The 60,948-nt window shown below is 45.5% G+C and overlaps 2 protein-coding genes across 8 annotated transcripts; one reads left to right on the top strand and one right to left on the bottom strand.

The window, feature by feature from the left end:
• Window positions 1–5,913: 5,913 nt before the first annotated feature.
• NUB1 (negative regulator of ubiquitin like proteins 1) lies at window positions 5,914–23,041 on the top strand. The gene is made up of 15 exons (XM_075419815.1): window positions 5,914–6,195; window positions 9,606–9,723; window positions 9,810–9,971; window positions 11,953–12,011; window positions 13,185–13,255; window positions 14,144–14,326; window positions 15,867–15,955; window positions 17,365–17,471; window positions 18,293–18,479; window positions 18,851–18,958; window positions 19,127–19,279; window positions 19,980–20,126; window positions 20,397–20,492; window positions 21,231–21,423; window positions 22,356–23,041. Exons 2-15 carry the CDS (start codon window positions 9,607–9,609, stop codon window positions 22,517–22,519), a joined length of 1,836 nt encoding a protein of 611 aa, XP_075275930.1. The 5' UTR covers window positions 5,914–6,195; window position 9,606; the 3' UTR covers window positions 22,520–23,041.
• A 2,088-nt stretch (window positions 23,042–25,129) lies between these two features.
• On the bottom strand, window positions 25,130–49,909 carry WDR86 (WD repeat domain 86). Of its 7 annotated transcripts, none has more exons than XM_075419817.1 (7): window positions 49,660–49,909; window positions 48,638–48,951; window positions 45,686–45,827; window positions 43,706–44,153; window positions 33,513–33,648; window positions 28,610–28,713; window positions 25,130–26,617 (listed from the first exon to the last, which is right to left on the bottom strand). In XM_075419817.1, exons 2-7 carry the CDS (start codon window positions 48,798–48,800, stop codon window positions 26,399–26,401), a joined length of 1,212 nt encoding a protein of 403 aa, XP_075275932.1. In that variant the 5' UTR covers window positions 48,801–48,951; window positions 49,660–49,909; the 3' UTR covers window positions 25,130–26,398. The 7 variants fall into 7 exon arrangements, with proteins under 7 accessions (XP_075275932.1, XP_075275933.1, XP_075275934.1 ...); XM_075419818.1 differs by lacking the exon at window positions 49,660–49,909 and adding an exon at window positions 49,415–49,523; XM_075419819.1 differs by lacking the exon at window positions 49,660–49,909 and adding an exon at window positions 49,106–49,227.
• Between the last annotated feature and the right edge of the window lie 11,039 nt (window positions 49,910–60,948).

The raw sequence follows: 60,948 nt of genomic DNA, 5'->3' as shown, positions 1-60,948 counted from the left end.
GAAGCTGGCAAGGGATGTCAAAAACAACAAGAAGGGCTTCTTCAACTACATCAGCAGCAAAAGGAAGGCTAGGGACAACGTGGGGCCGCTGCTGAATGAGGCGGGTGTCCTGGTGACGGAGGATGCGGAGAAGGCAGAGCTAATGAATGCCTTCTTTGCTTCAGTCTTCAGTGCTAAGACCGGCCCTCAGGAATCCCAGGCCCCGGAGGTAAGAGAAGAAGCCTACAAAGAGGACGACTTTCCCTTGGTCGAGGAGGACTGTGTGAGGGATCGCTTAAGCGATCTGGATGTCCACAAATCCATGGGCCCCGATGGAATGCACCCACGAGTGCTGAGGGAGCTGGCGGATGTCATTGCTGAGCCACTCTCCATCATCTTTGAGAGGTCCTGGAGGACAGGAGAGGTGCCCGAGGACTGGAGAAAGGCCAATGTCACTCCAATCTTCAAAAAGGGCAAGAAGGAGGACCCAGGGAACTACAGGCCGGTCAGCCTCACCTCCATCCCGGGAAAGGTGATGGAGCAGCTTATCCTGGAGGCCATCATCAAGCAAGTGGAAGAAAAGAAGGTTATCAGGAGTAGTCAGCATGGATTCACCAAGGGGAAATCATGCCTGACCAATCTGATAGCTTTCTACGATGACATGACTGGCTGGGTAGACGAAGGGAGAGCTGTGGATGTTATCTACCTTGACTTCAGCAAGGCTTTCGACACAGTCTCCCATGATATCCTCCTGGGGAAGCTGAGGAAGTGTGGGCTGGATGAGTGGTCGGTGAAGTGGATAGAGAACTGGCTGAATGGCAGAACTCAGAGGGCTGTCATCAGCGGCGCTGAGTCTAGTTGGAGGCTGGTGACAAGTGGTGTCCCTCAGGGGTCAGTACTGGGCCCAGTCTTGTTTAACTTCTTCATCAACGACCTGGATGAAGAGTTAGAATGTACCCTCAGCAAGTTTGCTGACGACACCAAACTGGGAGGTGTGGTAGATACACCAGAAGGCTGTGCTGCCATTCAGCGTGACCTGGATAGGCTGGAGAGCTGGGCAGAGAGGAACCTGATGAGGTTCAACAAGGGCAAGTGCAGGGTCCTGCACCTGGGGAGGAACAACCTCATGCACCAGTACAGGCTTGGGGTGGACCTGCTGGAGAGCAGCTCTGCGGAGAGGGACCTGGGTGTCCTGGTGGACGACAGGTTAACTATGAGCCAGCAGTGTGCCCTGGCTGCCAAGAAGGCCAATGGGATCCTGGGGTGCATCAAGAAGAGTGTGGCCAGCAGGACAAGGGAGGTTCTCCTTCCCCTCTACACTGCCCTGGTGAGGCCTCATCTGGAGTACTGTGTCCAGTTCTGGGCTCCCCAGTTCAAGAAGGATGAAGAGCTACTGGAGAGAGTCCAGTGGAGGGCTACAAGGATGGTGAGGGGACTGGAGCATCTCCACTACGAGGAGAGGTTGAGGGAACTGGGCTTGTTCAGCCTGAAGAAGAGAAGGCTGCGAGGGGACCTTATAAATGCCTACAAATATCTGAAGGGTGGGTGTCAGGAGGATGGGGCCAAGCTCTTTTCAGTGGTGCCCAGTGACAGGACAAGGGGTAATGGGCACAAACTGAGGCACAGGAAGTTCCGTCTGAACATGAGGAGGAACTTCTTCCCTCTGAGGGTGACGGAGCACTGGAACAGGCTGCCCAGGGAGGTTGTGGAGTCTCCTTCTCTGGAGATATTCAAGACCCGCCTGGACAAGGTCCTGTGCAGCCTGCTGTAGGTGACCCTGCTTCGGCGGGGGGGTTGGACTAGATGACCCACAGAGGTCCCTTCCAACCCCTACTATTCTGTGATTCTGTGATTCTGTAATAATTACTTAGCTCCTCGACACTATATCTCAACATACCTTCCTTACCAGAAGTATAATGCATCTTCCTGCTGTTACACCTGTATGTGCATAAAGGTGATATAAGCATGTCAACTACACAAATGTAACTGTAGTAGTACAACTGTTTTTTATCGCTTGCGTTTAACATTTTCTCTTGTGGCATAACTACAGAACAAACCTGTGCAAATTTTTAAAAGTAAGTAGTTGTTCCTGATCTCCCCTCCTGCAAGCTCTTTCGAGGAAGGAGACCCTCTTTTGCAAGTGCTTTTCAATGACAAAAACACAAGGTACGTGTCACCCACTTCTGGCTGCAAGTATTCAGACAGGTCTCTTTCTCATATGTAGGCTTCAGAAAAACTGAGGACTATCTCCCCATTTCATGATGACAGTAATTTCAAGCTATACACCGGGCAGATGCAGAATCACAGAATGTTGTGGGTTGGAAGCGACCTCTGGGGATCATCTAGTCCAACCCCCTGCCGAAGCAGGGTCACCTACAGCAGGCTGCACAGCACCTTGTCCAGACAGGTCTTGAATATCTCCAGAGAAGCAGACTCCACAACCTCCCTGGGCAGCCTGTTCCAGTGCTCCATCACCCTCAGAGGGAAGAAGTTCTTCCTCATGTTCAGATGGAACTTCCTGTGCTTCAATTTGTGCCCTTTGCCCCTTGTCCTGTCGCTGGGCACCACTGAAAAGAGTCTGGCCCTGTCCTCCTGACACCCACCCTTCAGATATTTATAGGCATTGATAAGGTCCCCTTGCAGCCTTCTCTTCTCCAGGCTGAACAAGCCCAGCTCCCTCAGCCAGTCCCCTCATCATCCTCATAGCCCTAGACACTGGCTCTTCTGAACTATTCCATATCTACCTGAGCCCTGTAAGGACAGCAAAATGAGGATCAGGTGGATGGCCCACAAAGCTCTTCATGATCCCTGCAAACAGTCTGCAAGCACACATCCTCAGTCATTACCACTGTCTTAAAATCACACCATCCACATGCAAAATGTGAGAAAAAAAAAAAAATCCCAAAGATGTTCAGCTGTGGTTTATGTCCTTCTAGACACAAACCCTCTCAGCCAGAAAGATAAACTATCCACTCACAAGATATCTTGGAAATAGAGTTAATACCAATGTGCAAATAAAAGTCTATTGTCAGAGATAGCAATGTTATCCATTTCTAAGAGAAACTGCCATTTTCTTTGCACCGAACACAACTTCAAACCATTAATCCTTTGTACAATTCCACTGACTTTTGTTGTACTTGATGGAGGATACTACATCTGGAGATGTTTGCACAGATCTGTCAGAGCCTACGCTTCCGTTGCAGGAGATTCATAGCTCTAAGTGTACCACAGCAGTTTGTCAGGTCCATAAACATAGAAAAAATATAATGGAATAGAATGCTATTTTACTCCCTCTGGCCAAACATCATTTCCTCTACACCACAGTTTCAGACCCAACCTCTGTAGTGTCCCACACCGATCCAGCCAGCAGGTAGATGGGCACCTGTCCCGTAAGCAACAGTCGGTGCTGAAAAGCACTATTACCAATAGCGATGCATACACCATGGTAACTCCTGAGAATTTTCCACTCATCCTCAGTAACAGCAGCAGAATGAAGACATACGTTTGGGAAGAGGTGTTAATTGTGATTTGTCAGGTTTTCTAGTGTTTTCAATTAACTGGCTTGCCCAGATCATTTTCCACCTCAGACGCTGATTTCTGTTTTTGGGTAGGCATGACACATTAACAAAGAATCATAGCTACTTTGTTGGTTTTTGTTGTTTGTTTTTATTTTTTTTCTTTACCACAGTTACAGTAAAGAAAGATAAAAAAAAAAAATAAAACACAGATATGCATAATAGGTACAGGCATAATACAGAGAAAATACTAGATAACAAGCCCATAATGAAACAAGAAACTACATAGAGGGAAATATCAAAGGACAATGAAGTTTTTTAAGTATGGGGTATACATTAGCTTTCTATTTACTCGTCTTGCTGATTAGAGTATACTGATTTGTACTCCTGCCTATCATGATAATGGAGTGTTATTTTTGTTACATCTCCAAGTCTGTAGACCACAAAAATAAATAACAAATAAAAATGCCATGTTGGCAAGAGGCCACTATTAAAACTATTCAAAAATTAATTCAAGATCATTTTGCCTAGATACTTGCAATGATAAACTTGAGAACATTTCAGCAACTGCAACTTTTAAATCTTTTAAAACAGTATCACAGAAAGTTTATAACCTTATCTAGCCACTCACCTACTCTATAAACCCATGTGAACTAAATTAGTGATATTATTTTCTGCAAACACTTCTAAATTTATTTTAAAGTGCTTTGAATTAGTTATCTTAATTAAACATGGACCTTGAATACCTTGATTTAAAACTCATTGCAGGTTTATGCATGAACTAAGTAACTAACTCCTTGGTAAGCACTTTCATACAAGCACTTTGTCCTTTCCTGAGGCTCCTCTAGCATATTACTGTGCTTTCTACTGACTGGAACTTATTTAGAAAAGGCATTTTGCCTTCACAGAAGTCTTTCAATTTAATTCCCAAAGATATAATGGAAGAACAACTTCAGTAAATTTTGATTTTTTAGTGCAGTAGTTTTAGTTACGAGAAAAGTTGCTATACTTACATTTCAAGAGACTGAAATATTACACAGACACATTGTCTACTGAGAAATTTTTTTTCCTAAAGCAGCCGTTGTAAAAATTAAACAGGACAACATGAGAAAAAATTGAAAACTTCAAATATTAGAAAGTCCCTGTTCTCAAGTGCAGCTGATTTTCAAAACACTTTACTGTTAGCTTGTTCATGTTTGGCAATCATGGGAGAGTAACTTTCCTCACTCTGTTACCAAAGCTTTAGAACGCAAGACTATCATAAAAGCAAGTTTACCCTTATTTTATCAGCAGGCAGACTTGACTGATTTATGTACAGAGGGGTGCCAGGAATCCTGAAATTCTAGTTCAGTGTGCTGTTCACAAGCTCGTGCTACCTCAGGGGTTCCCATTCCCAAAGCTGCAGCATGCAGCACTCCTACTTAGTCTGCATGACTGCCTAAGGAAAACGTTTTACATAAGGACAGTCCTGCAGGCCCATCCATTCTGGAACAAGTAATACTCCAGTGCAATGATTTCAGTCACATCAGAGCGGTTATAATAAAATCCCTTTGCTGCTGGGACAGCTGGTCACATGAAAGAATTAACCCATGAGTTAATTATTTCTGGTGCAACGCATTAAAAGAACTTACATCTTTTACAGGCACCAAAAAGTTTCCAACCCTTGGAGGGCCTCATATACAAACAACATTGAGCAGCCTTCACCCTACAGCCAAATCCCTGCGTAGCCTCGTACCCTGCTCCCACTCCAGGACATTATGGGGATGAGAAGCAACACGCCAGCACTGCCTCAGCTCGCGGTGGTACATAGTACCAGATTTTCCACACGTACCTATCATGTGTTCTTCCAGCTCAGTCTCTCAACCCAGCTTAAGGGCCCCACGCCCTGGCAAGAACCTGCCTGCCAGCACTGCAGGGGAAATCTAAGCCTCCTCGCAGAAGCTCACCCTGAACACTGGTGCCCTCAAAGAGCATAGCAAAAAAAAAAAAAAAAATCACACATCGTCCCTCCCTGGCACCTTTCACCGCACCTCAGCCTTTCGGGAAAAGCTCCCCCTCAGCACTAACAGGAATTTCAACCCCATCTGCCTCACAAACAGAGAGGCTGCAGCCCACCCAGCATCCTCCAGACCCCGACAGGCAGCCACACGCTGTGTGGACCCCCGCCACCACGGCCCAGGGGACAAGCAGACCAGGGAGAACCGGACAGCAGCACCCGCCACCGAGCGACAGAAAACCAGCAAACACCTCGGCTCCCAGTGAGGGCAAGGCCGCCAAGATGGCGGCCGCACCGCGGCTTCAACCACGTGATGAGCACCCGCCTCGCTCCCGTTCCCCTGCGCCTTCCGGGCTTTCGTAAGAACCTGCCTTCCCCCCCCCCGGCAACCACCGGCTGGTGGGACGTGCGCACAGGCCCCGCCCCTCCCGTCCATCCCGCCTCCCGGAAGGCGAGCGGCGGGTGCGCAGGTGAGCGCGCGGCAGCGCCGCGGGGGCGGGGCCAGGTGCAAGCCCCGCCCTCCTCCTCCGCTGTTGCTGGGCCCAGCGGTACCGGCCCGGCCGCTCCCGGCCCTTCCCCTGAGGGAGCGCGGCTGCCGCCAGCCCCGGGCCCGTGAAGGGGTTCGGGGAAGCAGCTGCGTGAGGGCCCGAGCTCCCCGCAGAGACTGCCCCGGCCCCGAGGCCCGGCCTCCGCCGTGGGGCGCAGGTAAGTGCCCGAGGGCCGGGGTGGGGGCTTCAGATCCGCCGGTGGCACCGCTGGCTGGCGGCCTGGGCGGGCCTGCGCCCGGGGAGGCCGCAGGACGCTGGGCTGCCCGGCCCTGCTCGGCGCCGCGCCTCAGCCCCTTGCCCCTGCTTCAGCCGTGCAGGGATGTGGCGTAGCGCGCCGGGTAGCGTCCCTCCCTGTCTGTAGGAAAAGTATAACGCATACTGCTCGATTAATAAACCGCTCCCAGAATCCTCTGTTCCTTCCTTCAACATTTTGGCTTTTGAGCCTGATTTCTGTAGTTGTTGCCGTTTATGTCCTGTATGAGGCTGGCTGGCTCTAGAGGCTGACTGGCTCTAGAGGCTGACGTTTGAGTTGCCAGAACTCCGCCTGGCGTTTAGAATGGCCTTTGGGAAATGCCCCTGGTCGCTGGCTCAGATCGATTTGGGGAAGTCCCTGTGAACTCTTACCGAAAGTGAAATCGTGTCAGGACCGCTTGCGGTGTTGGCCGATGGAAAAGTCAGTCATAAACGGTTTTTGCTAAGGATTCTCTGGCAATTTAGTTATGGTGAAATAGGAATTTGTGATAAACGTTAGAAGTGTTACGTATAAAATGACGGCTTTTGTGTTTGTAAAAGCAAAATTTCTGGTTTTTGCTGACAGAGGGTTGGAAAGAAGAAGTTTAATTCGAGACTCCAGTGATGTGTTCTGTTTTAACAGCTTAGTGAGTGATACCGGTAAATGTAAAATTTCCACTTACTAGAGTGATTGTAATTAAACTAAAGTAAATTCTTACTGTTTGGAGAAGACAGGGAAGCTCTAAGATAAAGAGGCTCCGAAATAACACTACTTAGACAAACTTGACTTGCCATTTTGGGGGGGATAGGAAAGCTCTAAGATAGAGAGACTCCTAAATAATGTTATTTGGACAGGTTGGCCTTGAGAGGGCAGATGCACCAAGTTACAGAGATAAAGAGGCACGAAGAGGGCAACAAGACCAGAGGAAAACAACCTGGAAGGACGCGGTATAGGTGATCTTAGAACTGAGTTTGCACAGAAACAAAGGTCAACCAGCAAACACTGTGATGAGGAGTATGAGCCTTCGTCTTAAGACCCCCAAAGACCACCTGAGGATGCTAACAGACATGCGTGAAAGACAATAACATATGCTAATTCGTTCTTGGAAAAGTCATGAATATGCTAAGCATTTCTCAGAAATACAATGAATATGCATATTGTAATTGTGTTTAACCTGAAATGACAGGGTGTTTGGCACACATGTTTGGAGGAGAGATCCCCCCTGTGCCTGGCGCCTTAATAAAGAATACCTGCTTAATAGTCTGCCCACTATTGAGTTTTCAATTCTGGCTTTTCACAGCATCATGAGAAATCACAAACTTATCAAAGCTATAAAGTAGTATTGATAAAAAAGATGAATGACCAGTTTATAAATGCCACTGATATTTAAAATTCATGGTCTTAAGCATAGCTTGCAATTTTAGGCTTTGTCTGGGTTCCACAAAGCCATGGATACCCTTTTTGTTCCTTAAGTTAATGTTGAGTGGAATTGTAGCTATAAAATAATTCATCAACATAACCTAAAAGTGGGAAAATGGTGGTTACAGGTTGTTCATGGGAATTGCCTGGCATGTTTTGGAAAAGGGGGGAAAGCCACATTAATAACTTCATTGTGATCTTCTGAAAATGGAGCAAGTTTCTTGCTTTCTGCTTTGTAAATGCCATGTTTTGCCTTGGCTCTAAAATAATAACAACAACAACATCATCCCAGCAGGAAAAAGAATGTGTGGTTGTCTCTCCTAGTTTGGACAGACGCGATGCAAATTACAGCAATTAATCAGGAAGGACTGTTAAACCATCCCCTGGCTCAGTCAATGCTCCTGACTCCCTGTTAGAAGAGACTGTTGGCTTTGCAGCCTTCAAAGGGTCTTTGTAGCTCCCTAAAGCTGGGCTTGGGGTAAGGTTAACCAGTAAACTTAGCACACGTGTTTGCCTATGGTTATTTTGCTCTCAAGTAATTTTTTTCTGAGCAAGGAACAGTCTTTGAAACTGGTAAAATGGATAGAAACGTTGGGTTCTTCTTTTCTGTCCCCTTTTCTGCTGAGAGCAATGCGCTGATAAACAAGAATGAGAAAAGGAAACCACTCTGAAAGAAAAGTGAAAGTGATTAATCAAAATTCAGTGCCAACCTTAGTGCATATATGCCAATATTTTAAATGCTTTTATGTATAAATTAAAGGACGTCTTCCATATGATTCCCAGTGTCCAAGAGCCACAAGTCTCCCATGCTTTAATATACACATAGGTTTTACTTGTTTTTTCTTCTGTTGAGATCACTGTGTCTGTCTTTGCTTGCCCTCTCTCTGCCTTCTCTATTTCTTGTTTTGTTTTTTCTTCAGGGGTATATTGATTCAGTGGTTGCTACTTTCTCTGAGCTGAATGAGAATAACTTTTGTTGACGAATTCAGCCTCAACCCTTAGCTTACTGTCATGTTCTCCCCAGCGATGGGTACTGTAATGCCTGGTGCAGATTTACAGTGCACGTCATCTCTGATCTCAGCCTCTGCGCTTTATGTTGCTTGTGCCCCGTGTGTCTTTTCTAGTTTTGCAGTGGGAGTGGGAAAAGTGTCTCTTGGACTGTGAAAAGGGCCATTGTTGTGACACCAGAATTTTACATTACCGTTTTGTGATGCCGTTAAACTTGTTCGCTTCACAAATGGTTGCAATCGGGGAGGTGTAAATCGTTGTTTGCTTTTTGGCTCTCTGCGCTTCAGCTGATCTCACTTTGCTGGAGGGTTGTGAACTTTACCTGATGGTCTTCTCACAGTGGAACTTGTGGTTCTGAGGTGTTCTCTGTTGACACCTCTTTTCTGTCCCCCCAAAGACAGCAGTAATTCCTGTTCAAGCATCCACTGGTGTGGAAAGGCTGTCGAAGTAGGGAAGTGGGAGAAGCAGGAAGGCAGATGTACAGCAAGAGGGGCTTTTAGAGGGGGCGGGTGGATTGAGCAGCCCTGTCCAGGGCAGGGTTGAAGAATTGAAAATGGATTTTGATGAATCGGCACTTTCTGCAATGCCAGCTCACACGAGGGGTTAGGAAGAGGTTTCATTTGTCTTGAAGTGGCAGGGGGCTTCTGAATTATCCCTACTCCAATCCAGGTTTCATCTCCTTCTCAATGTTATTTTCTTTTTCCAGCTTACTACAGTAGTTTGGACTCAGGTTCCCCTCCCCACCAAAATGCATGGAATGCATTTTATACTCAGCTTTTTTTTCAGAGTTCCGAAATGTCACTTAGACTTCTTGAAAAAGTACAATATGTTAGTACAGGAAAGATATATTTGAAGATTGATTATTTTTTCTTTCTTTTCCCTTCCTCTGTGTGTTTTTGTTTCAAAAGAATGGCACAAAAGAAGTATTTAATAGCAAAACTGACAAGTTGCTTAAGAGAGGACAAAATTCAGCTATGGAAACCACCATACACAAATGAAAAAAAAGAAGCTGGTAAAGAGATGAAGGTAAATATTCTCTCTGAGTTGCTGTCCTGCATCTTCCATGTTGTACTGCTGGTGCATTTTCCCAGTTTTTCTTGCTGTTTTCTTAGGAGCTTGTACACAAATATTCATCCAAGCTGAATATCAATGAGAACGATGCAGAGGATGTGCTTGAAGAAATACGGTGTAAAGCAATTGAGCGAGGAACAGGAAATGAAAATTTTAAAGTGACTGGGATTGCGAGACTTGATATATATCTGCCGCGTAGAAAAGTAAGTGGCATTGCAGAAAACTCAGGAGAAGCAGCTTTACTTTGATGGCCTTTTGAGTTCTGGATATGTATCTAATGCAAATATTTTCACTTATTCAACTTTTTTAGGTCTTTTGTATGAGAGATCTGTGTTGGGTGTATAAAATATGGGGAGAGGGGGAATTACCTAGCTATATTTCAGTTTCTCGGGTATGTGGGAATATCATGGCAAAGGAATGTGACAGTGGGAGATCAGTAATTATCTTCCCTTTAGGATTTAATGAGAAAATGTCTTTCAGTTAAGGAAAGTAAACTGAATTCAAGTGTCTGTCTGGTTGTTTGATTCATTCTGACATAACTGTTTGTATTAGCAATAAGGAGCAGATGTATTTTTTTCAGCTGTAGAATACCTAAAGTTGAATTAGGATATGAGTATCACTGTGTTACCGCAGTGTTTGCTTAAATGACAGCTTTATTTTTAAAAATAATTCCCTTTAACTGCAATAAGTAACTTGAACTTGGTGTCATCTTAGGCCATGTATGGCTGATGACATTGAAAAGAACTGCTTTAGCTTTTAACTGTGGCATGTGGCAGTGTTCTTACAGTGATGACATTATCCTCATGTAGCTATTCCAGCCCAGGCAGCTAACTAAACTTACTTTAAAATAGGTATATCCAGTGTTTGAACTTGGAAATTAGAAGCAGGATTTTCTGTTGTGATGGTACTCATCTGTTCTCTTTTAAGTCAGGCTCCTAAAAGCTTCAGAAAAATAGAACTGAATTAAGTCTTGGCCTTCTAAAGCCAGGCTTCAACCTCTAGTTTCATGTAGAAAATATGCCAGAATAAGAATGTGAATCTGATTAAATTGATGTCAGACTGGTCACCGTACCAGATTCTGTGGCTACATCTACCCGAGTCAGCTAAGCTCAGGTGGGGGACAGGCTGGCCACTGTTTGGTGGACATCCACACGGTCAAGGTGTTGGCGTCAGCTCTGGTGCTGCTTAGCCCAGGGACCCGTCTCACAGGTTGAGAGGCATCAGCCTTAGTGATGTGAAATGTGCTGTATAGGTTGGTCACAGGACAGAGAGCAGGCCCTTGGTTAGGTTCTTACTAATACAAAGCCTCTTAACTGAGACTATTTCCCCCTTAAACACAGTTTCTAGCAAGCACAGCAACTCTCTCCAGTCACTTCCTAGTTTTGATCGTGTGCGGGAGCAGCAGCTTCCCCAGTGCTGTGTCTTCATCCACTCTGACAACAGTGAAAGAGAACAACTTCATTTTGGGGCATTTAAGGGTTGTAGTCATCAGCAACAGATCTGAATGGCAATGGTTTGGGTTTTCTTCTGAAGCAGATCTTAGGTGGTAACGTATGCTTCAGAAGGACTTTTTTTGTTTGTTTGCTTTCTTTTTAGCTGAATACTTGCAAAAACACAGCACAGAATCATAATTGTTCTCTATCCTGTAGAGAAAATAATTACCAGGGCATGTGATGGGCTAAGGGGTAGAGGGTGTTAAGTGATTGCCTTGCTGTTAAAACAAACAAATAGTTTAATGATTCCTCTTTACAATGCTGCTGGGCATAGGGGAATTAATTAATTTAAAATTCCAGTTTATCTAATCTGGGAGCAGAAACACTAATAGGAATTAATCATAACTTAGCCAGTCACAGGTGAGTGGCATCATTACAAAGCAGAGTTAAGACTGCAAGTGCATAATTAAATTAGTCAGTTTAAATTGTTTGGTTCTGCGTTTAGATTTATCTAATTCTGAATCTTCTGCTGTTATGATGCTTATTTTTAGCACTGTATAGCAAGTACAAGACTCCCTGCATGGAAATTGCTAATATGTATGCCTGACCATAACCCTGTTAACATGATTAGTATATCAAAAAGAGATTGTAGTTGTTGTAAAACGATTCATTAAGAAAATGTCCAAAGTATCTTGATACCATGCTTTTTTCCTTCCCTCCTCCTTTCCCCTGCCCAATATAATTACTACAGAGCAGAAAAATCCCACTGGAAACTAACCTGTTCATCACAGGGAAGGAGCTCAGATCGCAGTAAGTGTAACCACCCTTGGCTCTCCTCTAATGAGACAGCATACTGTCATACAGTCTAACAAAAAAGACAAACAGAGCACTCTTTGTTCGATTAATCTTTTTCTTAGCATGTATGTTCGTTCAGTATGTCTGAATAGATGTCCAGTGTCTCTGCAGGGCAGTTCTTCATGCAAGAAGCTGTGGTTAACAGATAGCAAACAAAAAAGTTGCAACCAGGGAAGGAGATAGGGTGCTCTGTAAATCCCCAGCAAGTCCCTGAGAAAGCACTAGTGATTGGTATTCCAAATCTGTAACCAGAATCATAGAATCTTAGAATCATTAAGGAAGGAAAAGACCTCTAAGATCATCAGGTCCAGCTGTCACCCCAGCACCACCATGCCTGCTAAACCATATCCTGAAATGCCACATCTACACGTCTTTTGAACCCCTCCAGGGATGGTGACTCCACCACCTCCCTGGGCAGCCTGGTCCAATGCCTGCCCACTCCTTCAGTAAAGAAATTTTTCCTAATATCCAGTCTAAACCTCCCCTGACACAACTGGAGGCCATTGCCTCTCATCCTATCGCTCGTTACCTGGGAGAAGAGACCAACACCTGCCTCACTACAACCTCCTTTCAGGTAGTTGTAGAGAGCAATAAGGTCACCCCAAGATCCTTTTCTCCCAGGCAGCTCTCCAGCCACTCCTCCCCAAGCCTGTAGCAGTGCATGGGGTTGTTGTGGCCAACATGCAGGACCCAGCATTTGGCCTTGTTGAACCTCATACACTTGGCCTCGGCCCATCGATCCAGTCTGTCCAGATCCCTCTGCAGAGCCTTCCTACCCTCGAGCAGATCGACACTCCCACCCAACTTGGTGTCATCTGCAGACTTGCTGAGGGAGAAGGCGAGTCTTCTGAACAGCGAACGTTAGCTTCTCTTCCTTTTGTGTTTTTAAGCCTAATAAAATCAGGTTCTTTTCTGTCTGTCTGTTTTTTTTCCCTTTCTGTATCCCAGATTTCCCTATATGGTATGCAAAGATTTATGGTGATGTTATTTTAGTTCTAGAAGTCTTTTATAGCAACATTTTTAAGCCAGTTAAGAGCATACTAGTTTTTAAGTTTTATTGCTATTCTAACAGAAATATTGTATAGCCTTACAAATTTATATTCATGGATGAAATGATTTATTTCACAGGATAGCACAGGAACATGCATTAAAAGAAAATTCTATCAAAATAATCATAAATAAGAAGCAGCTTGACCTGGGTATGTATCTCTAGTTGAATATGCTTTTATGATAATTTTGTAGTTTACTGATTCTCAGAAGAAAAGTTTATTGTAACTCTGTTTAATTTCAGAAATTCCCAAGGAGTAGCAGTTACATTTGTCAGGTTGTACTCTATGGGAAATGTAATAAATTATAATGATCAAAATTCTTATGTGGAAATAGAGCAATTATAGGAATCCAGAAATAAGTGTTGAAAATCCATTTTTCAAGTGTTGAAATGCTGAAAATGTGTGTCTAAGAGCAACCTTACTCTTCCTCATAGTATGTGTTGCATGGTGTTACAGCACATCCAAAAACTTTTTGTAATGTTTTACACATGTTCCGCTTGTCAGACATGTGGTGGGAAGTGATGACAACAGCTTTCTCTTTAGTGATGGTCTAAGCATCTGACATTTATTTCCCTTAGAATATGTCAGAATTAGTCATGGACTTGACAGTAGGAACTCAGGTTCAGTTCCCAGTTCCTCTGTACTGTTACTGTTGCAGCGTGTGATCCTGGGCATGTTCTTATTCCAGTTTTTGCCTGAATATCAATTAACTGAAATAGAAACAATCGTAGTTTTCTGAATGTTTTGAAAAAAGCAGGCAAAGAAACATACCAGTCATTTAAAAAGCACTTTTAAAATGCAAGTCTGATTCTAATTTCTGAGTTTCTGCCGAATATGTCAATAATTGGCAGGGGGTTTGATTGAGTTCTTGAGTCTAGTAAGTGCTGTAGTTCGTAAGTACGAGTAAGGCAAGGGGCTGTTCAGGTTGTTTTGTTTATGGGTGTTGGTTTCTTTTCCCCCCAGTAGCACTACAATGTAAAATAGTCTCTCCTCACAAACAGAGTATTTGGATTGTATTCATCGTACCCTGTTTTGCAGGCAAAACCCTTGAAGACCAGGGTGTAACACACAATGCAAAAGTGATGGTACTTCAACTGGAACTGAGTGATGAGGAAACAAAAAGAAGAGTTCAGGAAGAAGAGCTTCAATGCAAGAAAGAAAAAGAAATAAATGACAAGATGCAAAGAACTAAGAAGGGTTTGGAAATTCTAGCAGAGAGAGGTAAGGGGGGTTGTTGGGAGTATTTTTGTGGGGTGGGAGCGGAAATGGGTGTTCATTAATTCTAGCGCATCAAAAATTATCTTCTTAGTGGACTGTCAGTGTAGAAGAGTGGCTGTGCCTTGGCTGGATTTCAGTTTATACTTTTCTAGGTTTCTACCTACTTGAAAACTGGATTTTAAGTTGACTAAAAGTTCTTCTTGCACAACAAGAATGCTAGAAAACATTTGGCACTTTGAGAAGGCTATAATATGAATCAATTATTATTTAATTGGCACTTGACAGTTAAGGGGCTGACGCTTGAAAACAGGCTTTAAATTTATAGTAGACGTAAGCACAGTGAAATAATGTATTGTAAGTCATTAAATGCTTTTTTTGTAGTCTACCTCCGATACGGCTGAGCGTAACCATGGTTTCATTGTGCAGAACAGCTCACTTGTCATTCTCATCTGCAACACGGCTCTTCTGTTCTTGTTGCATTTGATGTTGATTGCTGGCAACTGTGGATTAAGTTAAAGAGATATAGTCAATTTAACAATAATAATTTTTCAAAACGAGATTGTGTTAGTGAATTGCGTTGCTAGATGGTGAGTTTAAATCGCTTCTGTATTTTATTGTTTCAAAAATTCACAAACAGGGAACTGTGAAACTGAGTATGTAATTAATTCCTGCCAAATGCAAAAGTACCTGAACAAAGCTGCTTTTATCAGTCGGTGACAGCCTGTTTCTTACTATAATATCAGATTTTTGAGCAAATGAAAGAAGCGGTTCCTTTTATGGACTTAAGGGGTAATTTAGACGCCAGCCCTCAAATCCGGTATAGGGCCTCTTTAAGGTATTTACGGCTAACTGTCAGTTACAGCACGGTGCCAGAGTGCAGAGCGGAGTCCATGATGGGCTCGCAGGCTGAAGGTTCTGTGTGCAGCGTAGAAAGGATGGATTTAACAACCCTTTTGTTTCATGTGAGGAAAAATTGCAGGGCAGAAGCTTTTAATTTCAGCAAACACCTGCTTAACTGTCTTTTGTTTACAAGAAAAGCATTTTTTCACTTTATATCAGCTGGAAGTGAAAACAAAATTGATCGTTTGGTTATAAGCATTAAAGGTGTGGGGAAAGGAAAATACTGAGCTGAATTTTTTTTTTTAAGTTTTATCAACTGTGCTTAGTTGTGGGGTTTTTTATATTCTGTGCTTTATTTGATAAATCATTTCAAATGTTATATTGTATAAAGTGTAGGTGTTGCCTTCTGCAAAAAATTCTTAACAATTCATGTAGCTTCTAATGTGCTGTCTAAATTTCTGGATGCACAAGGCCTTTTCCGTAGTGACCTTTCTAAAAGTTTCTCATGTTTGTCTGATCAGGGCCATTGCTCATAGGTATGTCCAAAAAACCACACATGCAGCCTTTATAGGTAGTTCTGATTTTTTTGTTGTTTCTTTGTTTTTTTGTTTAGCAATGCACTTATTGACATAATCTTTGGACAGCAGAGTTACTCTGCTGAAGGTGTTACTTAAATTTTAAACTGTTTTGTCTTATCTTTCAGAGGAGTACTTGGATCCAGATTCTGTTCCATACCTAGACATAGCTAATCAAACTGGAAGGTCAATCGAGATTCCTCCTCAAGCCAAAAAAGTAGGTAAAAGCACCTTACAGAACTACTAAGATGGCTTTTAAAGCCTGATTTGTGAAGTATTCCAAGTACAGGATTGAAATACAGTCAGACTTTCTTGGGATGTAACCCTGGGTCCAGTGTATGTTTGCTTAATAGAAATAATTTCGAAATAAAATTGTAGTAGAACTCTACAATTAGGATGACTTCAGTCATCTGGAGACAGAGCTCGGATTGCTGATCTAATTGCAGGTCTAATCTTGCACCAACCCGTGTGTGGTCCATATCTTTCTTACATGTGTTAAGATGGGCTTTAACTTTGTTAGATCCTAGCACCTATTTTAAATTCCGTGTGCCCTAGAAGGCCATGAAAATAACTTGGTTGTAGGCCTTAGTTTCAGCTGGAAACTTCACGAATCTCTCAAATTAAGACTTTTCTAAATAGTTTTGAGATCTCTTGCACTGTGACCACTCTAAAATTTAAATCTGTTCAACATTCAAGAAAGTTCCACATTCTCAACTGAAAATGTCTTTGGCTGAAGGCGTGCATTGAATTACAGTAGGAGTGACATACCTGGTGTTGGTCGCTGAAGCGGAAGAACAGTGATAGATGCTGTCTTTTAAGATTGCTGGATTTTCTGAAGATAAATAAAAATCTTTACAAATACTTGGAATTAACACCCAGTAACAACACCAAACAAATCCCCCAAACCTCTGGAAGAAATGAGCAGGCCCCAACATGTGCTAACTGCTGCCCTAACCTCTTCAGAGGCATACTGCGTTTTCTGCATCATCTGGAGTTCCTGGATGATTGGAATAACAACTGTCCATTCTCACAGTGCATGCTGTTCTGAGGAAGTGCTGACAGTAATAATTCACCTGAAGAGTTAAAGCATCAAATGTTCAAGTGCACAAGATTTCATCACTATTGAACGAGGGTGAGAGGAAATATTGCAGGTTGTTTCTATCCAGAAATATTATTTACATTTCCATTTGTCATACTGCAAGAACTTTGCCACATGCAAAATTTAATTTTCAGTTCTGAGGTTTTGCAGGAGGTGAATTGTTAGGTTTTACAAGATAGTTGTAACAGCAAAGCAAAATAAATTTGATGCTGTTAGGAAGTGTAGCACCCAGAAAAATGCTTAGCCTTTTATCACTCATCACTGAAAATCTGTCTAGGGTTGCATTCCTAAAATAAACTTGGTACAGTGTGTCATGTGTCAGTAACATTCATTGCTTTTAATTATAAAATACCTAACATGAGCAGACAGGAGGAAAGTATGAAGCGATGTGAAATAGTACTGCTCTTACAGAACAGATACAACGGTATTCTTCTAGGAGGAACAAGGGCTCCAGTGGACTGCCTACGTATTTCTTTTTAGTTACGTGAGTTGGGGAGGTGCAAAAAAGTCTCCATCTGTTTTTCTAGGCCCTTGTGCTGGCAATGGGTTATCATGAGAAGGGCAGAGCATTGATGAAGAAGAAAGAATATGAAATAGCACTGCCGTATTTGTTGGATGCTGATAAACACTTCTGGTAAGAACCTTTTTGAGTCCTTGTGTCTGTCTTTCCTTTACTGTCACCCAAATACAGGAGCAGTATTTGCTCTGCCTGTGCGTACCGCGCACCCCCTGTGCACGTGCGAAGCAGCAGACAAAGGCTCTGACTCTGTGACAGGTGGCTTCATGCAGAACAGCTGAAATGGATCAAATTGCCCAGTGGCAGTATCTTTCATATCCACAGAAACAGCAACTGTCAATATTCATGTACTAGGCTACAAATTGCATTAGCTTGAGCCGGTTAGATGGTCTTGCAATCGCTCCTGTGAAGTAGTAGCTTCTTGCAAAGGGCAAGGCAGATAGCTGAGGTCAGTAACAATAGCAGGGTTGCTGCAGGTAAACTACTTCCCTGTCAGCAGTCAGAGCCCTGAATTGCTCTTTGAGATCCCCAAAAGCAATACTGTCCTCGTCTGTTTCTCATCTGTACGCACGTGCAGGGAGGCTGGCGCAGGGCTCAGCGTGTTCACGTGCACTAAGGGCGACGGTTTCTCTGTCCTCTCAGGGACTGCGCAGGGTTTAATCCATTCTGCTGTATAAAGAGATGCTGCCTTAAATAATAACAGAATGAGTTGTGACTCTCGTAATTCTTCGAGCTGTAGTGTTCCCATTAGTGCCCTGTGTATTGGTGATGGGAGATCAGTGCGTTATTAAAGTTCCACTGACATCGGTTTGCTACCTCAGATGCGAAGTGTGTGCTTGCTCAAGCGTGTGAGTACGTGTGTTCCATTAGTGTGGAAAAGTGTGTGGAAAAAGTCAACAAACTCACCCAAAAATCAAAGTAATGGTGTCATTTTCCAGTGAGTGTAGCACAGAACTGCTGAATACTGTTGACAATTACGCGGTGCTGCAGCTGGATATAGTGTGGTGCTACTTCCGCCTGGAGCAGCTGGACTGCCTGGATGATGCAGAGAAGAAGCTGTCCACAGCACATAGGTGCTTCCAGAGGTGCTATGGGGAGAACCACGAACGACTTATTGATATCAAAGTACGCTGGTTTTGATTTAATTTGGGTGGCCTTTTTGTTTCCTGTGTGTATTCAGTTACTTTTCAAGTACTGCAAGACTGACTTTCAGAAGTTTAAAGTTTTCTTGTGCTTCCTCGTCTTGTAATCTGGTTGTGTAATTCTCAGCGTAGAGAAAGCATTGAACCTGACACAAAGGTCATGGCAAACGTGATTATGTGCACAGACATCATCAGTATTTCATATGTGACACTTTATCCACGTACTAAGTGCCACCTATTAGTGACTGTGTCTTACTTGAACATGTGAAGTGTTGTATTAATAATGAGTTGATCTTCTACCCTGTGCTTCTACCCATGTGTCCCTCCTCCTCCCTTGTTTAAACAATTCTTCAGGGAAGCTATGGTCGTGAGAAGGTTTTATTTCTGCGGCTTTACCTCCTTCAAGGGATAGGACACTATCACAGTGGCAGAGAAAAGGAGGCTGCTGAGTATATCCAGAAGGTAAGGCACCATCAGGTAAAGCTGTTGAGTCGTTCACCCCAGCTCCTGTGTTTGGGCTCTGTCTGGCACCTGTTCTTTGCTGACTCAAAAAACAAATGGGGAGGCATTTTTTTTGTTTGTACGTTAGCAAGAGTGTAAGTAATATAATTTTGTTCTTTCAATGTACAGGCATCTCGTTTATATGAAGAGCTGTCCATAGATCCTGATAAAGTTTATCGCCTGTCACTCCTGGGATTCTCCGAACAGGAAGCTCGCCTTGCCCTGCGAGCCTGCCATGGGAATGTGGAGCACGCTGCCAATCTGATCACCAACCAGAGAGAGGTATGGTGCAGTGTGAGCATTAAATCGAGGATCACGTTAGTTGGGGCATCCGTAAGATCGTGTTGGGTGTGACTAGGGCAGCATGGTGCTGCATTAAGGACTTCGAGGTGCTGCGAGGGTACCCATCGAGCTACGCCGTATTACGGCTTTGGACTTCGAAGATCCAGGAGCAGAGAGGGAATTCTTGTGCTGAAGTGAAGGAAGCTAAAGTGAAGTGAAGACGGTGTTGTCCAGATTTGGAGTGCCTGAAGCTACGTTTGGTGAGCTGAGATGGCACTTCTAGGCTTCAGACAGTGAAACGTGGACAAAAAAGTCCAATGGTTGAGAGAAGGGCTGAGCAGAACTCCTTGGCTACGTGCCCGGTTCTGACTGGGTGGCCTTGGCAAGCCTTGTCTAGAGGCCCATCTGCCAAACGGGTTTATCACGTACCACACAGGGCCTGTAACAGCTGTGATAGCGTAAGATCCGATCTGCAGAGGCTGCAGAGCGGAAGTGTGGCAGCACTGCTAGCTTGTGGAAGTGCAACTTTATTTAGTAACGAGTGTCTGGCAGCACAGTCTGTATTTGGGGAAAAAAAAAAAATCCCTTTTCCTCAAGAGATTCAAACTCAAAGAAGTAAATCCAAGAAACCCGATATGCACAGGGGAAGGCTGAAGCACTCCCATGCACAGGGAGCTTTGTAATGGCTGTGTTCTTGCAGGAAAAGGCGCAGATAAGGAGGGAGGAGAGAGCTAAAAGGCGGCAGCGACTGGAAGACATAAACACCTTGAAAAGTATGGGCTATTCAGAGAGAGCTGCTCAGGTAGCTCTTCACAATACACAAGGAAACCTGGACCAAGCCTTTAAGGTAAGTGATTTTTCAGGAGTAATGGTTTCATACAAAAAACCCTTTTCTTTTTAAATTTTTAGCATTTTTAATTGTCTGTAGTCTATATTCATTACTACATAGCTACATTTTCTGAACTGTAATGCCTGAACTTCCACTTCCTGACCTGATAAATCAGATACCATTAAAGTTGGCTGATGTTTGCTTATACCATGGGCTTAAATACATACCCATACCGAGGAGCGTTGTATCTCCGCTGCCCTGTTCTGATCCCTCTCTATTTTATTGTAGTTCATTCTTGACAATCCTGAGTTATTGTTGGAAGATGATGATGATGATCCTGTGGCCATGGACCAGTTTCAGGTTTCCCAGGAAAGTATTGATCAAGTAAGTTAGACCTTTTGTTTTCTTAGGAGTTGGTTGTCCTGTTTCTGAGATATGCCTGCCTTAAGCAAAGCTGTACAAATATTGTCTGACCCATGTCACTCAAGCTGTCGTGCTTCCACTGTCTCTCATCCACTCTTCACGGTGAAGTTACACTCGGGCTAAAATGTAATCCATGGGTACCTCCTGCGCGTGTTACACCAATCTGTCACGCGCGGGTGCGGAGCGAAGTGTGTGCGCTCTAATGCTCTATCCCAAAAAAGACAGCAAATGAGAAATTTATTCAGGTCTTTAAACACTGCAGTGCAGAAGGGAAAGAGCTGGAACATGTCTTTCTCATCATAGGCCATCTGAAAAGCTCTTCAGTAGTTAGCGTGGCTACATAATTAACGTCAGGTAGGCAAGAAAACTACATTGCGTAAAAGTAAATAGTACGTGCACGCTTCTGATATGCTGGAGTGCTTTGAAGTTTCCTTTTGAAAAACAGAAAGAGAATTGGTCTGATACTAAACGAGAGGCTCTTGATTCCGCTCAGCCGCCCCATTCCTTGAATAGGTCACTGCCCTGTCGTTAACTGTTCCAGTAAACCAGAGTCAGTGTCCTGGAATTCCTGGCATGCGAGCCCTTCCCTCTGTGCAAGGGGAATGGCTGTCAGATGCGCAGTCAGATTCCTGTCAGACCCTGGTGCTGGATCAGCTTGGACTTCTCCGGATTTTTTTCCTTTTTTCCCCCCTCCTGTAGCTGATGTACATGGGTTTCAGCCGTGAGTCAGCAGAGCAAGCTTTAAAGGTCTTCAAAGGCAACATCCACGTAGCTTCCCAAACCCTCGCTCACTACGGGGGAGTTCTTCCTGCTTCGCTGCAGCTGTCTCCGGAGGGGTCCAGTCTGTCAGAAGAACTGGCTTCATCCAAAGACTCGCCGACAGAGTCTGCAGGTAAGAGCGGTGCAGGCAGAGGAGGGGGAAGGCTGTTCCTCTGGCTTTCGTACAAGACGATTAAGCGGTTTCTGCTTAGGTGCTGGTAAAGGGCCTTGAGCAATGCCCCAGACTACTTTTATTAGCAGCATAGTTGGAGGTGAGGCACCCACTACCCCAGGTAAGCTGTAGCCCCAGCAGTCGGTGACAGCCACAGACGGAACCGCACGGGATACGCATCGGCTGTAGGCAGCACGCAGGACAGATGCAGCCCAGAAGAAGGGGGTAACCTTCAGGGCTAAGGGGAAGTGGCTGCGGAGTGGGCTACAGCTTTGGCCCACAAGACTGGAGGCCTCGGGGCTCCGCGTCCTCGCCTGCGTCTTCACCTCCCCGGTGAGGAGCTCGTGGCCCGCTCTAGCCCACAGGCAGCTCTAGCTTCTCCCATCTAGTTGTACTCGCTCACACCGGTTCTCTTTAAAAACGAACCACCCTCTCCTTGCCTGCACTGCAGAGAGCCAAGTACTGAGCTGCTGGAGCACGTTCCCTGGACCTGCCACTGACAATGATGGGTTTTTGGCGTGCTAATATTTGGCTTCTGACCGCGAGGAAGCTTGTTCCCCATCTGTGGGATACAGTCAGCTGATCTGACCATATACTCCTTCCTCGCTCAGAGCTAGAACTGTAGTTGATACTTGGTATTTGGCAAAGAGGAAACTTGCTCATACTCTCTCTTGGGTTATCTGTCAGAGCTGTAGTGATCCCTGTTGTACAACGAAAGGCTTTCGTACAGCTTTAAGAAACAGGAAGAAATCGCCGCCCTGTGGTGTCGTTTGCTGAGCAAGTTTAACTGCGGTGGTTTCGCAGGAGCAGACTCGCAGGGCAGTCGTGCCGGTGGGAGCGGGACCGTGCCAGCGCCTTTGAATTCATTCACTGCTGCTTTCTTTTGTTGGAAGGTTCTTCCGGTTCGCCAACCGATGAAGACATGGAGACTGATGCCGTCAATGAAATCCTGGAGGATATTCCTGAACATGAAGAGGATTATCTGGATTTAACACTGGAGGAAGAGGAGCAGATCATTCATGAATACTTATCCTATATACAAGTACCACAGCATTAAATCCCATTACATCTACTTCAGTTACATGTATTTACCCTGAGAAATTGAGTTTGGATTATAAATGCACCTTCAGCTTATCTCTTACTCAATGCCTTGAGTTCAGTTAAACTAGAAGTGGAACACTTAATTCCTGCTTATTTATAAATCTGCTTAGAGCCTACATTTGTGAGACATTGTAATTTATTGTCATAGCAGAAAAATAGAAGCCTTTATTTTCAGAAGAAAATTTAATAGAACTAAACTATATTTTTATTGTGAAATGAGTTAATTCACTTAGTATTCAAGCAAAGAAGCATTTCTATACCATTTTAAAATACCAGCTTTAAAAGAAGCGAGTTTGTAAGTCGGAAGCCTAGCTCATGAGGTTATATAGTTATCAACTTACAAACTGTTCTCTTTCTGAGAGATTTCAAAGAGTCACTTCTGTAGCTGTTGTGCGTGGATTTATGCTGTGTTCTGCTTGTCACTTTGTGCGGGGGTTACGCAGGCAATAAAGGTCACGGTGTGCTGCTGCCGCTTTCAGTAAGCGCCTTCCGTGCTTTGGTTTTAAATCCAGTAGGAAGGACCCTGTCACACCCCAGTGCACTGAGTGAGGGGTGTTTTCGTTTAGAACTAAATCAGGAGTTTCCCCAAGCAGCTCCTCTTACCCTCTTGCAGGTGTGCAGCTTCAGAGCGATGGATTTCATGGGGACGAAGTGATTTTCTTCCATCAGCTGTCGAACAAAACTTGGCTCAGGCAGTGTCTCGGTAGTTGTACCCCCCCCTTCAGCACTCTGAAGAAATAGAGCACGCACAGCCCCCCCGTTGTGGGTTTTGTGTCTGGTTTGTAACGTCCCGTTTTCTGCTACAGAAGCACAGAAGTTCCCCTGCGCGTCAGCTGTCGTTCAGGACGGGTTGTTGGCTTTGCGGTCCCGTCCACCCCACGGCAGAGGGAGCTCGGGGCCTGCCTGCTGCCGGGAACGGAAACGAACCAGCCGGGGGTTTGCTCTTACCCTGCGTTTATCAGCAGGGAAGCAAGGGCTTGAACTTTGGAAGCGGAGCTGTGGCCTGCAAATGACTGCTCTGTTCCTGAGGATGGACTTCACAGATTTTATTTTTCCTGGCTGCCTTAGCCAAGGACAGCAGAAAGCAGGCAGTGATTACACTGCGAAGGAATTCTCTGTATTTCATACTTGTGCATCAAGACAAGTGCTGTAAGAACGGAGTTGTTTCGTATCTCCCAAAAGGCTGAAGCGTTTCTAATGCTGGTAGTACGAGCTTCAGAGGGAAAAACCAGCCCCAGGAACCACGATCTCCTGTTTCTCCATAGGAGAGCACCGAGGAGCCACTGGACAACATGCAGCGTAGGACCAGAACATAGAAAAGAATTGAAAATGAGAAAACCAAATGCTGGACGTAGTTTTAACAAGAAGTAGGTGGGAAAGCACAAATCCCTTCCTTCCATCAGCCGGAGGGCTTCCCAAGCCCGCTGGCGTGCCGGCATTCCCTTACGCCAGCCCAAAGGCAGCGCCTGGCTGCGGAGCAGCATTCTCCTCTCTGCAGTGGCTGGCATAGCAAACTGGCAGCAACAACTTAAGAAGTGAAGGTTTGTCTTTGGGGAACTTAAAATTCGCATCGTAACACGCAGTGGTTGTCGGAGAAGCCATGTGTCAGTGATGTAACGCTGCCAGCGCTGCCCCCAAGGAACTGCACCTGCAGTTTACCTGAGCAGCGGGGCCAAAAGTTTTCAGTTAATTTTGAGCGAGTGTTTGAAGGCACCGTGATGTTTAGCAACAGACAGAAGTGGTAGTGACTCATTAATTCCGCTCTTTGAGATCTGTGTCTATTAAACCCATTTCCTAATTCCACGTGCAGCTGCTGTATGGCCAGATAAGCTCTCGTGTCTAACATAACTCTGCGCAAAGTTTTAAACAAAAAAATACAGCCCAGGCAATCTGTGCAACTCCAGCCATCTCTGCTAAAGGCCTCCTACTTAGCGCTGACCTCATAAGCAAAATACAAACAAAATGAGCTGCAGAGCAAGCCATCACCCCAGCAACCAAGAGCCACCGTCTCATAAACATTTCCCGCAGGGGCAGCTCGGAGCTGCGACGACGGGACCGAGAGGTTTACAGCGGAATTCAGTCTGCGCTGTGCCGATGACCTCCCACCTCAGTCTCTGTTGGTCAGCGTTTAACGTAATTAAACTGTAGTTCTCTACCAGATGTGGAAACATGCCAGGTAAGAGCTAACAACGCAGCAAGGACGGACCCGACCCAAGGATGCCGCGTCAGGGTTTCAGAGGAGGGGTCCTCCGTGCCACCACGGCGAGCGCGGAGCCAGCGTGTGCGGCTGCTCATCACTTTCCCCTAGACTGGGCTTTGGTTTGTGGCTGGTCCCTCCTGCCCCAGGCTCGAAACCGAGCTCTGGCAGGCTGGTGCCTGGTGGGAGGCAGGACAGGGCCGCAGCACACCGGAGGCCAGCCCCAGCAGTGAGGGAAAGGCAGGAAATGTTTCCAAAAGTATAGGTTTTTCAGGTTTTTTTCAGTATTCCATCCATTTTTAACTGCTGCGCATCTGCGGGCAGCCAGATACCCTCTATGTGAGAAGAAAATACAAACCACACAGTTAGTTGTCTGTAGATGCCACATATTTATTGGTCCCTTCTAAAACAGGATCACAGCATTTTTATCTTGCTGTAGTACAGAATAAATAAAGCCATAAAAATAAAACCATGTGGTTAGGTATTTTTGTACTGGTGCTACAAAGAGTTACATCTACAAATAGAAAAATATAAGAACCTTGTTTATTCATGGCTCAGTGGTTATCAGAGAGGGATGAACCTGGAAAAAGACTGGGAGAATTTCTCGTGAGTTTGACTGCTTCTCCGATGCTCCCAGCAACCCCCAGCCAGGCGTAGCCTCATGAGGAGGAAAAAGAACAAAGCTGGAGCACCCAACAAATCTTCCCATTTCGCGCTTCCTGAAAAAACCCACACTTCGCCCTTCCCAGGGGCTGTAAGGCAAAGCCTTCCCTTCCCCCAGGGACAGGGGTGCAGCGGGCCGGGCTGCCCAGAGAGCTGCTGCAGTCACCAGTGCAGGGCAGCTTCCGACCCTGGCCCTGCGAGAGGAGGCTCTTCGGAGGAGCCCACCGGCAGCTTCCCACCTGCACCAGCACGCAGAAGACCCAGCTGAGGCCACGGAGGCTTCCCTTGCCAAGTGTGGGATCGTAAAAGGTAAAAAAAAAGAACCCACTAGGTTGCTGGAAGAACTGCTGTGCCTCGGCAAACAGCGAACCTTGGTACACAAGGGCTGAGGTTTAGCTTATTCCCTAGCTTACGTTGTGTCAAAAAGAATTCATTCCTGTCCCACTCCTCCCAGCTTCCCAGCGAGGTGTCCAGTCTGCTTTGCACTCCTGCTAAGCCCCGCCATCCTGCGTTAGCTGGTCTGATCAGCAAAGAACTGACCCGCAGGTCAGCTGTGAGAACTGGACGCGTAGCCGTCCTGCAGGGCACCGTTCCTTTCTGCCCTCAGCCAAACAGCGGGCAGCAGGAGTGGGAGAAAACATTTCTTGTTGGATACTGGACGGGCAGAAGAGTGTGACACCTCTGCACCAAAGGGGATGGAAAAGAAGCAGTTGTAAGTTCTCAATTACACACACATGGAGGTACGTCACCTGAAGCACGCTGTGGTCCTGACCCCAGCACCGCTCGGCTGAGAGTCCTCTGCAGCGACAACACCTGACTGGAGGCCATCGGCAGTCGCAGAGCATCCTGGCTCCTGAAAGGAGGTTCGAGCAAAGTGTTTCCCCTCTCTTTCCAAGTTCTGGTTTACGTGGACACAGTGGTGCAGAAAACAAAAGGTTCAGCTTTGGTCGCTGATGGGAAGCCTGTCCTGGACAGTCACATTAGCTCCACGGCCTCGTGTTCCCCGTTTTCTTGCTGTACCATACAGCCGACTTTATTGTTGAAGAGCCGGGACAGGCTGCCCCTCTGAGAGCTCCTGCCCTGGGCAGACCTCTCCTTCTTCAAGCGCCGCTTGTTCCTCTTGCATATTCCCCGGATGTCCCAAATCCGTAGCGTGCCATCATGGGACGCTGTGTACAGCAACTCGTTGTGGATCTGGAACAACAGGGCCACGATTAATACCAACCCATACAGCTCCAAATCGGCACAATCAAACTGTCAAAAATCAGAGCGAACACGGCTTGATCTTAACACTTTGGGCCTGACAGCTCATTGCAAGAGCCGGTATAAATTATCACGAAAGCTGCTGAAGTGGGACGAGACATTACCAAGTCAGGACTCACTTCTCAGCCACTTCACAGAGCCATAAAATATAAACAGCAAGAGTTATTTATAACCTAAACCCACCAGAAAAGCAATGGGGAACTAAACCCGATGCCAGAATAGGCTGTAGCTGGGAATTTCTGTGCTGGTTTCAGACTGCTGGTTTTGAAGATGAAGCTTAAGGAGGCACCAAAATTGGCATCAGTGGGGGGTTCAAGAATGCCTTCCTTCTCACGTCCCATCTTCCTTGGCAGTTACAGGTACAATTCCTTCTTCCAAACCTGCAGTAATTTAACCTTCATTCTCCCCTGTAGTTTCATTTCTTTAATGGAACATTTGCTGCTGTTGGTAATGTTTCCAGTTCTCCTCACCCCGCCCTAGAAGCTGTCGGTCCTGATTCTCTTCCCCTTCCTGTGTCAGTCTGTCCGCCACAGGTGCCTGCAGTCTCCAGCAGCTGGCCGCCATAGCGAGCATCCCACCAGCAGGCCTCTACAGCAGCGTGAAACCCCGCACAAACACAGCCTCCTCCCTCCTCACCCATCCCTCGTTCATATCCTGCAGATCCTGTTAAGGTCACCACTTTCAGTCCTCTCTCTTCCCAGGATTTTTGGCCCTGTACACTTGGAAATCAAATTACAAAAAAAAAAAAAAAAAAATCCAAGCTTTGGTCTTGTCAGTACTTCAGAGCTGCATGGGGTGATTATCACCCAAACACATCCAGGTGACTGTCTGCCACACAACCAACTGGTCAGTACCCAGGAGTTCACAGTAAGACCAAGCAAGCATTTGCTAATTCAGAAACATATACAAGAGAGCACCATACTGACAACACCGTATACTTGGGATCAACTCCAAATGGAATTTCATCTCCTCTTTTTTTCCTTCCAGCTGTCAGCCTGGTAGAAACACTCACAGTGTCTCACGTTCTCAGTCAAAAGCCTCGTCCTGCACACAACTTTTACTGAGATCCTGAGGCAGGGAGATGTGGATTGTCAAACGCACAAAGCATCCAAGGATTCACACTTGCCCCCCAGGACTGCTTGCATGATGCCGGTCTTTGCACTGCCACCAAGGATTTCTAATTCCCCGCCTTTTAAACATCAGTCTCACTTGAGCCTAGACAACATACACGCGACCTTTCAGGGACTTCATTAACTTTTGGAAAAGTTTTAAGCCAGTGGCAGAGACTCTTCCATTTGTCTGGTAGGATGTGGGTCAGACATCAATACAGAGCTTTTTCGTCATCTTTGTACCTTCAGAAATATAGATCCTGGTGGCAGTATTTTATATAAATGTTTATATCCAGGGCAGCACAGGGAAATCACCACTAGCTGTTCACCGAGATCAGCAAGGATGGTACGCAGTTGCTAGACTGTTGAGGGATGCCACGCCCGGGGGGTTAGGGGGATGATGCTATGTATTATTCTGCTTGGATAAGGCACAAACTTCTTTTCTGCCTAGAGCATTGCAAACACTTATCATCGGGGTCTCGGAACGGAGGGGTCTCATGAGGTCTGAGTCCGTTCTCTGCCCCTACACAGGACCAGTTACATCCGTCTCTTTTCTTACAGTTGCTTGTCTAACCTGACCTGAGAAACCTCCAATCACAGGACTGTCTTTGGGGGCTCGTTCTGTGGTGTCGCTTATTCTTGTCATTTTTTTTCTAAAATTATATAAGGAATATTCAAGTCTGCTACATTTCGCCTTACCCTAGAACAACATCCAGTCCAAGGCTCACAGAACAGCCAGCCACACCAATTTCCACACAAGAAATGAGGGAGCAATCAGAAGCGAGAAACCCCAGCAAAGAAACCCCTTCCTGACCTGGATGCAGTTGATGATGAACTTGTGTCCTCGGAAGATCTTCTGCAGGACACCACTCTTGGAATTGAAAGCTCTTGCACAGGCGTCACCGCTTCCTGTGAACACTGCAACGCAACCACACAACACAGCACACGGCCAGACGTGAGCAGCCACGTAAGGTCAGTTCACGCGAGTTCAAAAAAGTCCCTAAAGCTAGGTCACAGAGGAGCCCGATGTATCATTTTTAGGCTTGACTGTCTTCTCAGTTACAGCAAGTTCAAACCATTTTCATTTCGCTGACCCCATCACACTCATTTTCATTCGTATTTTTCAAAACACTGAACTGCCTTAAGCCTGAAGTTCCTACATACATCAGCATTTCACTCCACACACAGTTTCTGCTCTTCTCTTCCACATATATTTCCCTGCCTAAACATGCCTCAGTAATTCTAAGCAGGCAATTTATCTCGTCTGGTTTTAAGGATTTCCACTAAGCCTTCCATTTGTTTTACCAGTTATTTCCAGGTTTCCATTCAGCAGTACGGCACCTTCACCACTTCTGCTCCTGCATCAAGCAGCAGAAGCATCCACACAGTAGAACTGCAAACCACTGCTACCGCCTCTCACACTAATAATATGAATTTGGCCTTAGCTTCATTAAAACATACCCCTTTTCCCCTCTATTTTCAACCCTAAGCTTACTATCAATAGGTATGCCCGTCTCTGTTGAAATCTCACAGTCAAATCAGTCCTCAGAGGTGAGTGGCATGCGTAGGCAGCTTTGCAAAGAAGCTCTACAAATTCTTTCAGCGTGGCAGATTTCTTCAGCTAAACCCCGTAGCTCAGGATCTTTGCAAGCAGTAGAGCCTTTAAGTGATTCAAGGTCCAGGCTATAATCCCTGTTCCAGTATGGCACAGAATTATTTGAGGGGTTTGGCTATAACTCTTGTACATTGTACGTGTGCTACAAGGGAGGGGGGAAGTAAGTAAATTAAGCACGACCAGGGATTTTGGCTGTTCATCAGGTTTCCTTTCTCAGCACTTCAGGATCTTCACATCACATCCCCAAAACTGCTGTATGCAGAAACTGTGAGGCAGCATTGAATATTTAGATTTAATACTTAGCAATATGCCCAAAAATGAGCACATTTATGTACTTTAAGGGTTACAGACTGTCTTCATAAACACTCACTTTCCTTCACTTAACCCAAATTCCTCAAGTTTATCTAGAGATAAATACTTCAGAACTGCAAAAAGCACTGCTCCCTGCATTTCATGTCTTTGCAAAAGCCTCTAGTGTGAAAAGATTGTTACAAAACTGAAGTGCCTGAAGACAACAGATTCCTTATCTTTTGGGGGAGGTTGGGCACTGGATTCCTAAAGAGAAGTGAAGAAATTATCACGGCAGTAAATTCAGGACTACAACAAGAGATGAGAGAACAGGCTACCTACTGCCATCAGCTTTTCAACTGCAAATTAAGCAGCAGGAGGCTGGGTACTACCTGTGTACACCTTCGAGAAACCTCTGGATGTGGCCAACCAGTGTAATTTTATATGGGCCACTATAAATCCAGTTCCCAACGCAATCCCGAAAAAGCATTGTGTCCCATTCTGCAAGTGACAACAACGTACAGCAGGGAACAGAGTGCAGATTTTTTTTTTTTCCCAGTGAATGGAAATCACTTAATACAATTACACACATGCAGAGAGTAGGAACCAATTAAGAGCTGTTTTCACTATGCAGCTGTCAGTTTACTTTAGCTATCGCTAACAGGATTTTGCTTTTGACAGACATCCTTCATGTCTTTTGAACTGTCGCTCTAGATTTCGGAAGTCTCTTTGCACCTCTGAGTTTCAAAGGGGAGCTGTTGATCTAACCCAGATTTAGCATTTAAATATATGCTTATATATACCAGCTGTGAAACAAACAAACAACAAAAAAATAAAATCAACAATTCATTTTGATTTTTTACTGAAATTTCATAGACCCTTGGGAGGGAGAACAGGTTTTAAACGTTCCCCTGGAGTTTTTGCAACATGAAAAAGCATAAAGCGCAATAATTTTAGATGACTGTGCACATACTGTAGGAGAGAAATAACCAACATAATATCATTAAGTAAATTAGATTGCGAACCAGCTTTAATCGTCCCCATGCTATTAATTACACAAGCAGACTGAGGAAAGCCACTAGAAACACATCCTGGTGATTTAAAGCTTAGTTCTCAGATCTGTCTGGACTCCCTGTACACAATAAAGCCATTTTGGAAACACACATATATTTTTCTTCTCATTCTTCAACTATATTTTCTTAGTTAGACCATAAACCCTCTGGGGCAACGAGCCTTTGGGTACTGATCAGATGGCACGCAACAGAATGAAGATCTTCTAACTGAAAGTTACCACTTCTCAGCTGGGATTCTTTCCATGTTCTTGCACTGGTGCAAATGCAACACAAACTGTAACAAACACCACATATATTGAAGTACTTTCTCTGCATTTCTGAAAGACAGATGGACATACAGTGCTGATCTGTCCCAGGTGAACAGCTAGAATTTTAAGCTACGCTAGCTCCAACATCTGGTAACCAGTGAACATGTCTTTGTAATTCTAATCGAAACAAAACTATCAGATACTGTGTAAATAAGTGATCAATGTATTACAATAATGCAAGCAATCATAGTATATAAATTAATTTTTAAGGGGAAATTTCCTCTTTCAAGAATTAAAATGCATCTAAGTTCTATTCAAACAAGTCTCTAATGTTTTTTCCAAGACTTTTTTTCTACCCTTCAAGTAGAACAATTCAATTCTCCTTGTTTGACGTTTGTAGTATTTTCTATTTGATTTAAAATGAGATCTTAAATAACTCTGTGAACACTTCTGTCACACTATCAGCCTGTTCTTCACAGGTCTGACTAAATGTAGCCGTACTGCCTGCATTTTAAGGAAAAAAAAAAAAAAGGAGTGTTATGGAAAAATAATGTATGTGTATGGCAGGGACAGGGTGGTAGGATGAGTGGGAAGAGAGAGAAAGCTGCAGAGCTGACGGGGGTGGCATCAGATAATGAAACTTTTGTTTGAGCCTAAACTTTCTTTAAGATGGTTTTAGAGAGTCCAGTCAAGTCTGTACTGGTTGCATGAAAAGCAGGATTAACGCTGAGGAAATGCAGCTCTGGAGGTCTCATTAATGAAGGAGACAGTCTCTCCGTCTCCCACCCAGACATGAAGATTCCTTACTGGATCAGGCCAACATCAGCTTAGCACAGTTACCTTGCCTTTGAGTAGTCTTGATGAATTCAATGTTTTGGTTTGTATCTTTATAATTAAAATACACATGCACACACAAAAATAATCAGTATTTTGTTTGCCAGTGTTTATCCTGGATTAAAACTTCTGGGTCACTTCCCCTGCCCTACCTGCCTGCATCTTTGAGCAGTAATAACTTCAGGGTGCAGCATAAGCTCAGACCCTTTCACCTGCCATTTCAGGCTTGTAGCCAACTGCAAAAGCTGAAATCAGCAGAAATTATAACCTGCAGGTAGGGGAGAGTAGCAGTAGTTCTGCAATATAGGTGAGCAGAGCTGAAATTAACCATAAATCATGATGAACATTTTAATGGAGAAAAGTAGTGCTGTAGGTCTAGTGCTGAAAGGAAGACCAAAAAAAGGCTTCCTGATTAAAATCAAAGTCTACCTATGGGCTTGGTTGCACGTTAAGTTTCCAAACATCATTAAGAAATCCATTTAGTTACAGGGTTATAAATGTGGTCAGTCAGCCATGGCAAGCATGGCGCTAGACAAGCGCCATTGAACTGCAGCCTGCCCGTGCAGGTACAGATCTCTTCCAGCGTGCACCACCTCGCATTTGTCAGCCATTTGTCCCATCACACTGACGTTCTGCCCAAACAGGAACCACTCATTTGCTGTTATGTTTGCTTCACAGCTAAAGTACAGAAATCGAAATCAGAAAAGAATTTCTAGGTTAGCTTAAGACAGGCATTGCCATCCCGGTTACCCTGAAGGAGAGAAGCCCTTGTTTGGGAAGCAAACGAAGGCGCGTCCGGTCTAACACCAGTGGCAGGATAAGACCAGGATGACACACAGAGAGGTTCATGCTGATAAAAAGAGGCGCAGTCTTGCAACCCAAAACTAGAAAGGGATAGATGACGTGCAGAAGGACAGCCAGCCAAGAGAGGGATTTAAAGAGGGAGGTTTCATGGTCAGAGTACACTGTTCTGTCAACAACAGACAGTTATGTACGGATACTGCTATTGACAGGAGTACTGCAAGAGGGGAACTGAGTCCCCAGCACGAGTCAGGCAAGCAGTGCTTGGCTACTGCAGAAAGGTGGTTTGGGGAACAAATACATGGAAGAGGACAGATAAAGGCAAAAGAACTTGCAGAAAGTGAGTCCAGGTGACGGTCAAAGTCTGAACGAGAAGCCTAACTGTTAGAAAGCAGCGGCGAGCATCTGAGAGGCGATTCTGGTTTAGGACAGTCCAGTACACAGCACCCACAAGGTAGCAGAGGCAGGCACAGGGCCGCAACTCCAGCAGCAGCATTTGCTGTCCCTGAGAAGGCAGAAGCAGCAGACTGACAGACATCAGACTAGTGAGGTGAAACCACGTCTACACAAACAACCCACAGACAGCTCAGGAGTTTAGCCACTTCCCTCGGTAACAGAACTAAAGCAACTGCCTCTTCATTTGCCAAAAGAGGGAGGTGGAAAATGGAGGGAAGATCTAAGCTTCCCACATGGAGTAGTGCAGCGAAGTTTGATACTGAACAAAAACACGTTGGAGTTGAAAAAAGTGATAGTTTCACAAGCCTTCAAAATTACAGTATTCTCTATTAACAATCTTTGATCAAAGACAAACATCGACAAGGAGACAGGGGATTGCTGAACATAGGAAAGGCAACTTACAGATCCCAGCGTGGTATTTCAAAGTGCTAACGCTGTGTTTGTGAGCCTTGTACGTTTGGATTCGCTCCCCAGTGTCTACTAACCAGCACTTCACTGTCCTGTCCGCGCTTCCTGAATACAAGTGCCGATTCACTAGCTGAAGGGAAGAGAAAAAAACATCAGCAATAGTCTCTCAGGCACATTCGTGAGAGAACTGCACTGAAGTGACTCATCTGAAGTCACGGTTTCCAGCCCAACAGCCAGTTACAAAGAGCAACAACTACACCTTGAAATAGAGGGATGGTAAGCAAAACCAACCTTGCATTCCTCACACTTGCCTCTCCCATTGACTTCTGGGCCTTAAAAACAGCTCCCACATTTCAGAAGATGGAAAACTTTGCCCATCTGCTGGTGCAAGCAGGCGGGATTTCAGCAAGGTTAACAACACTAACCCTACTTCCATAATTAGTTACATTAACACAGCCTCAAAAAAACCCTGCAGTTTCTGCAAAGCATATTCAACAAGAACTCTTAACACATTCTAAGTTTTAATTACAACAAAAATTTCAGAATGATTTTGAGTAACAAAAAAGAGTAAATTAAAAATAAAATCCTATGCAACATAAACCAGGGTTTAACATGATTACTCTGCACAAGATCAGTATTTGGAAACACTATCTCTTCCTTGAAACCATTCTGTATCTGTGTTTCCACAAGTCTTTTTAGACTGTGTTATTGAATGATTAAATAATTAACCATCCTTACACAGGTTTTTAAACATCTTCAATCAGATTGTCTTCTGCTGTGTGTTTAGAGCAACTCTGCCCATAAACCCCAAAGAAGAATGGTGCCTCCTTACGCTAGCCATCCTGCACATTTTGTGAACTCAGTAGTGGTGGAGGTTGGGTTTTATTCCACACAGACATGACAGAGAATGACACAAAGGAGGACTGCAGTTGGGAAACCGAGACAGAGAGAAAACAACTGACCTGTGCAAGAGTACAAAACTAGCCAGTACACAGTAACAAACTATCTGATGCCTGGCAGCTCAGCGGGGAAACTTTCCACAGCACAGAGAAAAATCCTGCCTTCTATGCCCATCTAACGAAAACAAACTGAAGGTTTTAACAGCCACCATTACGTACAGCTCTGACTGCATGCTCCTCCGAGCAGAGGAGGCCCAGCACTTGCCATCTGCAGGCACCGTCATGTCGGCAGCCAGTCATCGCGCGCTCTCACCGCGATCCACAGGCTGTAGTCTCGTGGACTTGCAGCAGTCTCTGTATCAACAGGATGGAGAGACTGGAGGGAGAACCCCGACACCCCGCAAAGAAACCCAATTTGCAGAAGGAGTACTGACACCTTGTCTGCCCTCCGCACACACAGATCAGAAGGTCCAAATGAGCAGCAGAGCACTAACCCCTTACGCTTCTCAGATGTCTCCAGAACAAATGACGTCAGCTTGACGTGGGTCTTGCTCTTAGGTTACTTTTAAGGGTCTTGTTCTTCTGTCATTATTTATAATAATTATATAATTATTATAATTATTATTTATAATAATTCTGATAATTATAAACATTCGGTCCCTACTCTTTGCACACTCTGTATCTGTAAGCTTGGAATGTTTTCATGCTCCCCCATCTCCACTCGCATTCCAAAAAGGAATCACCCCATTCCCAAAACGCATCGTAAGTGAGCTTTGTGCAAAAACAAGATTTGCCCTGTGTTGCAACAACATGAAACAAAAGGCATTTTAAGATACCAAGCACTACAGTGATGGGACTACGCTAACCCACGTAAGAAGTGCAGGCAGACCAAGATCACAGAATCACAGAATCACAGAATGGTAGGGGTTGGAAGGGACCTCTGTGGGTCATCTAGTCCAACCCCCTTGCCGAAGCAAGGTAAGATGATCACTGGCCACAGCTCCCAGCAGCCCAGTTGCAGCAGTGCGTGCCACCCTTCCTACCAGCAGAACTTGGCCCACAGGACAGTTTTCACAGCTAAACATCAGGAGCTTGTAAACACATATCACTGCTAAAAGCCAGCAGTACTTGAAACGTCACATCCTATTACTTTTAAGCTGTTTTAGCAATGGCATTAATACTACATCTGAATGAGCAAAGAGAAGGAATGACAAGCAGCACTAACACTGAGAGCTACAGAGTTAGCCTGAGGAAGGTAACCTGACTTCTAATTTCCAGGCTCATCCTGAATAGGCATGAAGAGCATTGTCACGTTGCACCTGCTACATGGAAGAGGATGCTCTGAGTTGAGATCCTGCCATGTTGTTCTTGGCCAAGTCCACTGCATTTCCTTCACAGTCAGCTTGCTAGCAGCATCAACCCACCCACTGAACCCTCCTGCAGGTAAACACTGCTCTGCATTAACAGTACATTAGGTTACACTGCTTCATTTCTACATTTAAGTGGGTGTATAAACACTGAAGTGAAACAAAAAAGCTGCAACTTGCCTAGATTTGCTAGATGTAAAAATGTGTTAAATGACATGGACTTACTCAGGTAATTTATAGCACCAGGATCGTAAGAGCCATAAAAGCTTCCGATGCCCAGTCAGAGATCTGGTGAGATGGTCGGCACACCAACCATCTTCATTGAATTCAAAGCCCCTGTGCTATCCAGGCTGCCCCATGATACACTTTTATGCATCTTCTTCCTCCTCATCAGTTTAAGCAGCTGAGCACAGTAGCAAGGATTCTCAGCCTTGCATGGAAACCATCTATCGGATGCCACAGACTAAGCCTGCAGCACAGCCAATAGCAAAACCCAGTACAGGCTCCGACTGTCACACAGCCTCTCATTTCCAGGGCATTTTTAAAACACAGAGCACAAAACAGCTATTAGTGTAGAAAGCCATTAAGAGCTATCAGCTCAGGCTGAAGCTGCAAATCACATCTGCCTTCAGAAATACAACGCAGGCATCATCTCATCTAAATTGATGCAGATATCTACAGCTAAGATAGTCCCCTTACAGTCACTGCAGTCTAGGGCATAAGGGCATAATTCTTCTCATCCTGAAGCAGATGTCTGAAACAAATCACACCTTAAAACTTGCTGTTTCTCCCCCCTGACAAGGATAACCTTCTCAGCTGTAGCCATCTATATCACAGAATCACAGAATCACAGAATGTTCGGGGTGGGAAGGGACCTCTGTGGGTCATCTAGTCCAACCCGCCTGCCGAAGCAGGGTCACCTACAGCAGGTTGCACAGGACCTTGTCCAGGCGGGTCTTGAATATCTCCAGAGAAGGAGACTCCACAACCTCCCTGGGCAGCCTGTTCCAGTGCTCCGTCACCCTCAGAGGGAAGAAGTTCTTCCTCATGTTCAGACGGAACTTCCTGTGCTTCAGTTTGTGCTCATTGCCCCTTGTCCTGTCACTGGGCACCACTGAAAAGAGTCTGGCCCCATCCTCCTGACACCCACCCTTGAGATATTTACAAGCATTGATAAGGTCCCCTCTCAGCCTTCTCTTCTTCAGGCTGAACAAGCCCAGCTCCCTCAGCCTTTCCTCATAGGAGAGATGCTCCAGTCAATTTAGGTGAGATGACTCCTCCTTCACTTGACTAAAGATAGGTCTAGTTTACAACTCCAGCCTAAGTGACAACACTTCAGATATCTGTATTTAATGAAAAAAATAATAAACATCACATACTGTTCCCCTAGCCAAATCACCTTACAAGTAGGCCCCACGCTCTGTGTAATGTAAAATAAATACCTTCCCTACTTTATGGATGGGGAACCATGATATAATGCAACCGAAGTCCATCCAAAAAAGGACTTTAAATTTATAGCATCCTAACTTTTGACTGCCCAAATCCCAGAGTGCAGCCCTGATTTTAGCAGGCATGGTGGTGTTGGGTTGACAGTTGGACTGTATGATCTTAGAGGTCATTCCCAACCTTAATGATTCTATGATTCAATTTGGGAGGCTGATCCAGGCTGCAACCGTCCCCTCCTACAACGCGCAGGAAGCATTAGGTGCTTCAGGGCAGTTACGACAAGCACAGTATTGCTGAAACAGGTCAAGAGAGCATGTGAAAACAGATGGGATTCTGTCTGAGAAGTGCAAGACAGAGGCACCAATCCAGTCTGCCCATGTCAAATTGCTATTTTTACACCAGAGCCTTCTTCCAGAGTTTACACCCAAAAGGTGCAGCTGTCCCCCAACGCAGACACCGCAGCCTTGGCTCTGACTCACCGAGGCTGGACGCACTGTGCAGATGTCCTCGTGCTGGCTGGGCACAAGCCACCTTTGCTGCGGAGGTCCTAGGGTCAGCCACCAGCACAGGTCCTTCGATCCTGTAGTACTTTTTCTTCAGTCATGACTGTATTGAAAACTATCTAAAAAGCCCAAGAAAGAGGGGCTGTAACACAGTTCCCCTGCCAACTTCCAGCCAGGTGCCCAAAGCACTGATTTCCAGCTAGGTCACCTTCTCCCGGCTCTCCCTTTAGGACTCTCGCTAACCTCCTTACACCAGCTGGGCTTCTCCTATCCAGCAGTTATGGGACTCTCCAAATGAGTTCCAACCTCCTCAGCCACTTAACCCAGATCCGCCAGTTCTGTCAGACTACTGGGCAAAACAGCATGTTCCCCTCCTTCTTGTCGTGTTCCTGACTGACAGTGTCCACAGTTGCCGTTCCTTGGGTTAAACATCCCCGCTGATGTGCTAGGCTCAGCAGATCCGTCCCCTCTGGGGAGCTGGGCAAAGCACACCAACTTCTTCACTAAAACACTAGATCACGCTGCAGCTTTGGTAGGACCTAAGCCTCCCTGCTGCCAAGACCAGCACCCATTTTTGTGTACGGGCATCCACGAGCAGTCATTTTCAGCAAATAGTTGTGCGCTAGGTCCCCAAGTGCATAACTACCAGGCCTTTCTAGCCCGAAAGCTCCAAAGCTTTACCCAGTTCCCTAGGTCCTAGTCCTATTCTTATTAAAGTATTTAATTTTCTTATTATTTAGCAGGAAAAATGTAAAATGTCACTCAATAGGTTTTTCCAGATATACCCAAGTCTGTCAACTCTTGGTTTAAAAACGATCAGTAGAAACAGTTACATATTCTAATCTGCAAGTGCCTGGAGAAGCGGTGATCTTTTCAGAGCTGTATTTTCCTTGGCTGGCTTCTGAGCAGTCTGCTCACTTTGGCCAACTGCCCAACAAAGCTCCTGACAAGGAAAAGCATGGCAAGGCAAGGACACCTGGAGCAGAGCAGACAACACAGCACAGGTTTGAAGCTCAGATACTAACGAGCTGAGCAGCACTTCAAACCCAAGTAGCTTCAAAAGAATTAAAAACCTGATGGCAGTCAGATGCCCAGTTCTAAAGCCTCAGCCAGACAGCGAAAAACCACTGCACTGAAATCTGTAATTTCGGACTTAATTTTTCTCATTACTCTGAGGGACTTTGCTTTGAACCAGATGAAACACTGAGACACAAGAATGGAGCAAATTTGTCTTAATCCTCAGGCCAAAGTACTGTAGATGCATTATTTCATGAAAAATTTCAGTCAGACTTGCTTGTGAGTAGCAAAGTAACAGCAGAAGCAAAACACAGGTTGTAAACGCTAAAGTAGTTATGGGCTTCACTGTTAAAAAATGTCAGTTTTATGCAACTCTGACCTTGGTTGTAGCCCCTAGACATACCACAGTTTGAATTAAAAAAAAAAAATTATCACATCTAGGGTTGGTCTCTCAAGACAATCACAACCCTATTGCTCCACGAGCCTGGCTGAACTGAATATATGGAGCAGCTTAAGAAAATTTCCACCTGTATGAATGCCAAAAATATCTGCAAAGCAGCTGTTCAGCAGGTATTTCAACCTTATAGGAATGGACTTTGCTCTCCCAACTAGCCTTTGCTACCAGAAACAATTTAACCCTCAGCCAAGGAGAGGCAATCGGCTCTCCAAACAGATTTGGAGACATCCTCTTTCTGAAGGTCACTGCACTCAGACTGGCTCCCAGGAACTTCATGGTGAGTTCACACCAGCAATCGCATTTCCCATTGCCGGCTGATTCTTCACATGAGGGTCAGTATTCCCCCAGTCTGCCAGTTGGGTCTTCTGTTCACAGCCACTTCTAAGTGAAAAATCACCAACTTGGACCAGCCTCAAGTTACAACTATGTAAGCCTTCAGCAGAGTTAGACTTTCAGGATCCCATTCAAACCACACTCATTTTAACAAGCTAACGAACTCCCTGTGGGCAAGAAATTGTTTCTTTTCCTGAGAATCCATCTAGAATGAGCTCTCTGGCCTGGCTGTTAGAGAACGTTTTTCAATTTCTTTACTGCAGTGCAAAGTAACAGTCCTAGAAACATGTTTCTTTTCTACAGGTGTTGCACACATTTGTATTCCTCTAATTCGCATCTTCATCCTCTGATGAATTATGCAACAAATACAAACACAAACTACTAAAAATATGTGCACTTCATTTAATTAGTGTGACAAGAATAATATTCTGTCCCTGTGATCACAACAGTTAAGCGTACAAACAGAGTTCGGGCAATGGCTTTGTTCAAAGCATTCTTTTCTTCTAGTCAGATTTAAAAGGCAACTAAAGGGAACGGTCCAAACAAAGGATCTTTTGCAGGAGAACTAGAAGCCAGTCCTTGCCCACTCACGTTCCTTTAAAACTCCTTTTGCAAGAAAGTTTTCTTGCAAGAATGCTTGCTATAGGATCCAAGCTAAATTCCAAGCTGGATCATTTCTCTCTGCCAGCTTTTGGCAGCACAATTCTGATAAACACGCAGAGGCAGAACAATCAGCAAAGGACACAGTAATCCTTGCAAACGGTTTGCAAAGCTACTTTGGAGACATTTAGAAAAACACACACAAGTAAGTATTTAAGGCAGGGTTATTCAGCCTACTGCAGGCAGTCACGTTCATGAAAATACATGTTTGATTCTTAATGGCAAATACTGGTCTTTAGCCAGGCCTGAGATTGTTAAGTGGAAGCACTAGCACGAGCTGTGTGATTACACTCAGCCAACCCTTCCTTTTTCCCATCGCTTCCTATAAAATCTCATCGCTGGCTCTTCTACGAAGAGGCAGTGCTCGGAACAGCTGCTGTCCCTTCCCTGCCAAGCTGTCAATGCACTGCAGGAGAAACAGAGTGAAGAGTGCTGGCTGCTCCACTGCTAGTTACCTTGCCTGACTATGAGAGCGGAGCATATAGGCCGCCAAAGCACCTAGCACGCACACGATTCCCACTGCAGATAGAAAGTCTCCTGGCAAAACTTCCCTCAGTCTAATTTAGATAGTGGAAGGAGAAGAAGAGTGGCGTTAGAATACGTTGGTACCTGCAGCAGAAATGCTTTGACAGCAGACCGCACACAGTCAGTCAGCTGCTAAATCACCTGAACAGCTCACCCTCTCCACTCCGCTGCCCAGGACCACCAAGGACAGGGGAACAGGGAAAGCTAACAGCTCACCAATGCTTTCAGTTCCACCGTGCCAGGTTAGAGTTGCTTTCAGGCTCCTCCAACTTAACGCTAGCTGGCAACAGCACCTCAAGCTTGTCCGAGCAACTGAGGAACATCTGAAACCCAAACTTGCCTGTGGCATCACTCTTCTGCTTTTCACACATCAGCACTGCAGGAAGCAAGGTGGGAAACATGGGTGTGCTTTATGGCTATCTACCCAGAAACGTCCCTGCAAGAAGCTCCAGCAATTCCCATTCACTGCTGCGGCGACACTATTGGTATTTACTGGAAAGTCAGGGGAGACAACTGGAACAGTCTAGACCTAATTTGCAGCAGTTTCGAACATCCTGGGGCACTCCCGCTAATAAAAGTACTTTTTAAAGTTAGGGAAAATATGGTCTCAATATCCAAATTTTTCCTGATCTGTGTCCAGGACAAGAGATCACACTGAGCATTTCTCAAACTTTTTGAAAGGTCACCCTCCCTCAGGGATCTTTATTTGAATAAATAAAATGAAAATAAGTCTTTATTTTTTTTCCCTTTATTCTCTCCACACAAGCACTATACCACCCAAAGAACAGACCTTTAATTGCTGGTACCGACCCAGCTCCTCCAGGACAGGGGAGTGAAAATCTTGTGTAATTAGCAGCTCACTTTTGCCCTGAAGAAAATGAACTATTGTCAACAATTAAAACTGTCTGCTGGCTACTGTGAGAAACTCACCATAGTCCTTCCTGACCCATAGTTTGAAAAATACTATCCCAACTCACTGCCACAGATTGCAACACCGTCACTACGCAGCCTTAGGCAAAGAAGGCTCCAAGAGCTTTTTGAGAAGAAAACAAAAATTGAAAAAAAAAAACACAACACCTCTCTTCAGGAAGTTTCCCTTCTGTTGTAACATCTTTGTATGGATTCTGGTGATTGACCCCTTTCTAAAAGAATGAAAATACCATGTGGGCTGTGCTGAGAGGCAGCCAAGTGGAACAGAAGGGCTAGCGTTGAACCCAGTAAGGAAGAGGGAGGATTTAGGAAAGATCGACAGCCTAAAGCTATTCAACAGCAGTACAGCGACTGCTTAAGCTGGGATAAGTTTTAGAGGCCTAGAAACGAAATGCTCTCTGCGGGGGCAGTACGTACCTCAGCTGGACTCTTCCAGCCTCAAACATCAACTGGTGATGAGAGAAGTGAGGGGCTACCAGTTGCTCACAGCTAGAAGATTTGGCCAGGACTGTTGCCAACACAGTCTTGGCAGCAGTAGTCTTGTGTACTACAAATTGTTCAGGTTTTTCAAACAGATGTATTGGTTTTGCTTTTCTTTTGCCCTACGAGAAGTTCTGTTTGTTTAAAACCATTGTTTAACTCCGTGCTCACAAGCAGAGAAGCGCTGCTCATTGTTGAGCATTCAGACTGTAACTGAACTTCCCAGGCTTCTGGGAGAGGGTCAAGCCAGTTTTGCGTAACAATTTCAGCAAGAACCCAATTAAATTAAGCAAGCTCTGTTGTTGCCAATCTGTGCTTTGGACAAGGGTTACAATTAAACAGCAAAACATAGCGTGACACTAAGAACAGCAACAGATTTACTTGAGCATCCTCAAAATGCATTACCACAATATCATAAAAACAAGCTTTAACACTGAGAATTTACCCAAGCAAGACAAACATTGCTCCAGGGCAACATGATCTTGTGTGGCGCATTTTCCTTTCTAAAACTGAAATAAAATAGAATTCCTTCAGTCCTATCAGGTTTTTAGTCTGCTAGTGTCAGCTGTGACTACCTTCTTTAGAAACAAAAGCAATATTTACTAAACAGCTATTAAAAATACATACTGTAGCCTCTGTAAAGGAAAAGCACTTATGGTCAACAAACACAAACAAGCAAAGTGGTGAGAAAAATTGTTAACTTTGGTCAGACACATACATTTAAAGACATTTAAGGCTTGCTGACGTGAAGCTAAGCTGCAGACCATCAACAATTTAAATATGCCATTAGCATTTCTGCTGGATAATGGAGTGTACAGGAGGACAATCCTTGTGTGGTAGTTCCCCTTTTCCGTCTGCCTAACCACCTCCTCTCCTCTGCAACATTAACAAATCTGGCAACGTTCATCAGAAAAAATACTGCAAACAGAAAAACAGGGTATAGTTTTTCCGGTCACATTAAATTTTTCCCTCTCATTCACCATTTCCTGATTTCTCTCCCCCATTCTCTCATCTTGGCCATCTCTTTCTCCCTTTCTTTTCTTGAATTGTGTCTGTGTGGCTTTTAAAGCAAGATTTCTTTCAGCTTTATACTTTCCCATTATTTTTTTTCCACAATTTTGGGTAAGGTTTTGGGGTATCAGGTTTACTCTGAATCTTTTTTCACCTCTCCATTTTTAGTTATCTGACCCTGTGTCAGTTTACTTGCTCAGGTTATTTTTCTTCAAAGTCTGGTGATCTCGTGTACACAATGCCACGCAGATGAACAGTCCTCCCAGAAAACCTACCCATGAGTTTCAAGACCTAGGAGGATTTAAACAGAAACTGAGCTAGAAGTTAGAGCAGTATAGCCACTAGAAGCCAAGAGGATACCACAAAGTGTTTCAGGGAAGGGGGATTTGTCTCAAGACCACAGAGGACTATTATTTTGCTATCACATGAATGTTTAACTTTACCGTTTATAACCCATCTCAGAAGAGCTTCTTCACGAATGAAAAGAGAACGGAGACCCACATGAGTTAGGATATGGATACCCACTCTGAATGGCTCTTGAAGAATACTCTGTTCTTACCTCTAGGCAAATTACTGATCCTTGATGCTCTTTGAACACTTTCAACTGCTCACCAGTGACAATATTCCACGTTCGAATGGTGTAATCCGTGCTGCCAGAAAACAGTTCCCTGTTTGGTGCGTCAAGTATAAGGCATAAGACAGCCCCAGTGTGTCCCAGCAGAGTCTGGTAACAGCGCCCACTGGACACCCACCAGACCTTAACAGTGCAGTCTGTGCTACCTGTCACCAGCAGGTCTCTGCTCACTTTCTCCTCCTCCTCCTCTTCCTCCTCCTCTTCTTCAAGAACATCCCTGGAGGAATAGTGAGCTAGAGTCAGGACACAGTTCCGATGGCCCCGGAATTCCTGGATTTGCTTCTCCTTGTCCACACTCCAACAGCGGGCCGTCCTGTCATAGGAGCCACTAAAGAGATAGTCTTTGGCAACCAGGATCCTGCAAAAAATAAGGCTGCCTTATATGAACATTATCATTCTTTTTCCACAACCATTTTTTGTCACAATTTCAATGCCAAGCACACTGAAGTTAAAAACAGTAGCATGAAAGTATATAACAACATCTATAATCCCAATTCAGTGTCACTGTTTAATACACATTACTTATGAAGGTTTTGTTGTTGTTGTTATTTAAAAAAAACAAAACAAAACAAAAAACCACTTCCTTTTTTCTACTTTTAAAATTGAGACACCTTATTCATGTACATTGACGCAGACATTTTTATGCTATAGCACTGTAACTCCGGGCATTTGTGTTTTTCTAAAATCTTTTCCAGCAGCACTATTATGTACTTTTCCTAAGTTACATATACTAGTTAAGTTTGTTGTGTTTTGTTTGTTTTTAAAACACTCATTCTTGATCAATATTTATTAGTATTTCTTTACAAATAATTATTTATAAACTGACCAATGAAAACAGCTTGGAATTAAAATAACAAAAAAAAAATACATTCCAGGAACCTGAACTGTATCTGACGGTGTGCAAAGATAATCATCTTTCCATCATCAAATGGAGAGAGTGCAGGAAAAAAAATATACACCTAATTTCACTTAGCCTGGGATCTGAAAAAAGGTAGAACGAGAGCACCCCACTTCTTACATAACTGAAGAGCGAATCAGAGATTACACCTCAATAATTCAACTTACTGGGCCTCCAAAATAATGAGTTGTAACTGCACAAACACATAACAACAGAAAAATCTCTACAGATCGTATTTCCAAACCAAAGATAGGGAACATTATAACCTGTCTTTGTCAGCTGAGTTTGGTCCTCTGGAAACTTTCAAACTGACAACAAAGTCATATGAACAGGGAACACATTTCCCATTTGCTGATTCAAGCAAAAATCAGGCCAGTGCCAAAATACAGACAGAGCCAGCCTTCCTAACTATTTACAGAATCTAGCTACACATTCTTTGTGGTTTGAGTTTAGCAAGGAACAAAAACACCCACCCACCCACCAAAAAAAAAGAAATGTAAAAAAAAACCCCACAACAATCTTTGACTGCTCTATTTGAGATTAATTAAATCCAGTCCAACTATTAAGAGGCACTGTAAATTGACAGGCCAATCAGTCACGCATAATCAGTTTAATATTAAACTTCATTTGCACAAACAGGAATAGTAACTCCAGAGAGAGCCCTGGCTTTATCTCTCTTACTGACACAAAGGCTTGACGGGATGTTGTTAAATATATTTATCAGCAGCATCTGCTATCAATTGAATAATTTCTTCTGGAATTTCATTCCTAGCCCGGGATTCAATTCCCCTGCTGTGCGCCTTTCATTTTTCTCCTATCTGCTGTCTATGGATGTGTCAGCACTGTTGCTAGGAAAACTAATCATTGCAGCACAGAACATGTGTAGCATGAACTCAAAGGTTTACACAACCCATTTTATTAGTGTAGTAATGGAGAAATGCAGTAAAATGACAATATTTGCAATAATAGATTACAGGCACACAAGGGAAGAACTCCATGGAACCAACCTGTTAACAATTGATGTGTGTCCTCGGTAAATGGCCAGGCACTGACCCGTCATCACATCCCACTTTCGAATGGTATGATCTGCACTACACGTGAAGGCAGCCTCATTTTCTAAGTGGCAAAAGGTGATGTAACTTTCATGTCCTAGGAATAACAAAGCAAATAAATTCAATCACTGGGCGTGCAACCAGGACAGACTGGTTGAGCTCTTCACCTTGACTAAAAGAAAAATAGAACAAATGGACTGAAACTCTAAACGCACTACCATGTTCTTCAAATTTAAGGATTTGTATAAAATGCAACATTTTTAATTAACAGCAGAAAACTCTGCTTCATTGATATAAGGATTAAGTGAAAGAGTAAAACAGTACAGTTCCACCAATCAGGTAGATTGAACAGTATTATAAACACATAATGAGCTACATTAATATCAGTATAATAAAACTCGGACTACTGATGTTTAAAACTAGTACAAAAATGGCTTAGTTTTTTTAATAAAGAAATGGTTTTGCTTCTTTCTTCTTAAGTCAGGCAAAAAGGCTGCACTTCGACCCAGCCCATTGATTGTCAGGACACAACAGCCCTAAATTAAAGCATGAAACTATGAAAAAAGGAAGCAACATGAGACTTACCAGCAAGTTTTAATTTCATTGTCCAAGCAGAATGAAATGCAAACAAAAAAAAACATAACTGGTAAAAAGTCAGCCAATACTTTCCCCATTATGACTAACAACATGAACAAAAACTACAATTTGCAAAATGTCTGCATATCTTTAAGGAAATTACACAGAAAGAAAGAATAAGAGCACAATTATTTACACAGTATTCAGAGTATGTTGGGATTCTACAGTTACAATAAAACTAGACACAACCACTCCTCTAAAATTTCATGCTGAAAACAGGGTAATGCTGTTGAAGAGGAATCAATATTGCAACCTCAAGCTTTTGTTGTTGCTTAGCAAGTTGTGCCATTTTTCTGCCGTGTCATCAAATGCACCACATTTTAAAATCACCTTAGGATTCAAGTCCCAGCTTTGTCCAAGATGTCTCACGTGAAATTGTTGACACCTATCTAATTGTTGGGATAGTATTACCTTGCACTGTTTTGTTTTAATTATTTAGACTGTAAGCTTTCAAGATCAGCACTGTTTCCTCATAAGTAACTATCAGAAAAGGGCCCCAGACTTTGGTTGAAGCTGGTGGGCCCTACTGTGATTCAAGTAACACTATTCTTTGAGGAGAAAAATAAAAATATAAGGAGGACAAATATGATTAAAGAGAAACCGATGGACAGACAAAGATATTAGAAAAACAGGATCATGTTGCAGAATAGAGAGATGGTAAAAAAAACTGAGGGAAAGCAGACTGCCCAGTAAAACACTTCGTTCCGCTGACAGCAAAAAACACATTTTATTACAACTCCTGTAGTTTAAAAGCCTTGTTGTAGCTCAAAAGCAAACCAGAATCCACGTTACAAGCACACATCTTTTTTCCTCTTAAGTCAATTCACCAGATGTCAGAAACTAAACAGATCACCAGAGCTACAAGGAAAACTACACCCCCCCTCATATTTTTGTGAAAATGTTTTGCAAAGCAGCTTAAATGGGACAGGTTTTGACCACCAGTATTTTTCTCACAGTATCATGTAATCCTCAGAAAAGATCAAAAAAGATCAAAAAAGCATTCTGGTTACTGCACTGGAGTCTGTCAGTCAGATTTTGACCATCGATTTTAACTGTTCTATGACAATTCTCGAGCCACATACAGGATGCCAAAGCCCCCTGTAGCAGACAAGATCTGGTGCTGGTCTGGTCAAAAGCAGCCACCACAGAAGTCTGTTGGTCATGCTCTGGTGGAAGCTTGAAACTGTGTTATAGATATAGGTTTATCAGTAATAGCTTGTAGGATACAAATTTACACTACAACTGTGCGCGTGCATAAATACAAAATGCATACAATTATCTGATTTGACTGACAGTTCGCAAACCATCCAGCCAACATTCTTCAGAGTTTACCCCAAACACTAGCAGTACATAGGCCAGATTCTGAATATTCTCCAATACAGTTCTCTTTCTAGTTAAAAGTTAATTAGTGGTTTAAAGGCTTTTCCAAGCCTAAAGCAAATGCAGTGAGTTTTCCAGGAGCTAGAACCATGGCAGGATGTGGGGAAAAAAGAAGACAATACTCCATAGTTAAAAACAAGGAAGAAAACAAATAAACAACAACTAAAGAAATCACAGCAATGTGATTTCTTCTTTGGAAGAAAAAAAGGATCAGAAATTCCAAATTTAAGAACTTTTTTTTTTCCCCCCTGTATTAAGAGAAAAGAACATGAGCGAGTGAGAATACAAACGTCTTTAGTCCACAGCTGACCCCTGCATGACTGTACTTTCTACAGTTTTTCTTTTCAATTATTGAGATGCTAGTCTAAGGATAATAAATCTTGTTTAAAATGCAAAATCAAATTAAAATGAGAAAGCCCAGCAATTAACATTTCTCTGTGTCAAATGTGGGGGAAAAACATGGCCTATTTAGTAAGGTTTCTTTCCAGACTTCTGGGTCAAGAGGTTCTAAAGAAAGATTGCCTCGAAAATGAGACGATTAAAAGGTCCCCAAAACAAAGAAAAGAAGAGAGATAGATACAACAACAGAAAGTCCAGATTTCATCAGGGTGCATAAGCGAGGCCTTCTGGAAAGAGACGCAAGTTAAACAACTGCTAAACTCCACACCCTGAGATAAAAGTATCCATGCATCCAATAGCGCTGGTAACCTGTTTTGGGTTGAAACAGCTTCTGCTTAACATTACTACAACAAATACTCAAAAAACACAAAACAAAACTATCATGATTTTGGCTGCCCAGCAGGCTGCAGTGACTGAAAGCGAACAGAACATACTGTGTGGCCTGTGCCAGGCCTCAGACTCCAAAGCTAGGCAAAAAAGCAGCCACTCTACCTTGGAAGTGGCCATGGCACTGGCTGTCGGCAGTGCTCCAGAGCCGCGCAGTGCCATCCTCGCTACCCGTCAGCAGGCGCTGCCCGTCCGGGCTCAGGCTCAGCCAGTTGATGCCTCCTTGGTGATCCGTGCAGACCTTCACAGCTGAACCACTGTTCCCCATCCTGCCGCTCCCGGCGCAGGGCAGGGGCTGCGGGTCAGATCACGGGCGCCACACAACTTCCAGACCGTGCTCTGGGCCTCCAGACGTCTCCCACCGATCGGCTTCAGCCATTACCTCAACGCCGAGAAACCAAGCAGGGCAGTCCGGACTCCTGCACAGGGACACACAAGAAGAGCAGGGCACGTTACACCGCTCCATCTCCCCCGCGGACACATCGCCTCCTCGGTCCGGCTGCGCCGAAGCCCCGGAGCGCCTCTTCCCCCGCAGGAGCCCCGCCCGGCGGTGGGAGATGGCTCTCAGCTCACCGGCGCCTCCTCCGCGGGCACAGGGGCACCTCCCGCCCCTCGGAGCGGGCCCAGGGCCGCACCTGGTGCCCCGCTGCCCGGCTGCCGGCGCGCTGCCGCTGCTTCTGCGGCTCCAGGGCGGACTCGGGGCAGGCTGCGGAGCGAGGGAAGCCCAGGCTCAGGCGTCACCCCAACGCCCCAAGGGGCCCCGGCCCCCCCCCGCCGCCGGATCACCTCAGCGGCCCCCAGCGCTCCCCGTCCCGGGCTGCCGCCATCCCTCCCACACGGCTCTCCCCCCCCCCGCTCCCGGCATCCCCGCCCTCGGCTCACGGCCCCGGGGTGGAGGCGCGGGGCTCGCCGCCGGCGGAACGGTGCCTCCGGGGAGGGGAGAGCTCGGCGGAGCCGGCGCCGGGCCGAGCGCGGGATCCCCGCCGCCGTGCCCCCCTCACACCGCCCCGGGGCGGTTCCCTACCCCCAGCGCCGGCCCTCTCCGTTACCTCCCCCTCCACGCTAGAGCCGCTTCCAGCCGCGGCAGCTCCCCCCCTCCCCTCCCCGGGGCTGAAGCCGCCCCTTACCTCATTCCAGTCACCCGGCGGCGAGGGGAGGAAGAGCTGAGGGGCCAGAGAGTCTTTCCCGCCTGGGGACCCTCTAATCCCCGCACCCACAGCCCAAACCACCCGGCTCCCGCACGCCCCGCCGAGCGCTCGTCCTCGATGGGGGGAGGGGGGGGGCAGCGCTTCCCGCCTCACGCTTCGCCCCCTCAGCCCGCCCCGCCGCCTCAGGGCACCCCCGGCCGGCTCCCCGGCGGGCGGCAGAGCTTGCTCCCCGGCGTCTCGGGCCGGTGGTTCCCGGGGAGGGGGGACGGGACGCGGAGGCTTGCGCTGGCGAGCTGGGGGTTGGCTCTGAGGGGAGCCATCGCCTTTTGTTCCTCCCGTCGCTCCCCTCCCCTGGGCCAGCGCCCGCCGAACTTCTCCTCACGAGCCCCCGCCCCCGCCGGGGGAGCCCCGAAGCCCCTCTCTCGCTCTGCACCGACCCGGAGCTTTTTGGGCTGTTTGTTATTAATAAACCCCCTGCCCCATTGAATGTACAGAGGGTAAATCCGCTGGGAAGAGTGACACGGGGAGGGCCAAGAGCCCCCAGCGAGGCAGCAGCAGGGTCCGACGTGGGTCCCCCCCACAAGAAACAGGGAGCTGCGGCTAATTTGCTGCCGAAAACATGGTGGCAGTGGTAGGGTAAATCACGAAACCCGCTTCATTTGATCAGAAAAGCACCTTTTTGTGCGGAGCCACCAGCCTCGGAACGAGCCTGTTGGCCCCGTCTCAGCGTTTGGCACCGGGGCTCACTGGGCGCTCGCAGACGGGGAGCGAGGCGTCAGCCCCGCACCGGCGCGGTGCGTTTGGGTGCGTGGGCAGGGCAGGCGCGCGTGCGTCAAACGGATGCTTCACGGGGTGCGTGACTCCGCATGGCGCGTCCCGGCAGCGGCCAAACAAGCCCGATACGTCTCACCCAACGCAAACACGAGGGAATCCCGATTCGGCTGCCAGTTGTAGCCGTGCAGCCACGGAGAAGCTCACGAGACAGAGCTGTGGGGCTGCAAATTCGGGTTTTCATAGAAGCATAGAATGGTTCGGGTTGGAAGGGACCTTAAAGGTCATCTGGTTCCAACCCCCCTGCCATGAGCAGGGACATCTTCCCAGGCTGCTCAGAGCTCCATCCAACCTGGCCTTGAACACTGCCAGGGAGGGGGCAGCCACAGCTTCTCCGGGCAACCTGTGCCAGGGCCTCACCGCCCTCAGAGTGAAGAATTTCTTCCTAATATCTAATCTAAATCTGCCCTCTTTTAGTTTACAGCCATTCCCCCTTGTCCTATCGCTACACACCCTTGTGAAAAGCCCCTCTGCATCCTTTCTGTAGGCCCCTTCAGGTACTGGAAGGCTGCTACAAGGTCACCCCGGAGCCTTCTCTTCTCCAGGCTGAACAACCCTAACTCCCTCAGCCTGTTGTCGCAGGAGAGGTGCTCCAGCCCTCTGATCATCTTCGTGGCCCTACTCTGGACCCGCTCCAACACATCCATGTCAAGCTCATGTTTTGCGAGGGTCGGGTCGAGCCCTGTGACAAACCGTCACCAGCCAGCTCTTTTCTCAGGACAAGGGTTTCCACACAACTCCTGCACGTTCAAGAAATGACTGAGAAGTTTTGGTGTGAGACGTGACAACTGGATTTCTTCCCTCTGAAAATCACATTATCCGTGGAAAGACGTTTTTTTGGACACGGAGGCCTGGGAATCGGCTGCTCTCAAGGAGTGTCCCTCACCATCTGCTCGTACATCTGTCAAATCCACTCACAAACCCTTGCCCGGAGTCCTTGTTCGGGAAACTGTAGGATAGATTAGCACTCCTTTTTATTTTCCTGTGCTGCTATGATGTGAACGCAAAGGGAAATTCAGATGGAAGGGGTGTTTTGCCAGGTTTGAGGCAGGTACGCGTGTGTTAAATGCGCACAGTTTAAGTCTCCAAGGGAGGAGGCTGAGCTAGAGGGGAAACCCTTGGCCAAAGCTCAGCTGTGCGTTGGCTGCAGGAGCCCGTGGGAGCAGAGGGTGTGCTGTTCCTTCCCCCCTTTTTTAAAGCCTTTTCAAGCTTTTTAACCATTGTTTCAAATTAATATTCCCTCCTGTGGTGACCAATGAAAGCATCTGAGCTTTTGAATATTTTCATGAATATTTATCAATTTTCTTGACTTTTTTCAGTATCATTTTTCTATTGATTTTATCTGCCTGAATTTTAGATAATTTTTCTTTACTACATTTGTGGGTTTTTTTGTTTTTTTAATTGTAGTACAATGAGGAAAGCAAAAGAAAGTTATCTGCCATTTGATTTTGCTCCTCAAGGACCAAATCCTGCAATGAATCCTCCTTCATCCAGACACCGGGGGATGCGCAAGTGCAAAATTTGGGGTTGCTGGTGTACATTTCACTTGTCATTCTCCAGCAGTTTCCTCTTTGCTACATACATAAATACAGATATGTACATACACAGATGCATGATCTTGCTCCTATAGCATCTAGGTAAATATAAAACCTTGAGAAGGCATCTAGATATTTACGGTTAGATTCATAGTGCATGATTTGCAGGACCCACTGGCTTTTACTAAGTTTGGAGCCAAGTTTAAACTCTTTTGGCAGTCACCAGGAGTGAGCGCAGGCTGTGGAGTTTAGATCAGCAACATTGTCTTTTGGAAGGGGAGAGGGGTGCCTCTGTCCTTCACCATGGACTATGCCAAGGCTCCAACATCATCACGTTCCTAATTCTCTTCCATTAAGTAGGGTGAATTGGGACCTTTATCTTCAGAACATATCTTCATTCCACCAGAGGTTCAGCCTGTTCTCACATCTGAACAGTGCAGCGAGACTCCTTAACCACCCCCCAGAAAAAGCCAGCAATGGTGGCATACAAAATCTTCTACGAGCAACTTCATCCCAAATTATTTGTGTTTAGACTCACCTGACAGACCTTCAGACATACAGCGTAGGCTCCCAGCCCTGCTGGAAGTCTTATTTAAGTCAGCATTATTGAAGTCAGCATTTACATCAGTAGCTGCACTGATGTAAATGCTGAAAAACGCTTCCCTTGAAAAGATTTCAATGGTGATGCAAACGACTTCAATAATTTTATTGATGCTGCTCATGGGGGAAGGAACACAGGCAGCTCCTCCACGTTCACCTCCCCCAGCTGGGGCCTTGGGTGTCTGGATGGATTGCAACGGTCTTTGATGGACAACAAAGGCTCTTTTGTTCTGTCAAAGAAGCAGAGCCAATAACGCCCCAAAGAAGTCAGCACCGAGAGCTCCACTCACCCGACCAAAAACAAAAGAATCAAGTGTGCAGCAGTGCAAATTCTCTTTCTTAGAGAATTAACCCCTTCCATGATCCCAACCCCTCCGCCTTGCTACAGCAGGACCTTTCTGGCTGCCAGCGTCTTTCCACTTTCATCCTATTGCTCTGCTTCAGGCTGTCAACCCCAATCACTGTCAGAATTGCTGGTAATTAAGTATTACCTCCTCTTTCTTCACCTCAGAAAATTGCAAAAGCCAACTAACTCTCTTAGAAGTACTGTCAGGGGCCCGGAGGATCGATAGTGGCATATCCTGCACCGACATCTAGCCTAATCAACCACTTCGTTACAGTCAATGAGAACTGTCAGCCTCAAAAGCAGGTTACATGGTGTCTCCAGAGGCAAGGTTCCTCACTGAGCAAACCTAGCCTACACTAAGAAAATTGCCTTGGTAGGGTTAAATGTGGTTTTCAAATCGATCCAGTTACACCAGTACAATGTAAATAAAATTTAACCTTAAACAGACTTAAATGTAGCTTCTACTGGTTTGATTTAATTCAAAACATCAACATTTAAGTAGCTTCACTTGCATTAAGGGTTGGCATTGGCGAAGGCAGATTTATTTTACGCGGATTTAATTACCAAAACCCGAGCAGATGTAGCCTTACTCTGGAGTGAGGATGGAGGAGCAGAAGTCAGCACAGCTTCTTGGTTCGGATGTCAGCAGGCCCTGCTCCACAGACCCGGCCAATGCTAATGCTCAAAGGCAGGGGAGAAGCTGCCCTCTCCTCCTGCTCCCCCCCTCCCTCCTTTGGTGAGTCCAACATTCAGCTTTTCCTGGGAGACCCATACTTCAGCTAAAAGCCGGGCACAGAGAGTAGTGTTAAAATGCCACAGCATAGCTTTGTAGGATAAAATGTCTTGATTTCCCAGCCCGATGCCACAAGTATGAGGGCAAGTCAATGGAAGCCAGATAACTGGCAATTCTGAAAGGAAATACCTTTTAGGCAACGTGTAACCAGCCCATGGAACTCGTTGCCACAGGGTGCTGTTGCGGCCAAGCATTTGACAAACAAATGTCCTAAGCATTCGTACCAGTGGGACCTCGCCAGCCCTCAAAACTGATCGTAGACCACCATGTAGCTCTAGATCCACATGGGGCTTTGCACCCCAGTCACAGTGCAGGGGAAGGCTGTGACCATGCATTACATCTAGGTTGCGTGTGATTTTGCTTGGGGCCTCTTTGAAAGCAAGGGTTGGTTTGATCCACAGACCAGCTGCAGTCTTCTGGTTGTAGTAGTATCTACGAGTGGGGCCAGATGCTCTTCACAGCAGTCCTCTTGCCACCTGGATTAGAAGACCTGTTGGAGTACACCGTGGTTCCCTTCCAGCCTGCAAACTGAGGGTCTCCTCCCAGGTAGGCAGCTCGGGAGGGGTGGTATGTGCCTGCACCGCTCCCCGTGATGCCCAGCACAGTGCCAGTTCGTAGCTGGAGTGCAGGACCAGGCTGCACGAAACACTAACCCGCAGAGCACCAGTGTGTGAGGCACCGCTGGGAAGAGGACTGCAGCAGCACATGTAGAGGTACACAGACAACTGTAGTATTGGCAGCTGTGTTAGGAAACACCAAAAACTGTTTTGGCAGGCGTATGGACCGTCCCATCTGCCTACTCTGGAATTTCATGCATTCTCCCAGGGTCATCCAAAAGCCTTCAGAGGCTCCGGGCAGAGTGCCTGTGTGTGCAGTTCTGCACACCATCTGAAGTTATCCTTCCAGACTTCAGATCCAAGCTTCACGACTGAAGTCAGCATTGCAGTTCCTTCTGACCCCTCTGCAACTGGCCGTGCTTACAGTCAACACAGTTCTTCCTTTCCTCATAGAAGTATGGATCCTTTGCAGTTTCAAATGTCCCGGTGTGCTCCGAAGTGCAGCCTGGGTGTAAACTTTTAGCAAATCTCCCCTGCAGGACAAAAGATGGTTGGAAACTGTCATGTACCCTAGGATTTCCTGTAAACATCTACAAAGCTCTGTTGGTTTTTAATCAGATCTGAAGTGGAGTTTCCAAACCAGTTCTTTTGGAATATATTTGGTTTTCTAGGTTTCCTATACTGCTGTAACGAGCACGCCTGTCTGCAAAACCCAAGTACACCTCTGCTGTCCACTGCTGCTTTACCGAGGTGGAGGGTCTACTCCCAGTCAATGTCGGGAGTCAGAAAGCCTGCGATCTGAGAAAATCCAGGGGTGTTCAGCGACCTAATGAATGGCGAGGTGACGGTGGTATTGCTGGTTGGTACAAATGGCGTCCGAGTACCTAACCCAAAGGTCCGTCCCTGGTGGCAGTGGGAGTTTAGCCGTGAACTCAGAGTGGGTGAAGGGGTTGCACGAACTTTTTGCTGTGATGAACCGATAGCTTAAAAAACACTGCTGTGAAGGCATCTTCTCTCTCTGGCTAAGCAAGCAGATGAGATTTCCTAGAAATTTTTAAGATGCTACATGGCAGGAAGCGCAAGATCTCACGGCAGCTGTTTCAAAGATTACAGTAAACCGCTTCCCCCCCACATACTCTACAGCTGGCAAGGCCCTTCCACCCTGTCACTGTATAGTGGGAACTTTACTGCATAGTTCGAAATTACAAATATTTACGAAATTACAAAATAATAGTCAAGAGCTCATTTTACCCTGTTCCCTCCTTCAATGGGAGCCCTGCTGTTCCTTCCAGACGGTAAGCTGGCGTCTTGCCCAGACCATACATCTCTTACGACAGGCTCCTTAAGGACCAAATCTAAATGGAAGCCAAAAGAAATATGTCTTACTAAGTGACACAAGGGTAACATTCTGAGTCTGATTCTGAGTCCATTTTAACTGATTTTGCACGGATACAACTCTGCTGGCTTTAACTGCATTAATCCAGATTTGTACTGATGCAAGCAGAGAGCCCCGGTGCCTTTGACACCAGTACAAAAAAAAATTCTGAAAATGCTGAAGTTCAACCAATGACCTAGGCAGTATTTTAACAATTGCATTCACATCTGGCCTCTGGAAGATTTCTCAGTTGTTTGTCTGCCTCGTTGTTAGCCGAGCCAAGTCACTATGCTACCTTAGGTAAGGGAGGAACGTCCATGATCTCTTACAGACCATCGCTGCTAAAAGAATTATATGAACAACTGATAAAAAACCCGCTGACTGAAACAGAAGACTCTCTTACAGCCTCAGGCAGAGCTTGTTTAGAGCCAGTGCTGTTCATCGTTCCTCTCTACCAAGTACCCCAGTGATACTTGGTAAAGAGGACACCAGGGTAAGCATTCAGCCTTCCTTCTAGCACCTCTGAAGTTTGAGCTGCTCCAGTGCAACATCCCAGGTTGGATTCATAGAGAAAATATTCACATGATGCACCTATTCTTTTCCCTTTTTGGCACTTCTTTATACTATTTATAAGGTGCATTTTTCTTGGACCTCATGAGAAAAGTGGCTCTGCCTTCTTAAACACTCTCCCCCTTAGGACTAGATTTTATTTCTAACGTAGGTTTGCTCAGGGAAACTGTGTGCTGGAACAACCTCCACCTCTAGCCCTCAGAAATAATGTGATCCACGATTTGAGTGAGTTTGGACTCACCAGTGGGCATGGTCTGTCTCCCTTACTTGTTGCTATTGGAACGTGCTGCAGCAGCCTCACCAGGCCGAGCAAAATCCTACTGTCTCAATGAAAGTGCAACAGTCTTGATGGTGACCTATGTTCTGCTGAGGAGCCAGAAAATGGCAGCTGTGGGGTAGCGCGAGGAAGCCTGATGCCATGCGCTGATACCAGCGCGACAGATAAGTTAATGGGATGTCAGTCTGCTTTCGCTTCCCGAGCATACCCCAAGGCTTGTTCGGCGAATAAATCTTTCCTCATCTCAGTTCTCCTTTTTACCTCCCCCACCGAGCTTGCAGCAGTGTTTGTCGCATTCTTGGAAGAAGGCACCCCGACTGGAGTCCTTTTCTGTCAAGAGGAGAGAGTGCAATTTAGCCGGTCTGTAACCGTCTGTTTCCACTCATTCCTGAGGTTTTCCAGCTGCCCATGAAAACAATGCACTGATACACTCTGTGCGGACTTGAACCACGTCCAGAGCAAAGGGTGAGGTGGGGCGGGAGGTTCGGGGAGTGTTCTTTGTCCTGGAAAATGGAGCAGATACCAGCACGACACAGTCAGAAGGACAATGGTAGAGGAGCAGTCTGCTGATTCCCCAGCCCACACAAGGTCGACACGCCAGACTTCGGGGTCGAGCATCCAGCTCCTCGCTGGGCAAATGTCAGGAGTACCAAACTCCAGCATCTAACTGCTGGGAGGAAAAATAAACTGAATTCCAAGGGGGGCTGGTGCTGCACTTTCATGGATGTAAAGTAGACAGATTTCATCAGGAAGGGTGCAGTATTTAGTTCATTTTTCTGTTAAACTCTCTCTTGCTTCTTTTATCTTCCTTCTTTTTCATGGAAAGGCATAAAGTGAGTAATAAAAAATGCTAACAGCACAACTTCTTGATTTATACTGCCAGCAGATCTCAGGCAGAACTCCCTGTTGAGTTTGAGGGAACAGCGTGATTAAAAATTGATGCCACAATATGGTCCGTCTTAGCAACAACACTCGCAAGTGAAATTCATCTAGGATATAAACTGTGACATTTAAAATGCCTATTGGGTGAAACTTGACCGGAAAAAAAATAATAATTGGTGTGTGAAGCTCTGGGGAATAAAGGCAATTGCCATGCCACTTTATGGAATATTGTGCGTGAATCACTGAAGCTATTAAGTCTTCTGCTGCCTTTTTCCTGGCCTCAAGAGGTTAACTCCTTCCCAGAGCCGTTTGCTGGGGTGGGAAACAAGAACCGCATGCGTGTGCCACAGAGCTGCGTCTGGTCTGGGTATGCGGGTGATCTGGATTTCATGTTGTTTGCCTCGGAGACCCACTGGAGAGAGTAATGAGGGAGTTCAAAAGAAGAATGTTCCTTCTGCCAGAAGTGGTCTTTTAACCAGGCCTTTGCTTATTTGTTGGGGGAGATTACTCACAGGGTCACCTGGCAAAAATGACTGGAAGTTATGAAAGAAAGAGTCTGCTGCCAACTATTTGAGAGAAAAAGGGAGAGAAATGGAGAAGAAACAGGAGAAAGAGCAGTGAGTTGGCTGCAGGGAAAGGGACATTCTATGATTCAGAGGAGAAGCCAAGAACCAAGGCTGTAAAGGGAGGGAGTGGACCCTGAGCTCCTTAGAAGGTTCAGTGCTATATTCTGGTGGCATTCAAGCAGAAATCAAAAGCTGAGGTGAAGAAAAAAGGCACAGGCACTTACACATGCCTTGTGGAGCCCTTATGGCAGAGGTGGAACTCTAGGAAGGGGTGAACATTAAGCACCAGAGTGACCTGGGATTCGGCACTGCTTCTGGAGGTGTAGGGCAGATGGTCTTCCCCATCCCACTTCCAAAGAGGGGCAAAGAGGGCCTGTGCTATGAAACCAAGACCGGGAGGCTTAGCCAAGTCGCTCACTGGTTGTTAGTTGTTTGCTGCACCCAAAAAGGTGCTTTGAGGCTGATGAAGGGGAGGGTGCTCCTGAGGTACCCCCATAAATCTCAGCCTGGGCTGTTGTCACGACAGCAGGGACCTTCTGGGGCCAAGGCAGAGTGGGCTCCTGGAGAATATGGCCTTGAGCATGCCAACAAGGAAAGCCGTCGCAAGGCAGCAGCGATGCACCCACTGAGATCCAAGGACAATGAAGAGAGACAGACCCAGCACAGTTCCCTGCAGCTCACACCACTCCGACAAAACATCTGCTCGCTCGGAATAAAATCCCTCCCCTGTTCTAAGCAGATACAGTTGCCCCTTAAACAGCAAGCAGAGCTGCTGCATCTGCTCGCACCATGACCAGGCTTCAGTCCCAGGAGGACGCGGCCTTAGCCAAATCAGGCTGAGCTGCCTGCTTTATCTGACACTCTCCTGCAAATAACTTTTCTTATTACACCTCTTTACACAAGCGCCGAACCCCAAGCAGGCGAGAAAGCCATCCAAAATGCAGAAGAATTATGACAGAGGCTCAAACAGCACAGGGTTTTGGAAAGGTTATTCATTTAGTAAAAAAGTAAATGTGCAAATCAAATTCGCTGGCAGTGTTTGTGTGATGATAATCATGCTGATTAAGTGTTCAAGCCTCAGGATATGGTGGGAACGGCACTAGGACCTCGCAAATAACCACCCCATGCTTTTGGAAGACAGCTGCAGGCTCTTCCTGTTCTGCTCTGTAAGTGATCCATCTCCTCTCACAGATCTGTTCATTTTGGATGCAATTGCTCAAAATACGCATTACTTATGGTCATGCAGATAAATGCAAAGGGGACTAGCAGTTATGCTGTTAACCCTTCAGATCTCCGTTAGCCCTAGCCATGCAGTGAGGAAGCAGAAGATTCAGAGCCCAGCTTTTCCTACAATTAACTTTGATAAAGCCAAATCAGTTACATTAGCTAAGTCATTGACCTTAGGGAATATACTTTTCCTCTCTCTTCCCTAAATGTTCCCCATTACCATTTGCTAATGAGAAAGGTGCTCGTTCTCCTGATTTCTATCCTGGTGAAGGAGAGGAGAAGCTGGTCAAACCAATGGCCTTGGTTCACTTCCAGCCTTGAATCTGATACACCATTTTAATCTAATCAGCACTCTACAGGTGTCTTAGGGAATATCGGATGTCCAGGGCATGGAGATGGATTCCCAGGGAGTTACAATGGCACAGAAGCAACAGGAGGAAAGAATCAGGACAGAGGAGATGCTGTTTACCTTGGTCAGCTGCTTTGGGACTTTTCTCTTCCCCCTTCGCAAGCATGAATTTCACAACTAAACCACTGAAATGATAAAAACAATAGCTACTTTGCAGAAGCGCTACTGAAATATGCACTCTCGGAGCTCCTGAACAGGAACAGAAATCTGCAGAATGATTTTCAACCGTATAGGAACATACTCGTGCTGTGGGCCAGCTATTTGGCTGCAGTAAATCAGTGCGGTTAAACGAATTTGATTAAACTACCTGGCTTGCTTGATGAGCAAGTTCTGCACCAGGCTCCTAAGCCAGCCCATGTCCCTCTGGGCCAGGCTGCAGCAGCCAGGGCAGAGCTCTGGGGCTGCCCTAATTCACGCTAATTGGCACTGACTGCCTTCGAGGCTGGGGAATCAGAGCTTGCCTGTCCTTGCTGCACCCAGCAGAAGTCAAGAACAGCAAAGTCCTGAGACTGACATCTCCTGACACAGTTATGGGTCTTTTCCAAACCAGTTGAAGTGCTCTGCTACGTCTTTCAAGGGACAATTTGGACCCAAATGGAAAAATCGCTGACCTGAATGCTTTGGTTATTGGTGTTATTACTGTTATTCTTACTATTGTTATTCTGTCCTGCTAGGGAGGTGCTGGGGAACAAACACCTTCTGCAAGAAATCAGTGCAAGCTTTGAGAACCTGGGATAACCTATGCCCTCCCCTGGGGCTTCCGTCATCTTGACGGCAAGTTTGTGCAAGTCAAACGCCCATTTAAAAGAAAAAAAAAGGAAAAAAAGGAAAAAAAGAATACCCCAAGAACTGGAACAAAGGAGACTCTGCCTGGTATTTCTTTCCAGCCAAGGAACTCTTCAATAGCAAACTATTAGGCAAATCCCAGGCCTGGGGGGTTGTTACAGAGGTTTTGGATTCCTACCAGAATTTTTTTTTGTGTCTCCAAATCTGTATTGTCTGAATGCAGCTGAAAAGAAGAATCATTCCGTGTAATCAGAAGTATTTCCAGTATCATGGAAGTCCCTATTTCTGATGGGATGTGTGATCCTAGTTGTCAAGGGATCTGACTGTTAAATGTCATTTACTAATAAACTATAAGAAGAGAAGTCTGAAGCCTTTGAAATGCATATTGTCAGCTCTGTAGTTAGACCTGAACTGAGATGATAAATTCCAGAAGTCAACATGGTGTTTGCCTGCTTTTTTTCCTCTCTCTCTTTTTAAAAGCTAGATGAGAAATGAATCCAGCCTCATCTGCCAG

Source organism: Opisthocomus hoazin, chromosome 4 (genome assembly GCF_030867145.1).
Source record: "Opisthocomus hoazin isolate bOpiHoa1 chromosome 4, bOpiHoa1.hap1, whole genome shotgun sequence".
Lineage (NCBI taxonomy): Eukaryota > Metazoa > Chordata > Aves > Opisthocomiformes > Opisthocomidae > Opisthocomus > Opisthocomus hoazin.
Note: the sequence above shows the minus strand (reverse complement) of the source record. Positions and strands in the feature narration are given on the sequence as shown.

What these genes read in the sequence shown, in the direction of transcription:
- NUB1 (XM_075419815.1), top strand. Translation starts at nt 9,607, where the DNA reads ATGGCACAAAAGAAGTATTTAATAGCAAAACTGACAAGTTGCTTAAGA. An exon ending in GGGAAGGAGCTCAGATCGCA is followed by an intron (nt 12,012 to 13,184) that starts GTAAGTGTAACC and finishes TTTATTTCACAG; the next exon opens with GATAGCACAGGAACATGCAT. An exon ending in TAAGAAGCAGCTTGACCTGG is followed by an intron (nt 13,256 to 14,143) that starts GTATGTATCTCT and finishes CCTGTTTTGCAG; the next exon opens with GCAAAACCCTTGAAGACCAG.
- WDR86 (XM_075419817.1), bottom strand. Translation starts at nt 48,800, where the DNA reads ATGGGGAACAGTGGTTCAGCTGTGAAGGTCTGCACGGATCACCAAGGA. An exon ending in CACACATCAATTGTTAACAG is followed by an intron (nt 44,154 to 45,685) that starts GTTGGTTCCATG and finishes CATATAAGGCAG; the next exon opens with CCTTATTTTTTGCAGGATCC. An exon ending in TCATCATCAACTGCATCCAG is followed by an intron (nt 26,618 to 28,609) that starts GTCAGGAAGGGG and finishes CTGTTGTTCCAG; the next exon opens with ATCCACAACGAGTTGCTGTA.